The following is a 72,089-nucleotide window of genomic DNA, read 5'->3' as shown; positions in this document are numbered from 1 at the left end:
GGACAATATGAAGATTAGTCATCAAAGTGTTCAGAGTCCTGCATAGCAAGTTCTTGTCTCAGCTCTTACTCAGGCTATGAATGTGCTTGGTGAGTGTTTACTGGACCAATTAGTTCCTTTCCTTGCTAAAAAGGCTGTGTTTTTCTGGAGTGCCTTATTTATTTGTAGAGCTTCACCCTGGTCACTGTGTTACCTGAACAGAGGACAGAACTGCTGACCAAGGCTGTTGTATCCTGCTGTGTAGGCTGGGCACTGCGCACATAAACTACAATGAGTATGGGGCCTTTGGAGATGTGTAAAAGGGTGGCTGTGTCCGGTAGCTGACTCCTCACATTCTGACAGTGAGCAGCCCAGAAAGGGCAGTGATTTGAATGTTGGGAACACATTTTCCTTTGTGGAGCTCAGAACTTCTACCTAATCCGCTTGCCAATCCCTTTGATTCCAGGCTCCCATTAGATTCAGGGTTGTTCTGGGCCCTGTAGTGATGGGTGGAGAGTGATGCCCTTACCTTATTGAAGACCTGGCTAAGAGAATCTCTATTTCCTTGAATGGAAAAGGAATCTTCAGGCTCAATGTCCCACACTGGTTAAATAATAGTAATGATTATCTATCTATCTATCTATCTATCTATCTATCTATCTATCTATCTATCTTTTTATCATCTATCTAGAAAAAGGATCAGTTTGTGCTTAGCACTACTTGATATAACAACAGTTAGCCTTCCCTTTCACTAATCTTATTTTAACCCATAACTGCATTTGTTTATTTTCAACTCTTTTGAGTATACTGACAAGAGTTTTATGAGCTTGCCCACACTGATTTGTTAATATAAAAAGGTACAAAATTGTGAGAGACCTTTGAAATTCTCAAGGTCAATATTTGCATTTCCAGGAAATTGGAAAATGGGTGGGGCAAAGGAAGACAGGTTTGTGTCCAATTTCTCCTCTATACTTAGCTCATCTCTTATTTGATTTCTAAGCAATCCAGAAAGGATGGCTGGTGACTATGTGTGTTTAGATTTAAAACAATATCTCCATGCTAATAATCACTGGTGATTGATGTAGCAGATGAGGATACTTTATCATTAAGAATAAATCTGTGCAGACTTTAAAGTTAATGAAAGATAGAATTTCCTTTTCTAGAAAATATTAAGAATAAAACAGTCTGGGTTTCTAGGCTAAAAAGTTCTTAGCCTTGTCAGAAGTGAAAATTTATCTGTAATCAAAAGGCAATAATTGTTCCATATGTCAGTGGCCAAATTTGTGCCTTTATGAATAAGAAACAGGGATATTTAATTTATTAAAGCCTGAATGCAAGTAAATGCTCTCATATGATAGCTTTTACAGGGCTTGTCTGCTGCCAGTGATTCAGAAAGCTGAATGTAGTGCCATTTATTTGAAGTACACAGTAAGGATTCATCTTATATTCTTAAATCTGAACTGATTAAGAGAGAGACAGCCACAGAGAGAGAGAGAGAGAGAGAAAGAAAGAAAGAGAGAGAGAGAGAAGAAAGGAAGGAAGGAAGGAGAAAGAAAGGCAGAAAGGAAGGAAGGAGAGAGAAAGAAAGAGAAAAAGAACTACACCACTAGGGCATGTACTTGTTAGGTTTATCTCCCTTTGAGAGGTATATCAAATTTACATTGGAAAACGTGTAAACTAAGTTTGGGATTTTGCTGAGCAAAGTTTGTCCCAGAGCTTCCATGTCCTTTTCTGGAATTCTATCTCCTGTAATATCCTTGCTATGTATCTTAAGAGAGGCCCCTTTTTCCATGGGTCCTTTTCAAGGTTTGCTGTGACCCAGGAGGTGCAGGACAATTTCCGCAGTGTCTGGTTGGGGCAGTGAGACAAGACCAAAATAGTCCACTCCTAGGCTATGATTCCTGACCTCTTTTTGGAATTGCAAACAGCAGATCTTTTGACTTCACAGCACCCTCCCACTCCTCTTAAAAGTGCTGTGTGGCACTTTTAAAATTAAAGTGAATTAACACGGTTTCTTTTCAGAATTTGGGATGGTATAAAACTGGGGCTGGATTTCATTGCTTTAAAGATTCTGGGAAGGTATTTGCAGCTTAAGTTAATTGAATTCTTACCTGTGTGTTTGGTACCGGGCAAAGCAATTTATATTGTTCTGTCCTTCACAGCCCTATGAGCTGGGTCTTGTTAAGAGCACTGCTTTAGAGACGATGAAATCAAGGCAGAAAGAGGTAAGGCCCCTGGCCAAGGTTACCCAGGTAGTGATGGTGGAGGTTGAATCTGACCTTAAGAAGAATGAATCTGGTCCTATACTAGTCAGGGAGAGGAAATGCTTCTTGTATTTGAGGCCCATGAGAGAAGTCGTCTCCATGGTTTCTTGTGGTGGCTCTTTGGGAGGTCACCAGATAACAAGCTGTAGGTTATAGGTCTCACCTCATAATGGCATTAAGATGGCTGGGACCAAGTAAGTGACCAAAACAACACTGTTAGAAGGTATTGAAGAGTATTGGGCTTATCAAGAAAGTGCTCACCATTTTGCAGTTATGCTAGATACTGGAGCACAACCAAATGGAAGGCTGATTCTCTAAAGGTTCCCAGATAAGGTGGTAGTGAGGTAGTGACAGTATATTACAAGCCTGTAAACTCCCCTGATTTTCCAGCAGCTCTTGTTGGAAATTCATATTATTTGGTGCAATCATTCATGAGTTAATAACCAAGGCCTCCACCTTGATCACAGCTGGGCATTGTGTAGGCTATTCTCCTGGCTCAGAGCAGCATGAATGGAGACCATTCTGAGATCAAATGTCACAGAATTGTTCAACCCACTGCAACAGGAATTTCCTGAGTGCCTACTCTGAGCAAAGATGCAAGGCAGGGAATGCAAAGACATGTAAGACTTAATCCGTGTCCTGAAAGGAGGTTATGATCTAATCTGAGTTTGGAGCACTTGGACAGATAACTATTTGCAAGCACAGAAACATCACATTTTGATTATCATGCTTTTCCAGCATCTAAATAATCTTTCTCTGAATGTTGAATTCATAGCTGATTATTCTTTAGTTGTGGAGAAAGAGATGGTGCTTATATGGGTACATTCATTTTTAATCCAGTCATTTGTTTATTTAGTTGATGGTGGCTCTTTTCCTCAGAAGTTTGTAACAGATCAAAACATTAGGGTTGTCAGATGATCAAGCGCCTTGTGCTCTCTTTGCTGTTGTTGCTATTTCAGGCATTTGTTTTTCCAACCCCTTTGATCCTGTCACCCCCTGTGCAACGCCTTCAAGGTCTACCACTATTCCTAGGATAAAGTCCAAACATGACAGCGTAACCACCACCAACTTCTCCTTTTGCCCAGTATATTCACCTTCTTTGATTCAGCAAATACATATTAACTGCTGAATATGTGCCAGGCCCTGCTTGAGTAGTTTATATTAATTAACTCCTTTAACTCCTACAATAATCCTATAGGGTTGTTGCTATGATCTGAAAGTTTGTGTTCCCCCCAAATATGTTGAAACCTAATCACCAATGTGATGGTATTAGGAGGTGGGGCATTTGGGAGGTGATTAGGTCGTGAGGATGGAGGCCTCATGATTGAGATTAGTGTCCTTATAAAAGAGGTCCCAGGGAGCTAGTTAGCCCCTTCCACTGTGTGAGGACACAGAGAGAAGGAACTGCCTGAGAGCCAGGAAGCAGACCCTCACCAGACTTTGAATCTGCCTTGCTCTTGGACCTCCCAGCCACCAGAACTGCAAGAAACAAAGTTTTATTGTTTATAAGCCACCCAGTTAGAGGTATTTTGTTAGCACAGCCCCAAGGAACCAATACCGCTGTTACGTTTCTCATTCTTCCTTTGCACCGAGGCAACTGCAGCACAGATAAAATAACCTGCTTAAGGTCAGGCAGCTAGCTGGGGGCAGAACCAGGATTCCAAGCCAGCCAGCCTAGCTGTAGAGTCTACTTTCAGATGCTGCATTATACCATCTCTTCCAGGGCTTTGAGAGACCCTTATCATTTCAGGGACTTCACAAATACATTCGTTCTGCCCAGAAGTCAAGGCCCTGCCTACTCTGCCTCCATTTCTACTTCTTCCTCCTCTCAGCCTGTCTACCTCTTATATCATCCTTTTAATTTAAAGAGTACTTTTCCCTAACCATTTGAGTTACTGACCATATTACCCACTCCAAAAACACTGTATGTTTTTATCTTACTGCATGTAACCCATGGTAATTAAGTAATTATCTGAATAATAAAGATATAATTCACTTCCAGTAGACCATGTTATGACTTGAGGGTAGGGACCATGTCTATCTGTGCCCTCAGTGCCTGGCACAGTACCTAGCACCTTGTAGGTGCTAAATTAATGTGTATTGCATTTAAGAAGTTGAGCAAACTGCCAGACTGGGAACAGACACACAGGAAGACTGTGAAGTGGTGGAACGGATGCAGATGCCTGAAAGGCAGAAGGCCTGTCTGCTCATCCTGGCTGAAGAATATTGAACAAGCCCCTTACTCTCTAGAGCCCCCCTTTTCTCATTTGTAAAATAGGGTCCTAAACAGCTACACATTCACCCTAAAATGTATTGTGAGGACCAGATGAAAGGGGGAGCACTTATGACAGTGCTTAGTCCTACCTTTTTCTTGGTTGTTATGATTTTTTTCATGTGTTTATTAAAGTGGCCTGTTTGATTCCATTTGCTTTCTGAAGTTTGTTCATAAACAAATTCATTTTTAGAAAACCAAAGCAATCTGATCAGTCCTCTGCATCCAGCTTTCGATTTCCAGAAAATACCCAGGACAGGGGGACATGATGAACCGCACCATGAGCATCCAGTGAGAAAGATCCAGACTGTGGGAAATTCTTTGGCTCAAGTAACTTGGAGACTTCAGCAGACAAATTTTAAGGAAAAGAGAGTGGGGGCGATGGTGAAGGAGGGGAAGTGTACATTAAAGTGACTTAAAATATGTATTTTTTTTTTGAGACAGAGTCTCTCTCTGTCACCTAGGCTGGAGTTCAGTGGTGCGATCCTGGCTCACTGCACCCTCCGCCTCCCGAGTTTAAGTGATTCTCCTGCCTCAGCCTCCCGAGTAGCTGGGATTACAGGCATGTACCACCAAGCCTGACTAATTTTTGTATTTTTAGTAGAGACAAGTTTTCACCATATTGGCCAGGCTGGTCTCGAACTCCTGACCTCAAGTGATCCGTCTGCCTCTGCTGGGATTACAGGCAATGAGCCACCAGGCTCAGCCTCATTTTTTTAAATGAGCAAGATAAAATTAGTGTCCAGAGATGTATGCTTGGGTGATAAACCTATAAAAATGTAAGAAAACAATCACCATAAAAATTAAGATACTGTTTATGCACTTAGAGAGAGGGAGGTTTTTCTGATTGGGATGAGACATGTGGAAAGACATTAGGATGGCTGGCAATGTCTATTTCTTGACCTGGGTAATGGTATAAGAGTTTGTTTTGTAATAATTCATTACACTATACATGTGTTTGTGTAGTTTTGTGTATCTCTGCTTTATTTTTCAATGAAGTGGTTTTAAAATAAACAAACTGAAACGTGACAAATAAATAACCCAACCAATCAACAAATAATGACAATGCGGAGCTTAATTACAAAATAAAATAAATGATTTTAATAAGTACATACACTGGTGATAGTCTAAATCAGGAGTGGGCAAACTTTTTCTGAAAAATAGCAGATAATACGTGTATTTAGGCTTTGCAGGCTGTATGGTCTCCATCTCAGCTACTCAACTCTGCCATTGTAGGCAACAGCTGCCATCGACAACACATAAACAAATGGGCAGGGCTGTGTTCCAAACTTCATCCATAAAAACAGGCTGAGAAGTGGATTTGGCCTAAGGGTGCTGGTTTCCTGACCTTTAATCTAAATTTTTAAATCAGAACGCTGGCTGGCATGCCTTCCAGTGTCTGCTGGATGAAAAGCAGCCCAGGCTGTATCCAAAACTTCCTTCAAAGTAATCCCTAGAGAAGGCCACCCACTTATTCTAATGCTGCTTTATTTAAAATGCCTTGAAAATTTTTTTGGAATTGTCTTTGAAGATGAGGTAGCAGTGGTACCATTTCTCTGTCTTTTTAAGTTGAATTGGAGTTTTGGAAACATCTGTATTAGTCAGGCACAGCCAAACTTAATGAATAAGTTGGGTGATCGAACTGGTTGATAGAGTTTTTATTATAGTCAAAAACATTTTCAGAGAAAGTTCGTTGTAAACCAAAACCCCCTTATAGGCTACTGTTCATTCCCTTCCAAAGAGCAGACACTCAAATCCTTCAAGTATTTCCACACTAAATCTGATAGTCAATCTGGCTTTATGGATGAATTTTCCTCCAAATAATGCCATGGATATCGGAGAAACAAATTTAATATCATCTATATTTGTGACATGGAAGTATCTTTTTGACTGTTTTTTATTTCAAGGGGCTCATAGGGCTTCCTACTTGAGAATTTTGTGATTGGTTTTCTGGTCATGCTGGAAACTCAATGTTTCATTGCTGTCTATTACTTAAAATAGGGTGGTATTAATTTCCCCTGGTTGATAAAAACTATATGCCATTATCTCTGACTATTCCTACTAATAGGTGGTACAATCCTCACAGAAATTTGACTAATTTTCTCCCACATTAAACCTATTTTTTTCCTACTCTTACTTACTCTGATTCTAATGTTCAGCTCTTTATTTGAATGACCTCAAACCTCTTACGTTTTAGTCATTTTCCCTAAATCTTGTGGACAGAAGATAACTTAGATTAATATCATGTACTCCTCCCTTGCTTTTGTGCCTGTAAAAAATCTCTTCTTTTTTGATGTTACTTCATCTCCATGTTATTAAAAAATTAATTTCCACTCCAATTATACATTTTGAATTTATTTCCAATTTGAATGAATTTCCAATTTATTCAATTTCATCCCATATTTGACATTAATAGTTTTCATTTTAAAATGCACAATCATGCATGTGTATGTGCCAGAGCTGTTCTGCCAGGCAGCTATGTGTTACTTTGAGAGCATAATTCTAAGATGAAACAAGTCGCAACATATCCTTGCCATAATTTCTCCCTCTTTGTTTTCAGAACCCATATGAGATAAACATTCTCACTACAGCACAGTCCCATCTTACACATTGCATCATAAATGTTGGAAGGAACTTGACATAATTATTCTTAAAGGAAAACTCACATGAAATATGAGAGATGACTTCGAGCATTTGAAGAACTGGTCATGTGGAAAGCAATTAGATTTTGTTTCTATGAACCAGAATTCATGAGTAGAAGTTGCAGCAACAAAGTTCTTGTGTTCTGATAAAGTAGGGTCAATGCCTGCCTGATTTATCATTTGCAGTAGATTGATTACAAAAACGGCCCAGTTGTTCATGGCTTCCTGCACTCATGCCCTGCAGTGTAACTTTTCAGCTTTCTCTGTGGAGATGTGGATTCTATTATCTCATTTCTTACTTCTGAGCTTGAATTGTCTTTGCTTCAGCTAAAGAATTCAGTGGAAATGACAGTGTGCAACTTCTGATACTAGACCTTAAGAAGCATTGCATGCTTCCACTTGCTCCCCTGGTCCCCTGCAACTGTTTGTTGGAGAACAAAAGGTATATGGTCTAGTCATCCTATTGCTCTAGCCAACATTCAACCAACTGCCAGACGTGTGAATTAGGTTCCCATTCAAACTGCCAGCTGACCAGACACATGAGTGAGTGAGCCTGGCTCAGATCAGAGACTGACCCAGATGACCTGTGGACTTCAGATCAGTAATAAATGCTTATTGTTTTAAGTCCCCAAGTTTTAAAATGGCTCGTTATGGAGCAATAGCTCACTCATGCACCATTGTAATTCTAGGACCTAGCACAAATACGTACCTGTCACAGAATAACCACTTAATACCTATTTTTGAAGAAAAGCATATGTGAAAGAATGACTACAGATCACTAGCTGGAGTATCTGAGCTATCCAAAGATGGGTGAACCCCTTTTAAGAGGGAGTGTGTTTTCAACTTGGTCCATGTCCTGGCCTATAGGAATTTTATTTAATCATGATTCTATCATCCATCTTTCAATTATTCCCTCCGTGCTTCATGTCAAATCCAATTTTAGTGTGCAAGTGTCTATACACACAAACATTGCTTTAACATGATTCAGTCTCATCTCACTGATGTGTCCCCAGGGCCCTGTGATGGTGCTGAGCTACAGAAGTGTGAGCAGCTGGACTGGGCTGGTGGAAGGAGTAGGGAATGAGAATTAGGAGCCCTGGAATCTTGTCCTAGCTCCTATAATAACTGTCTGTGTGATATCCTGCAGACATTCTTACTATAACAATATTATACATTCTGAATTTTTCCTCCAGTCCCTCATAACTCTTATTTGTAAAATTGAAAGATAGTATTTTGCCTAGCATATCACATGAGAGACTTTTTTTGAAGATAAAGAGAAATAGCAGATGAAATATATTTTTATCAAAGCCAGTGTGCTTCTGTAACATTTATTTTATTTACATACCAGCTATTATTAGCCTGAGACCAATGTTGTCAAGCATATTGTTAATTTTAATTATAATTCCCACTTATGTGGAACACATTCCCTCAGGACCTTGTCTAACTTTTTTTTTCTTGGTCACAGGTCTTCACTAAAGCCACTTACATATCTCTATATAAGTTTCTGTTGCTTTCTATTTAACAGACAAGTATTAGTGCGAAAAGTAATAATCTGTTCTAGTGTACTTCGTTGTATCTTTTTCTAATCATGTATTGTTTTCTTAAAGTGCTCTTTAATACAATTAGACTTAAGTGCTTTAATAGAGTTTTTTTTGTATAAAAAGTATTTAGTGGAGAATTGGTCATCTCATTGTGAATTGCGGCTCCCATAATTCCCACGTGCTGTGGGAGGGACTGGTGGAGATAATTGAATAATGAGGGCGATTTCCTCCATACTGTTCTTGAGGTAGTGAATGAGTCTTATGAGATGTGATGATTTTATAAGGGGTTTCGCATTTCACTTGGCTCTCTCGTTCTCTCTTGTCGCTGCCACGTAACAAGTGCCTTTTGACTTCCGCCATGATTGTGAGGCCTCCTCAGCCACGTGGAACTGTGAGTCCCTTAAACCTCTTTTTCTTTATAAATTACCCATTCTCAGATATGTCTTTATCAGTAGTGTGAAAATGGGCTAATATATCCCTAGTGCCAGCAATGTGCCTCCCACCCCCCAAATCACTTCTTGTGTGCCAGACTCTAGAATCTCAATCCAAAAAGTGAAAATGGTGAACATCATAAGGCCTATGACCATGAATACTTCTGATATATCCAGGTTCCCTGAATGTACAGTTTATGTCTCAGAAATTGCCATTAGATTTATTTTGTCACAGCATTTAGAGAACCTTAGAAAAAAAACAAAAATTCCTTTAATATGTTCATGAGGTGATTTTTTTCATTGCTGTTAATTCTCAAAACTCTGTGTTTCAGGTGAGGTGGTGAGAGTGGCGGGGGCGGGCTTCAGGGCATCTGATGTGGTTTAACTAAGCTAATCATGTGCAAGAATAAACCTGGCTCCAACACTGAACTCTGACTGCTTTTCTCAACAATTCTGTTGCTAATGGTGGGCCTCAAATTAATACCTTTCTCCATATCTCACTGTTGTTTCATGTTCATTCTGAGGCCTCTGTTGTAATGAGCCACCCAAGCCCTCAGCGTGGTTCCCACAGACGCATCCTGGAAGCAATTTTATGGCAGTTTAGAACCTAGTCCTAGGGGAAGCAGGTATGTAATATTTCTTTGGATGTTCCATGATAATCCCCTTGTGACAACTGACTATTGCGGACAGGAGACCCAGAAGCAGCCTTTCTGTTACATGACATCATCCTTCTGGATCCTTCCGGAGCTTCCACAGTGCCAAGTTCCCTTCCCCTTCCAGAAGGATGACTCCTTTATTGCTTCCTAGGTCTGGAGTCAGGAGAGAAGAGAAAAAGCAAATGCAAAAAGCAGAGTCCACATTTTCTCTCCTGAGAGCCTAGGAAACTGTGATTTCAGTGATTCTATGAGAAAGGATTAAAATATAGATCAGTCATTCTCTGCTAAGTGGGCCAAAAAAGCATATATAGGATTATTTATTCATGGGTACAAAGAAGCCATCTAAATATTTCAAACACAAATTAAAATTTTAAAAATGCATGAAAAGAGATTACAGTGTTTAAACTAACCCTAACTCATATGTAGTGACAGGTATAAACCTGCTTTTGAGAATAAATGGTGCCATTATCTTTCTATAAGTTTGCCCTTCCTGGTGAAATTATAAATACAAAGGCAGTTTTGTGGATAGATGAGGTGTTTTATTTTACTTCACTATGAATTTCCATGTAATTTTGCTTTAGATTGTACATGCTGAGCATTTAAAAAAAAATACGTTGGTACAGTGATTGTTAGAACAATTCTCAAGAGTCCACAGTACCCAGACAGATGTAATCTGAAGGGGAGCTGTAAGACACTCATGGCCAGTATCCTCCCATCTGCCAATTTTGCTATGATACCTGGTGTGGCCTTGGTGGGCACATTTTTGGGGTAAGGAACCAAAGTTCCCAGCTGAAGTATAGATTTTTAACTGGGGAAAGAGACACTTTAAGTCTACCTTAGCATGACTAGCTCATTGTAGCAGAAGGAACTCAGTCCTTAGAATTAGGCTGTCTGGGGTTTGAATCTGGCTTTACCATTTACTAACCTTGTGATCATGGGCAGTTTATTCATCTTCCAGAGTCTAAATTTGACCATTATAAAATGGCCATATTTTTCTGAAACTGCAAGTCGGATGAGAACGTCACATGGAAAGTGCTCAATGAATGTTCCCTTTCCCTTTAAAGAGCAGGGTCCATGAGGAGTGAGCCTGAACATGTAAGTTGCCTTATGCACAGAGAGGGTCAGGGGATCAGGATGATGATGGCACTTCATCAGTGAAGCACCACTTGACTACGGGGTGACCAGGGCAGGAGCTCTGGTTACATGTGACCTGTTGCCCCAGACCAACCTGCTAGGTGAGGAGAAAGGATGTAGCCAGAGGGTGCCAGAGGCTCTGAAATACTTATCTCTTAATAGTGCTGCAGGTGGACTCCACTGACAGTCTGTGTTTCCTACAGATCCATATTCCCCAAACATAGGAATAATGCCAAAAGATTGCATCACCAAGTATCTCCTAAAATCCCAGTAACATAATAATAATAATGCAATTTGCAAGCTGTTAATTTGTACCTCTCTATCTCTGTGACTCTCCAAAGGTTTATGCCTTTTTAAAATGCCGGATTTTTTTTCTTTCTTATACTGCAACGTTCCTCTAAGTGCTAGAATATTCTGTCCCTTTGGCTTATTTCCAGTCTTTAGAGAGAGAGAGAACTCAGTCAACACTGGCCATTTCCTGTCTGCTTGCCAGCTACCTCTGAGAGGCAAAGATTCCAGAGCCAGGTGCTTTTTGTTTTCTTTGTCTTTCTCTATTCTATATATGTGTGTGGCTACATACACACACACACACACACACACACACACACACACTGTTCCAGACCCTAGGATGGATATTAGAGGTACAACAGAGATTAAGGTACAGTTCCTGCCCTTGAGCAGCTGGTGTAATTGGTGAGATATATATTTTTAAAAGCTGACAATTTCAGCAGCAGAATGCTTTGGGAGCCTTAGAAGAGGCATCCAAGTCAGTCTGGGTTTTTCTAGAAAAGCTTCCTGAGTGGGAGGACGCCTGAGTTGAATCCTCAAAGACCAGTGGGTGTTATCCAGGAAAAAAAGGAAACAGCCTGTGCAAAGACACAAAGAAATGAGAGCATTTTTAATTGTCTCTAAGAACTAATAATTGATAGGAAGTATAGTGTGATTGTGAGGAGGCACGAAATGAGATTTGAGGGATACTCAGCAGCCCCCTCACAATAGACCCTTTAAGTCTTGCTAACCTTTGGACTCTACCCTTAATGTTATAGGGCTGGTGTGATGGTGATTGTGGGATGCAGGACAGATTAATGAGGAAATGACATAATCAGATATGGGTAGAGTATAGATCAGGGCCTGAACTATGTCAGTGTGGTACAGGTTGAAATAGGAAAATGTTAATGTTCTTTGAAAAGATGTTTCACTGACAGAGATGAAGACTTGCAAACACAACAAGCATGTAGAAACACATCAGTGTGAGTCAGCTTAGCCCTCGTAGAGTAACGTCACTGTTATTATCAAGTAGGCAGTATTTGCCCAGAGGCTGAAGAAAGCCATTCCCCACTAGTTACAATAGAAATTCATTGGTTCATTCATTCATTCATTCATTCACTTAACAAATACTCATTGAGGAGCTACAACGTTTTAGGCTCTATAATAGGTTCTTCAAAGTTTAAAAAATTGCATATTTATAGTATTATTCTTCAGCTAAATTCTTTAAACCTTTTACTTGCCTGTGATATTCATATATCCAGTGCCTAGGTACTGTCTAGCATGGAATAGAGTTGTAACAAATGTTTGTTGAATGAATTGTTTATTGAACATAGCCCTCCTCCACCATGAAAAGGACAATGGAGAATCATCTAGGTAGTATAGGAGCAGGAGCCCCCATGCCACCTGCTATTTCCCCTCTCAGAAGCACAGAAGTCGACTTTTCCTTCCTCCTTCTAGCTACCCTTAAGGATGGGAATGGCAGGAAGACTCAATAGAGCTTCCAGAACATCTTCATCTGTAGATGTGTCCTATGATTGCAAATCTTAAAGGAAGTAATCAGTAACAATTAAATAACTGAAGAGTGGTCTGTGAAAGTGGCAAGGAAGTATGCATGGATCTGGAGAATTGATTTTTTGGGGTGGTGCACCAAATTTACACATTTCTCTTGTAGAAATAGAAGAAATGTGATTTTTAGGCTGGGTGTGGTGGCTCACACCTGTAATCCCAATACTCTGGGAGGCTGAGGCAGGAGGATCACTTGAGCTCAGGAGGTTGAGGTTGAAATGAGCCATGATTATACTACTGCATTTCAGGCTTGGTGACAGAGCAAGACCTTGTTTCCAAAAAAAGAAAAAAACAAAGAAATGAAATTTTTATGTCTTCAATGTTTTTTCTCCCCTCCCCTCTTCCTCCTTTCCTTCCTTCCTGCCTGCCTGCCTGCCTGCCTTCTTGCCTTCTAGCTGTGTCTTAATGTCTGTATAGCTTATCGTAGAGGATCAAACTAAAAGAATGAGATCTTCATCCTTGGGCATGAGAAATTATGTCAGCTTTCACTTTGTGGGTTTTGAGGATGGTCGTTCCTGTACTATGGTTGATCTCCTGCTTGGGTGTAAGATCAAAGGACATGAAGAAAGCTGCTCTGGAACGTGGCATCTTGAAAGGGCTGAAGAAACCCTTCCAGATGAGCAAGAAGTTTGATCCAAGAAAGACAGAATAAGGAAAAAATATTGGAGGATATAAGAGGGAATTAAAAGCAGGCAAGGTGTTGATGATTAGAAGAACATGACATGGAGAAGAAAGATGAAGGAGATGAAACCCTATATCCCTAGAGTTCTGAGGAGGAGCTAATTTACCACTGTGAGGGGAAGCTGGATTTGCTCTCCAAGGACTAGTGTGCTATGCTTCACAGAATAATGGAGAGGAATGATGATAAGTAGCAGGTTTTAGCACTCCCATTACTGGTCCAAAAGAGATATGGGGCATGCTACACGGAGGGCCTTCAATGGTTAACAGACAGCTTCACCATTTTCCATCACTTGCGTTGAACAAGTTAATGAGTGGAAGTATTTAAAATTGTTTGGCACATGGTGGGTCTTCAATGAGTGTCCAGTATTTTTATTATTATCATTCTTCCTTCTCAGCTATCTAGGATATATGTCTATAGGACACATAGGACAGAGCCTGAGAGACTCTAGAAACCCACTGTTTTTCTGCTGCTAGGATCTACCAGTGGTCCTTCTTGAACTTTTCCATCCAAAAGATTCTCCCTTACCTATAAAAATTGGGGTTAGGAGGCCAGGCACAGTGGCTCTCGCCTGTAATCCCAGCACTTTGGGAGTCCAAGGCAGGTGGATCACCTGAGATCAGGAGTTTGAAACCAGCCTGGCCAACATGGTGAAACCCTGTCTCTACTAAAACTACAAAAATTAGCCGGGCGTGGTGGCGGGTGCCTGCAGTCCTAGCTACTAGGGAGGCTGAGGCAGGATAATCGCTTGAACCTGGGAGGCAGAGGTTGGAGTGAGCCAACATCATGCCACTGCACTCCACCTGGGCAACAAGAGTGGAACTCCATCTCAACAACAACAAAAGCAACAACAACAAAATTGGGGTTAGGAATCTCAAGAACTCCTGGACACAGATGCCAGTTTCAATTCTCCTTCTAAGTTAATAATCATAATTTTGAAAGAGAAAAGAAAACTTGAAAAAGGAACTCTCTAGCTCCAGAGATAGTCAAAGCTTGAGTTTTCTCAAATATGGCTCATGAAAGCAAAATGACAAGAGGCAACGTGTGCACCAAAAACACTGGGAGGAGTAAAGAAAAAGGAAAGAAAGCAAGAGACTCATCAACCTAATTAAGAAAGCTTCAAACTGAAATTTGAGGGGGAGGAGAAAAAAGGCCTATAAAGTAGATATGATGAGAGACAGTTGGTATGGCACAGAAAGAACAGTGATGCGGGCGGTGCCCAGTAATTTACTGAAGAAAATAACAGGGAAGATGTTTGAGAACTATATTTATGATCTCAGGTTGTATACAGATTATAAGTAATAAATAAAGCTAACCTGGAGTTTTAACAGTAGGAGTTAAAATCCACTGTCGTAGAAAACACTGGGACCTTGTGGGCTAGCATTTAGAACAACATGCAAAGGTTCATCTTGTTCAAAGGAAACAAACTGATGAAATAGAAGTGATGAGCATGGGCCAAAGCCTCAGCTATTTATGGCCATCCACATAATTGAAGCATGAATGCATGATGGAGAACATTACTGAGTGTAAAAGGAGAGAAGACAGAAGTGACTGGTGTTACTGGGTGAGAGCATACTGTGTTACTTGGTCAGGTGCAAAATGCAAGTGCTGATGTGGTAACTGAAACAGAGTCCATACAGGGCAATGTCATGGTCAAATTCCATTATCCAGACACTGCTTGACCTTTCCATCTTCTAAAAGCTGAGCATTTGATAAACTGCCTCAGGGACAATATCATTTATTGAAAGTCATAAACTCTAGAAGTATGAACTCGATGCTGATCTCTTGTAAAAAAAATCAAGAAACTTCAATAAAAAAATTTTAAGTGCTTAATAAATTGAGCTAAGCATTAAGATAAGTAAGACAGACATGAAGCTTACCTTCCAGCAGGAGATACAGATGCCAAATAACTCATTCCACAATTGATTAAGTTGCAGTTGTGAAGTATATCACAAAAGAGAAGTGTAGGGTGATGTTAGATAAAATAGTGGGACCCACTGTAGTTGGAGGGGGTGCATAGGGAAGGTTTTTTTGGGAGGAAATGACATTTGTGCTACTATTGGAAGAAATTTACTTGGCAAGAAGGCCCTGAGAGAGAAAATGGTGGGAATGTTGGATCTGACAAAGGTTGGGACTAAGGAAGGGCGTGGGAAGGTAAAGCTCCATCATGGGTTTCCAAGCTTACACTATTCCATATCAATCTCTCTGAGGAAAGGATACAGAATTATGTCAACTTCAGAGGACATCACTAGGGGCATTCTACAAGCCTCTATCCTTGGGGTGGCACTTTCATGTGGAAAAGGAATAGTATAAGAATTATTTTGAGTGGCTCCAGAGGGCAGAGCTAAGGCTCAAATGCACATGTTACAGGGATGTGCAATGTGTGAAACATTCTTCTATAGCTAGAACTGCCCAGAGAGAAGAGAACTGCTTTACCTGAATGCAGGTGAAAGGCTCAAGTGGAAGCTCCTAATCACCTCTCACGGTTGTCTTATCAGAAGACAATTCTTGCATTTAGGAAGCTGAACAACACACAATAATGCCCATTTTTGAAGCATGCGCTTTGTAGCAGGCATTGTTTGTTTAGGTGTCAGGAACACAGACGTGAGCAAGAGCACACCCTCACTTCAAGCGTCAGAGAAAACAGGATGCAATGGGAAAAATGTTCCCTCACTTACTGTGCTTTTAACTTAACACAGTCTCTTACTCCAATGCCCTGTTCTGCCCCACCAAAAAACTCTTCACTGAGAGCTGCAGCTAACACCAACTAGACGAGGCTTCACCTGTGCAGCTGGTTATGGGTGCTGGTCATGGCCTTCCAGCTTCACCTGCCCATTGGTTCCCATTTGTTTCTCTTTTCTGCCTTGTATGGTTCTCCATTGATCTGCCCCTCCATCTCTGATTTCAATTCAGTTCTTAATCCCATGCCGATCCCTTGGAGTGATGCAGGTTTGGTTTTTCACTGTAGGCACTGTCTCTGGGCACAATTCATTTTTCTTCTTTGATTCCAAGTTTCTCTAACTGCTTCTGCCCAATCAGTTCTTAGCTTCCCTCCCGTGCCTGCTCCCTATCATCCGCCCCTGGGGTGGGACTCATAAATGCTGGAAGAATGGTAGGATTGCTTGATAGTGTCCAGGCCGCCTTGGGAGTTACTCAGAGGGAGAAGAGGGCTGGGAGGAAATTTCAGGCAGGGAGAACAACCCTAAGGCACTCTCATACATCCTACCTACCCAGGAATGAATTGCTCACACTTCAAGTGGCAAAGTAAAAAAGCGTGAACAAGCTGGGCATCAGAAAATCAAGACTTCTACTGCTCTCAGCTGCCTGACTCTCCCTACATCCCATATCCCAGTTTACTATCTGGGCATAAATATGCCTGCCACCCTGGCCCCAACAGGACAGAATTCAGAAAACAAGATGGGATGAGATTTGATTTTACCTTTTCATAAAAGAACTGTGTAGATAGACATTTTAGTCTAAATTATTCTATTAAGTAGCCATTAAATAGAGTTTTTATTGTGATCCATACTAGAGCTTTTCACTGTTGATTTATTTAAACAGGCTCAATTCTTGGTGGGAAAGCCATTTGGTAAGATAATTGTTTCTAAAGCTGGACACCACAATTGCTACAGGCTGCACCTTCCTTTGTATGGACAACCACGGAGAAAGTCGGCTTCTCCTTTCTGCCTCCCTGACCTGGGAAATTTTGGAGCATGGTACTTAATGGAGAATGTTTTCTGCTCAGCCTCCCAATCAGACACTGCCAACTAGGTCTAATTGAGAAGAGTAATATTCTCCGAGGTGAACCTATGTAATTATTCTCTTTGGAGTCTTTTACTCTACACTTATCTCTTTGGCAAATGTTTTCATATCTGAATTGTCAAACTGAAACGAGTGCAGAAAGGAAGTGCTGTTAAGGTGTCATTTACAACCAAGGATTCTAGAGTGAAAGTAGGCTCCTGGGACCATGCGTAAAACCCTGGCACTCGGAACATTCCTGCTACCCAGCCTGGTGTTGCTCAGCTTCACTGTAAAATGAGATACTTCAGAAGGCAAGTGGGGTAGGAGCACTTGTCTTGGAGCATGTGTGCACACCTTGCTGGATATTCCCACCTCTTTGGGAGTCCAAGATAGTGCAGAGCCCCAGGAGCACCCTTGGCACACTGGACACAGACAGAAGACCAGCAGCCCTAGGAGGCCTGAGAAGAGACTTGGGCTGTGGGCCAGGAGACTGCATTCTCTTCCTGCTGTCATAATCAGCCATGTGATGTCAGATAGGTCATTGACACTCATGCTAATCACCTATGAAATGTGGTGGTTGGACCTATCAGGGTCCAACTGCCAGGATATTCTAAAATTCTTTGTATGACTTGCTTCCAGATGTCTTATGGTAGCTTCGGGCTAAATCTGCTTCAGGGTTTCAACTTGGTGCAAAATGAAGTTCAAGACTTTATATATACTTACTTCCAAATAATCACTACCAGAATCAGGATTTGGCAGTAGGGTGGGTCAGAGAGGCTCTGTGTATTAGTCAGGGTATTCTAAAACTAATAGGATAGATGTCTACATAAAGGGGAGTTTATTAAGTAGTATTAACTCAAATGATCACAAGGTCCCACAAACGGCTGTCTGCAAGATGAGGAGCAAGGAAGCCAGTCTGAGTCCCAAAGATGAAGCACCTAGATTCTGATGTTCGAGAGCAGGAAGCATCCAGCATGGGAGAAAGATGTAGGCTGAGAGGCTAAGCCAGTATAATGTTTTTATATTCTTCTGCCTGCTTTTATTCTGGCTGAGCTGGCAGCTGATTAGATTGCATCCACCCAGATTAAGGATGGTTCTGCCTTTTCCAGCCCACTGACTCAAATGTTAGTCTCATTTGGCAACACCCTCACAGACACACCCAGGATCAAGACTTTGCATCATTCAATCTAATCAGGTTGACACTCAGTATTAACCATCACACAGGTACTTTTTTTTTTTTTGGTCTGGAATTGTTCAGTTGCCAGTATAGATAGCGGAATGTGATTTCATATTGATAAATGAAACAGAATATGCAAACACTAGAAAATATCTCTGAGAAGGTTCAGTAAGTTTTGTTTTGTTTTTTTTTTGTTTTTTTTCTGAAATTGAGATTATGAGAGGCAGTGTGGCCTAGTGGTTATATTATGGGTTGAACAGTGTTTCCCTAAAAAAGATCTGCTACAGTCCTAACCTATTTCCATATAAAGTGGAAACAGGATATTTGTAGATTTAATCAAGTTAAGATGAAGTCATTAAAGTGGGCCTTAATCCAGTATGACTAGTGTCCTTATAAGGAGAGGGAAGTTTGGACACAGACACACATGGGAGACACACATGGGAGAATGTTGTGTGAAGGTGAAGGCTCAGGTTGGAGGGATGTTGTCTACAAGCCAAGAAACACTGAGGGTTGCCTGCTGTCACCAGAAGTTAGAGAAAGACATGGAATAGATTCTTCCCTAGGGCCCTTAGAAGGGCCAAGACTTTGATTTCAAATTTCTAGCCTCCATAACCGTGACACAATACATTCCATTTTTTTCAAAGCCATCTAAATTTTGGTACTTTGTTACAGCAGCTCTAGGAGCCCAATGCAGGTTAGGAGTATAGACTCCACATCAGATGTCTGCAGTTAAAATTCTTTTTGACAAGTTAAAAATTGTCAAAAAGATATTGTATATTTAGAAAACCCCTTCGTCTCAGCCCAAAATCTCCTTAAACTGATAAGTAACTTTAGCAAAATCTCAGGATACAAAATCAATGTGCAAAAATCACAAGCATTCCTATACACCAATAATAGACAGAGAGCCAAATCATGAGTGAACTCCCATTCACAATTGCTACAAAGAGAATAAAATACCTAGGAATACAACTTACAAGGGATGTGAAGGACCTCTTGAAGGAGAACTACAAACCACTGCTCAAGGAAATAAGAGAGGACACAAACAAATGGAAAAACATTCCATGCTCATGGATAGGAAGAATCAATATCATGAAAATGGCCATACTGCCCAAAGTAATTTATAGAATCAATGCTATCCCCATCAAACTACTATTGACTTTTTTCACAGAATTAGAAAAAACTACTTTAAATTTCATATGGAACCAAAAAAGAGCCCGTATAGCCAAGATAATCCTAAGCAAAAAGAACAAAGCTGGAGGCATCACGCTCCCCGACTTCAAACTATACTACAAGCCTGCAGTAACCAAAACACCATGGTACTTGTACTAAAACAGATATATACACCAATGCAACAGAACAGAGACCTCAGAAATAATGCCACATATTTACAACCATCCAATCTTTGGCAAACCTGACAAAAACAAGCAAGAGGGAAAGGATTCCCTATTTAATAAATGGTGTTGGGAAAACTGGCTAGCTGTATGCAGAAAACTGAAACTGGACCCCTTCCTTACACCTTATACAAAAATTAACTCAAGGTAGATTAAAGACTTAAATGTAAGACCTAAAACCGTGAGAATCCTTGAAGAAAACCTAGGCAATACCATTCAGGACCTAGGCATGGGCAAAGACTTCATGACTAAAACACAAAAAGCAATTGAAACAAAAGCCAAAATTGACAAATGGAATCTAATTAAACTAAAGAGCTTATGCACAGCAAAAGAAATTATCATCAGAGTGAACAGGCAACCTACAGAATGGGAAAAAATTTTTTGCAATCTATTCATCTGACAAAGGGCTAATATCCAGAATCTATAAGGACCTTAAACAACTTTACAAGAATAAAACAACCCCATAAAAAGTGGGCAAAGGATATGAACAGACACTTCCCAAAAGAAGAAATTTATGTGGCCAACAAAATATGAAAAAAAGTTCATCATCACTGGTCATTAGAGAAATGCAAATCAAAACCACAATGAGATACCATCTCATGCCAGTTAGAATGGTGATCATTAAAAAGTCAGGAAACAACAGATACTGGAGAGGATGTGGAGAAATAGGAATGCTTTTACACTTTTGATAGGAATGTAAATTAGTTCAACCATTTTGGAAGACAGTGTGGCAGTTCCTCAAGGATCTAGAACCAGAAATACCATTTGACCCAGCAATCCCATTACTGGGTATATACCCAAAGGATTATAAATCATTCTACTATAAAGACACATGCACGTGTATGTTTATTGCAGCACTATTCACAATAGCAAAGACTTGGAACCAACCCAAATGCCCATCAATGATAGACTGGATAAAGAAAACGTGGCCCATATACACCATGGAATACTATGCAGCCATAAAAAAGGATGAGTTCATGTCCTTTGCAGGGACATGGACAAAGCTGGAAACCATGATTTTCAGCAAACTAACACAGGAACAGAAAACCAAACACCACATGTTCTCACTCATAAATAGGAGTTGAACAATGAGAACACATGGACACAGAGAGGGGAACATCACACACTGGGACCTGTTGGGTGTGGTGGGCTAGGGAAGGGATAGCATTAGGGGAAATACCTAATGTAGACGACGGGTTAATGGGTGAGCAAACCACCATGGCATGTGTATAACTGTGTAACAAACCTGCTTATTCCGTACATGTATTCCAGAACTTAAAGTATAAAAAAAAAAAAATTCCCGTCTTTTGATTTACCCACTGTGTAGAGGCTTCTCTAAGCCTGTTTCTTCATTTGTGAAATGGGGATATCATTACACCTACCTGACAGTAATGTTGTGAAGATTAAAGAAGGTAATCCTTGAAAAGCTGACTGGGCACAGTGGCTCATGCCTGTATTCCCAGCACTTTGGGAGGCAGATGTGGGTGGATTGCATGAGTCCAGGAATTCCAGATCAGCATGGGCAACATGGTGAAACCCCATCTCTAGTAAAAGAACACACACACACAAAAAAAAAAAATTAGCTGGGCGTGGTGGTGTGCACCTGTAATCTCAGCTACTTGGGAGGCTGAAGCAGAAAGATCTCTTGAACCCAGAAGGCAGAGTTTGCAGTGAGCCAAGATCACGGCACTGTGCTCCAGCCTGGGCAACAGAGCGAGACTCCATCTCAAAAAATAAAAATAAATAAAAATAAAAATAAAAAAAGAAAAGAGGCTAGCATTAGATTGTGATAAATTTTGGCTGTGATTATCTTCTTGTTTTTGCCTCTTAATCCGGAGCTACGTCCTAGGATCCCTCTTCAAAGGAAGGGATCATATACCCTCTCACCTAGCCTTGGGTGTTGCCTGCAGTAGCTGCTGAGTAAATATTTACAAGTGCTTGTAACATAAACACAAGATTACTTTCATTTTGTTGGAGCCCAGCTGAGCAAGAGTGAATGGCTGTATCTTCCTCTTAGGCTCTACTCTCTACCCTTTCTGGGTTTTTCTTTGTAGTACCCAGACATTGTCAAGAGGACAGTAGGAGAGAGCGTGAGCTGGAGCAAATCCTGCTTGTCTCTCACTGGTTTTGTGTCCTTGGAGAGGTTTTTCTTTTTTTTCACCTTTTTGAGCTTCGGCTTCCTCCTCTGTAAAACGGAGATGAGGATGGAGAGAGTTCTGATGAATGGACACTCTCAGCTGTCCACAGTGGTCTGCTTACTCCTTGAAGGGACTAACCAAGCCTGGTTCTTCCCACTCAAGTTCCACTCCCCACACTCTCGGTTGGGCCCCAGACACTCTCTAGGTAGCAGCATTGTTTTCAGTTAAGAATTAGCTGCATGGAGAATTTTCCTTAAGAAGAGTTACAACAAATATTCTTGCTGATTTACACACACACCCCAACATGTGCACAAAACAATCAAGAAAAATAACATCAAATGCCTGCTTGACCTTGGTGGTTTCAACTAATGTAGAAATTGTGGACTTGGCAGCTCTGAACTGTGGGAATCACTAGATTTGGGGGTCACATCTTATAAAATATATGCTTTGGCTGGAGACACTCCTGGGCAGTAGCTGTCATGGGCGAGACCAATTTCAAAGGCCCAGCTTCACTTTCAGTTGAGAAACATTTAAAGTCTGTTGGCTCAACATAGAGAACTGAGGAGGGAAAGCAGGGCTGAGAGCTCTCTGGGAGAGCAGGACTTGCAAGAGTGATAGATGAGGTGTGTTTAGTGAGGATTATACAAATTGTTTCCTTTTAACAAGATGGAAACCTCCTGAAAACATCATCTGTTTTTGGCTTGCTAATTATGCTTTTGCCTTTCCTCACTTAGCTGAAGCTTTGACGGCCCTAAATTTCCTAAAGGCCTTGTTAAGAAAAATAAAATTAGAATTTAATTATATGAGTATACTACATATATATTATCTCTTAGGCTCTAGGGAATAGCACACATTTATGTGGATTCATTCACTCATTCATCTACTTTTATTGGGCCCCCAGTCTGTCCCAGGCACACTGCTAGGTACCAGAGTTGTTATTTACATAGCAGCTGCAAGGAATTGAGACTTGTGGTGGCCATTTTTGATGCAGTTGTATCTCATTCAATCACCAGTATCTCTGTTCTAGCACTGGAGCTAACATGGAGAGCCTAGATTGAGACCAGTCTTGTTCTCAAAGAGCTTGCCATCTGGTTGGAAGGAGAAGAAAGATTGGCCTGCAAGCTTCACAGGTGCTGTAAGAATAATATCATGACCTGCACAGTAATCACACTAGTGGTAAGAATAATAAGAATAGATAACATTGATGTTTTTGTGATGTGCCAGGTTATTAGTGATCTAAATAGATTATAGTATTTAAAATTCTCATGAACCTAACAAAAGAGATGCCAATGTTATGTCCACTTTACAGATGAGAAAACAGGCACAGAAGTGAACTAGCCTGCTCGAGGACATATAAGTAGTGAGGAGCAGCACTGTTCTGTCTGGCTCCAGAACCTGCCCACATGAGCAATTCTCTGTGCTGCACACAGAAACTCCATTTGAAACAATGTCACCAACCGCAGCTTTATATACATAAAGCCATTCAATTTTATAGAAGGATTTTGTGAAATGTTTCTGTAAATAGCAAATGCTCTTGACACATTCAAAAGAAGGTTCAGTTGGCAAAAGATTGATTTATGCTTTTGTCTTCAGGAACGTATCTATTTTGTAGTGGAAATTTCACCTAGTCATGTGGATATAAAATTTTAATCAGCTTACATATATAGCAGAGGAAGGTAAAAGCAATACAGTAGATACCCTTTCCTTCTAGTCTACCCATGAAGACATTTTTGACAGGTTTTTTTTTAATACAGAAAAATAATACAGAAGAAAACCGAAATGTAAACTATGCCACAATTACAGATAATCCTTATTGACTTTGAACCTTAATCATATGGATCTATTACTTTTATTTTTTAAAAGGACAGAAAGGTATAAAATGAAAAATAAAATCTGTCTTTTCCACCTTAACCCCCTAATATGGATAAGAATTTCTGGAGTATCCTCGAGGAAACTGATGTGGAGTTGAATACCTTTTGAAGGGGCTAGAAGGAGTGAAAAGACACTTTCTTTGTGTGCTGAGTCCCCCCCAGAAGGTATGAGTCACAAAAATAAATATTACTTTATTTCCAGGCATTAAGTGTGGGGTGTCGGTAGGAAAGAAGATTGTCAAAGAGAGAATCGTTAACCATTGAGTCTCCTGTTTCTTTCTCAAGTGTCTCCACCTGCATCCCCTTTGGGCTCCTCATGAGTCTTCCATGACCCAGGCATGGCTCACTCACTTCCATCCGGACCAAACATGACTCATATGCTTTCAGTAGCCCCCCAACCCAGTTTCCTCATTTTTATCCTTACAACTCTGAGAAGATGATCTACACTAAAATCCAATGCAGACCCTCCTTTCTACTCATACTCCTTCCTGTTCTCTCTTCTTTCCTCTTTCTGTCCCTATTCTTCCGTTCCACTTTCTATCTGTCTCGGTCTCTTCCTCTATCTCTTTAAGCATCTCTGTGCATTTCCACTCAAGTTTAGACCCTTGCCATTGCCACTTTTTCTACCCACAAATGGGTGCATTTGATGGTACGTAGTGATGGTGTTTGACTGCATGTGTCTTTCTAAAATAGTCTATGGCTTGCCTGATTCTGTTTAAGTCCTTTACAGCATGTACAAATCCTTTGTGGGAGATATCTGGAGTCAAAGGAGTCCTCACTCTCATCCTACAGGCCATCGCTGAGTGCTTCTTTCATCAATACACCATTGCTAGGCGTGAAATGGGCTATTTCGGATTTTAAGAGCCAAATGTAAATGTGCTTAATGAGCCTTGAGGGAGCTGTGGCATGGCCAGGGAAAAAAGGCTTTTAGCAGCAGATGCAGACAAAAGTATTGGATTTCAGTCTCTGGGTCTCCTGGAAAGTCAAAGACAAAGAAAATGGAGATCCTGGCCGCTGATGGGGTAGGAGTCAGTCAAAACCTAAAACCCTTAGCAACTGGAGTCTCTTGACAGTTTTCTCTGGTAAAGAATTCAACAAACGGTGGGGGCACATATGGAGTGTAATTATTTGTTATAGCAGTGCAAAGCCCCTGGTACTGTTGGGTATTCCTTAAAAGAGCTCAAGGAAACCAGCGATGGGAAGGAAGTCTCTGCAGCAGTTTTAAGGTTCTGAGAAGTCATTTTTAACATTTTTTTAGATGTAACTTGAAAAACTCATCTGAGTATTCAAAATCTGCCTGAAATCTCCTTTTGGCTCTGTCAAAACAACATTCTTTGTCTCTTTACTAGTAAATATGAAGGCTAGTTCAGGCATCTCAGCGCATTAGAAATCTGTTGAATGTCTCAGATTTACTCTGCTGTAGCTTGGGGCTGGAGTCTGGGAGACTTCCTGCCTCTGACAACTGTTTGATGCCTACCCGACCGGGTTGGTCCAGCTCTTCTTTAGTGTGTTGAAAATGGCATGTTTCTCAATATAACAATGCTGATACTTGATCCTGGCAGAAAAAGAAGTGAAAAATAACTCACACACACACAATTTTTTTATGGCTTTAGGCAAGTCAGTAACTCTGGGCAATCCGTATGTTTTATATTCTGCAGCAGCTGAGCTTCCAGCATTCTCATCCCCTGGGAGGAGGAGGAAGGCGGGGTCACCCACACTGTCTGCTTGATACCCATGCTCCTACACTCTGGTTTGGAAACTTGAGACTGGCTGTGTCCACGCTCAGCCTACGCACCGCCACTCTCCACATTCCTCTTCCCCAGTTTCTATTCTCTTTCTTGATCTATTTGTAGTCCTATGTGTTCTCCATTGGCTGGAAAGCTCTGTGAAGACAGAGGTGGAGTCCTTTTCTTATCTCTCAGAGCACGGAACATGGAATTTTGTACATAGAAACCACTAGGTAGATATTTGCTACATAATCATAATTTTTAAAAAAGTAATGTATTTTTGTCTTTTTGGTAAGTCCCTGTTCTCTTGACAAGTATGGTTAATTTTATACTCTAGCTGCTACTATTAATATGATGATGTCTTGCTTACATTTTAGGTGCTCATGAGCCTAAATTCTATGTTTTATTTTTCATGTTCAATTAGAGGAATATCAGATTGTGTGCCTCTGAATAAATCACTTAAACTCTTGGTGTTTCAATTTTTGTGTTTTTTTAAATGGGTAGAGCTGTTATAAGGTATAGGAAAGTAAGATTGGGAATGATAGGGAATGATGATTGTGGTCCTGGCTTACTCTCTTTGTGATCTTGAGCTACTTACCCGAACTCTCTGAGTTTCAGTTACCTTCTCTGTAAGGGGATATGGCCTCATGTTCAGAGCAGTGGTAAAGATTGAATGACATTCTACAAGGTGATGTCTTCATGACTTTTGGAACCGTACTTGTACTTATCCAGTGCTCAGTAAACTCCATTGAAGAGGATCAACTTGCTGCTGGGATTGTCGTGGGGAAAGCAGGTCACTGGGTCCTGGAGAAGAGGCCATGGGGCTTTTTCTCTGACTGTATCCTGTGCTGAAAGCACAACCTCAGGGTAAATGGTCAGTGGCTGCCAGAGAGGTAGGTTTCAGGCCTGGGGTGCTGACCTAGCCCAACATTTCCAGGCCTCAAGTGCAAGTGCACCTCAGGGTACCAGAGTGGTAGATCTAGAGAGACTACGCAGGCTAGGACAGAGGATACCTCAGTCCCAACAACTCTGGGCAGATGGCCAGTGACCCCTAGGGACTCCATGGTGCCTTGGAACTTTAAAAGACCCAGAAAATCAGCCCAACATGAGGGCTCTCAGCATGCTTGAAGTTGCATTTCCCACCACCCAGACAAGAGGAGACTCAAAACTAAGTCAATTTATAGGAATTAAAGATGTGATATTTCTTCCATACTTACTATTTATAACATTAACACTATATTAAGTCTCCTACAGAATTTCACCTATGTGTTGAGTCTATTTGACAATATTTGAGGGCTTTGAGGAAGAATAAAGTTTTAAAAATAATATATTATTAAATACTTTCTGATTACAAATTTGGTCACTTTATTGTCTTTTTGATTTTTTAACAATAATTTTTGATAGCCTGGTGCCATGGACTGAATACTTGTGTCTCCTGAAAATCCTTATGTTGAAGACCTAACCTCCAATGCAATGGTGTTAGGATGTGAGGAGTTTGGGAGAGAATTAGGTTTAGATGAGGTCAGGAAGGTGGAGCCCCCATGAATGGAATTAGTACTGTTACAAAAAGAGACACAAGAGAGATGATCTCACTCTCCACCATATGAGGATATAATGGGAAAATGACCTGCAAATCAGGAAGAGGGCCCTCACCAGGAACCAAACCTTGGACTTTCCAACTTTCTCAGAACTGTGAGAATTAAATTTCTGTTGTTTAAGTTACCTAGTCTTTGGTACTGCATGATAGTAGCTGGAATTAAGATACCTGGAGTATGATTTTTACCCTACCGTATGGCATGGCCACCTCAAATCTTATGTAAAGTCAGACAGAATAACATATATACTGATATGAGTAAATAGACAATAGATTGTTGATGTAATAACCCATAATGTAACACCCTACATAGTGACAGATTTAGTAAATATTTGGGAAATGAGTGAATTAATGATCAGATTCTGACAAATCTTTAGAATTGTCAACAGACAAAAATTTTGTTCTCCTTAGCTTTAGTGTTAGAAAAATATTATTATATTCTAATCCTTGTAAAATTAGTCATTGGTGTATAGAATATATGGCAATTCTCCACTAATTAGAATATATGAGTAATCAAAATAAGTGTATCTTTCCCTGACCATACGGAATAGCTGAGAATTTATAGAACTTGGTGACACTCTTGGTAGGTATTTTAATATCTCATAAGCTGAAGGCAATATTGTCCTTAGATAATATTGAGAAGGTGGCCACCTTTGTTCTTCTTTAAAGAAATTATTACTATTAATATGATTTTTGATTGACAAATCATAATTGTATACATTTATGGAACACAATGTGACATTTTGATATATGTATACAATGTGAAATGATTAAAGCAAGTGAATTAACATATCCATCTCCTTGCTTACCTATTGGTTTTCATGGTGAGACATTTGAAATATACTTTTTTAGTTATTTTAAAATATGCAATATATTATCATTGACTACAGTCAACCTGCTGTGCAATAGATGTCAAAATCCATCCCTCCAGTTGAAACCTCTGTATTCTTTTTTTTTTTTGAGATTTCGCTCGTGTCACTCAGGCTGGAGTGCAATGGTGCGATCTCGGCTTACTGCAACCTTCGCCTCCCAGGTTCAGGCAATTCTTCTGCCTCAGCCTCCAAAGTAGCTGGGGTTACAGGCATGTGCCACCACGTCCAGCTAATTTTTGTATTTTTAGTAGAGACGGGGTTTCACCATGTTGGTCAGGCTGGTCTCGAACTCCTGACCTCAGGTGATCCACCTGCCTCGGCCTCCCAAAGTGCTGGGATTACAGGAGAGAGCCACCGCACCCAGCCTGAAACTGTGTATTCTTTGATCAACAACTCAGTTCTTCCTTCCCCAAGCTATGGTAAACATTCTATTCTCTACTTTTGAGCTCAACTTTTAAAGATTTCACATATAAGTGACATTTTGTGGTACTTGTCTATCTGTGCCTGGCTTATTTCGCTTGGCATAATGTCCTTCAGATTCAATCATGTTGTTGAAAGTGACAGGATTTTCCCATTTTAAAGGCTGAATAGTATTCCATTGTGCATATATACCACATTATCTTTATCCATTCATCTGTTAACACTTATGTTGATTTCATATCTTAGCTATTGTGAATAATGATGCAATGAACATATGAGTGCTGATATTTCTTTAATATATTAATTTCAGTTCCTTTGAATATATATTCAGAGGTAGAATTACTGGATAATATGGTAGTTCTGCTTTTAGTTTTTTGAGGAGGTTCCCTACTGTTCTTCATAATGACCATACTAATTTACATTCCTACCCACAATGTGAAAGAGTTTCCTTTTCTTTGCATCCTCACCAACACTTATCTTTCACGTTTTTGATAAAAGCCATCCTAATGTGTCCGGAATTGGTGGGTTCTTGGTCTCACTGACTTCAAGAATGAAGCCACGGACCCTTGCAGTGAGTGTTACAGTTCTTAAAGGCAGCGTGTCCGGAGTTTGTTCCTTCTGATGTTCGGAAGTGTTCAGAGTTTCTTCCTTCTGGTGGGTTCGTGGTCTCGCTGGCTTCAGTAGTGAAGCTGCAGACCTTCACGATGAGTGTTACAGCTCATAAAGGCAGTATGGACACAAACAGTGAGGAGCAGCAAGATTTATTGCAAAGAGCAAAAGAACAAAGCTTCCACAGTGTGGAAGGGCACCCCAGCGGGTTACCACTGCTGGCTGGGGGGCAGTGTGCTTTTATTCTCTTATCTGGCCCCACCCACATCCTGCTGATTGGTCCATTTTACAGAGAGCCAATTGGTCTGTTTTACAGAGAGCTGATTGGTCCATTTTGACAGTGTGCTGATTGGTGCGTTTACAATCCCTGAGCTAGACACAAAAGTTCTCCACATTTCTAGTAGATTAGCTAGATACAGAGTCCTGACTGGTGCATTTACAAACTCTGAGCTAGACACAGAGTGCTGATTGGTGCATTTACAAACCTTGAGCTAGATACAGAGTGCTGATTGGTGTATTCACAATCCCTTAGCTAGACATAAAGGTTCTCCAAGTCCCCACCAGATCCCCTAGATACAGAGTGCCGATTGGTGCATCCACAAACCCTGAGCTAGACACAGGGTGCTGATTGGTGTGTTTACAAACCTTGAGCTAGATACAGAGTGTTGATTGGTGTATTTACAATCCCTTAGCTAGACATAAAGGTTCTCCAAGTCCCCACTAGACTCAGGAGCCCAGCTGGCTTCACCCAGTGGATCCCGCACCACAGCTGCTGGTGGAGCTGCAGGTGGAGCTGCCTGCCAGTCCCAAACCGTGTGCCTGCACTCCTCAGCCCTTGGGCGGTCAATGAGACCTGGCGCCATGGAGCATGGGGCGGCGCTCGTTGGGAAGGCTGGGGCCGCACAGGAGCCCGCAGCGGGTTGCAGGGAGGCTCAGGCATGGAGGGCTGCAGCTCCTGAGCCCTGCCCCGCCAGGAGGCAGCTAAGGCCCAGCGAGAAATCGAGCGCAGTGCTGGTGGGCGGGCACTGCTGGGGGACCTGGTGCACTCTCCACAGCTGCTGGCCTGGGTGCTAAGCCCCTCACTACCCGGGCCCCGGCGGCTCAGAGTGCGGGCCCACCAAGCCCACGCCCACCCAGAACTTGGCTGGCCCGCAAGTGCCCGCGCAGCCCCAGTTCCTACCTGTGCCTCTCCCTCCACACCTCCCCACAAGCTGAGGGAGCCGGCTCTGGCCTCGGCCAGCCCGGAAAGGGGCTCCCACAGTGCAGCGGTGAGCTGAAGGGCTCCTCAAGTGCGGCCAGAGTGGGTGCCGAGGCCGAGGAGGCGCTGAGAGTGAGCGAGGGCTGCGAGGGCTGCAAAGGTTGTCAGCACGCTGTCACCTCTCACTAACAGGTGTGACATGATGTCTCATTATGGTTTTAATTTGCATTCCCTAATGATGACTGGTGCTGACATTTTTTGTGCACATGTTGGCCAATAGTGTATCTTCTTTTGAGAAATGTTCAATCAGGACATTTGCCCCTTTTTTAATTGGGCTGTTTGTTCTCTTGCTATTGAATTGTTTGAATTCTTTATGTATTTGGGATATTAATTCCTTATCAGATGTATGGTTTGCAAAAACTCTTATTCATCTTTTTTCTCTCTCTTGCCTCTTACTCTTAGGTGAGTTAAGTTCTCTTAGGTGAGAACTTAACTGCCTCTTACTCTTAGGTGAGAACTTAACTCCTCATACAGCCCCTGTCACTCAGGGGCTTTCCACTGTAGCAACTTGTCTCTGGCATTTTTCTCTGTTGCACTCTCTAATCGTTTTGCTACAAGATTTATGTACACAGATGCTCATTGCTGTTTTAGATATAATAGTGAAAAGCTGGAATTAAGGTAAATATCCAAACAAGTTGCGCTAGTCCCAAAATGGATATCATGGGGTCATTATCGATGGTGTTTTCAAAAATTATTTCATAACGTGAGAGAATGTTAGCATCAGTATATCAGATGAGAAATTAGGATGTAGTTTAGGTATATGGCTCTGTGGGAATATCGGGGTAGACTATGGAGTACATAGAGGAATCATTGTGCTGGCTCCCAAATATCCTTGGTTAATAATTTTTTTCTAAGTAGAGTTTTTAAAAAATATTGGGGGGTAGTGACTCTGAGCTCACAGTCTTTTTTACAAACACCTGGAATGCAGTCTTTCTATATTGCTGATGAAGCGTAGAATGTTATTTTTCTAGTTAGAGCCAATATGGGGTTGGTTGACATCCTCATCTGAAAACTAAGGAGCATTGGCCTGATGCATGCTTAAACAAAAGACCCTTTCACCTTGGCTTCAGTGTGTATCAAAAGTATCTATGGGCAAGGTCAAGAATCTCTTTAGAAGATAGTTTTGAATTTCTTTTAACCCAAAGAAGCGGATTACAAAAATGCTTAGCAGTAACCATGATTATCTCTTGATGTTGAAATTGTGGCTTGTTTAATTTTCTTGTTGGTACCTTTATTTTCTAATTTCTTGGCAATGGGCATGCATCAGTATTATAATCAGAAAAAATAACATTAAAGCCTTCTAATTTGCTTGTATGTCTGGCTCTCATTGGCCTGTTTGCCCAAAAGTAGGTCACATTTTCAGTAATAGGCATATTATTAATATCATGCCTTTACCCTCACCTGCCAATGAAAAAACTTAGGATCCTTAAACTGCTTTCCAGGTATTTACAAGAGCCTTCAGTTATGTCCTTCCAGGGTGTTGCTTTCTCCTATTCTGGCCTCTGCATCCAGCCATAGTGCCCAGGCAGGTTCTTTTACAGAGCTGGATAACTGACCTTTCCTGAGTGACATTGCTGACCTGCACAATGGCCCTGGCCAAGGAGGTGGATCACTTTGCTTCCTTTACCACTTTCCTCTGTGTGTTCTAAGACCCTTCCTCAAATTCCCTAGAAGCATAGCTGAGACTAAACTGAAAAATTTCGTAAGCATGGAACAATGGGAGGGAAATCCATTCTAGAAACTAACTTTTAGCTGTGACTACGTGGGGTTGCCCTCAAGGCCCACAGACCCAGGGCTACCCTCAGAATCTCCTTCCCAGTGCTTTGCTGCTTCCCTGCTCCTACATGCTGGAATGCTCTGGGCTACTTAGGCCTCAGAGTTCACATCTGTAGGCAACTCAAAGAGAACTGAGGGCTTCTTACAGACTAAGGCTCCCTCTGGGGCCTCATTTATGGTCTCTAATGGAAACTTCCGAAGACAATGACAGAAAATATCTTTTTCTTTGGAGAGAAACCTAAGTCCCTCCCCTCACTCCCCTCAAGGGAGTATCGTGAGGTTCTCCAGTGCCAACAGGAAAGTTACTATAAATTATCTAAAAATCAATATATGACATTAGTTCTTTCTTTCTGGGGTTTTTAGTCATCAGTTCTACATATGGTCCAGTGCAAATTTCTCAAAGATTTTTCAGTCTAGTTCTTTTTTTTGGTCTCTCATCTTCACCAGTCTGTGGTCAAGATCAGGCTGGTGTGACTGACCTTTCTCTTATCCTGTTCAACCCGTCTCCTCTGAGTGGTCAGGAAAATACACACACGCACCCAAACATGTACTCACACTCATATAGCTCCCCAAGAACAAGCAGTAGTTTGTCCCTGTCAAACAGTACAATGAAAGAAACATTTCCCTGAAAGAAACAAGTGTGAAGAATCCGGCTAAAACTCATACCCCATGGGTTTCTGTTGGTTTACATTACCAAACAGAACACTTATTTTCTCAGTAGAAAATGCCTGCACTCAGTTTACTTCACAGTCTTCCCCAAGAACAATAATGGGTGGGAACTTCCTTTCCATTTGTGTCACTAAAGAAGCCCACTTGAAGCAATGATGTCAAATCAAAAAGGAATAGTTTACCCCAAAGGTGAATTCTGTTCTCTACCTCTTTGGAGAGAAAACTGCTTTATTTTTGAAAATGCAGTTTTTCAGCCTCAGAGAGAGAGAGAGAGAGAATATTTTTCTTTTTAATTGCCACTTTATACTCAGTGTTAGTTATTTGTGCATGAAGCTTGGCTTTACGTTTACACATACCACGTTTCCTCAGGGCTCTTTCTGCTACTACTAACTCAAGAAACAAATGATCAGGAGTGCAGCATCAACTAATAATAGCATACTCTTAGTCTCTTCTCAGGTATCATTAATAATTGGAAGCTACCTTCGGTGCTCTAATCTGGAGGAGTGACTTGCATAGACACTCCCAGTCCAGGACTGGACCAGGACTAGGATGGCCTTTGGGGCACTGAGGTGGAGGTGGGACAGGGTCGGGGGCTGTGTTCATGTTGTCTTCGCTACCACTACCTCCAACCAAGCAGCTGGAAATGCAGCATCTGAGAGAGTCAGCGTTTCTTGGTCCTGCTCAAGTCTCCATGGGGCTTCCATGTTCCAGGAGAGGGAATGAAAAGGCCCAGTGTGGAGATGTCATATGTAAGAATGACTTTAGAGAAAGGAAAGCTGGGAGTATCTTCAAATGAGTTTCCACTATTACGACGTTGATTACAAACAGAGTTTATGATTGCAGATATATAGAGGTAGAACTAGAAAGAATGAACTTGTGTGACCCCAAGAATGATGTCAAAAAACTAGCAACCTCTCCTAATAATAAATGTGATTTGGCACAAGAGGATGTGGCACACTACTCACAGTCCTATCTCCGTCCCCCTGCACACACCTTGTGCCCCTTAATCAACTTTATCACTTATTTAAAAAAAAAATACTGTCCACCTTTGTCAGGATGATCACCTTATTACATATAGCATGTAACTGCATCCCGGTCCCACCACCCGTGCTTTCTTACAGATAATGCCTCTTCCAAGACCCATCTAAGAGTAATACCTCCCTCAAGGCCCAGCTTATACTTCCTTTTCCTACACAAGGCTGTTCTTGAATGTCTGCACTGAATCTCATAGAGCGTGCATTTTAGCACTTAATTATACACAGTGAACTCTCTTTCCTTTGCATGCCTGTGACCCTTTCCGTGGGTACAAGTCATTTGTCATCTGCAGCATTTCACTATTAGTTTCTGTTTTATGTCCATTCAGTCATCCAATAAACATTCACTGAATATCTGTTTGATTCCAGGCACTGTGCCTGACACCGGTAATGGAAGAAGAGCAAGGCATCGTGTCTGGTCTCAACAAGATGTTGTGTTAGTAGAGGAAACAGATGCTAATAGCATTCTCTGATTTAGTAAGTGCCTTAAGAGAGATATGAAGTGACTGCTGTAGGAATCTTAGAGGAGGGAATACCAAACTCCAACAGAAAAGGCTTTGATGGGACTAGGCTGGATTTTATATGATGAATTGAAATTTTCCAGGCAGAGGAGGAAGGCTATTCCAGGAAGAGGGAACAAGAGGTGTAGAGGCAAGATTATTGGAGGGCATGATGTCATTGGTGACTGGTGATCTGAGTTGTGAGGGTTAAGCATATGCTGCATAGATATGATTTGGATAGTAAAAGAAACGATCAAAATGATAGCTTGGGGTTGGCTTGCCAGGGTTCTTATCTGCTATATGGAGTTAAGAAGTGTGTACATTTTGCTTAAGAGTTCTAAAATTTGTAAGAGAAGTGACAGAGACTTATTTGATATGAAGAGAGTTATGGTACAGTTATGGATTAGGGACCAGAGTGGAGAGAGACTGGAGGCAGGGAAGTCAGTTAAGAGGGTAAATTGTAACTGCGAGATGCTGAGGAAAAGACCAGATTCTGGAAAATAGGGAGAGAGGACAAAAGCCTCCTGTAGCTATGATAGTAAGCTCAGTTAAATTGTACTTGCTAGAAGGAGATGTCCAGTAGGCACCCAGAAATAAGAACATTATCTTAGTAGGCAAGTCTCTGCCTTAGGTGGAGAACTGGGAGCCACTGGTCATTGAAGCTGTGGACATAGAGGGTAGATAAAATTATGTTAGGAAGAGTAAATAGCCAGAAGAGAAGGCTGAGTGGACAGATGAGCAATACAGGAAAGGGAGGGATAATTAGTAACAAGATCTCAGAACTGGAGGACATGGCCAGCAGTAACCAGATAAAAGGAGTTTCTCCAAATGAGATGGGCTGTATTTGAAGAAAGGTGAGAGTCTATGAGCTAGGGTACTAGGCCTAAGCAATTTGAAGGTAGGAACTATCCATTTTTATATTTTTACTCTTTATTGTTCCTACAACATTGCTTTATACATAATAGGTCCATAATAAATGTATGTTGATTTGTAACAGTTTACATTTTGTGTGTAAACTCTCCTGTTTTTCCTTCTTACGCTTCAACTGTTTCTTCACAGTGCTAATGCTTAGTAGGTTTATTCTATAACATTTACTTCATAAACAATTATTGTTAAATAGTTTCATGTTTTGGATTTCTTGGTTCCTGGGGGATGGGCTGCTAGAAACTTGCTCTTCAAAATGTGGCCCATAGAGTAGCAGCATGAGCATCCCATGGGAGCTGCCTTGGTGTGCAGAACGGTGGGCCCTACCCCAGGCCTGCAGAGCCAGAGTCTGTGTTATCACAGGATTCCTGAGTGGTCTGCATGTATCTTACAGTTTGGGAAGCACTGCTCTATAGTCATTTTTTGAAATTCTTTCCTTTTTGGAACTCTTTATTTTTGTATTCTTTACTTCTTCATCAGAACCTCATTCTGGCTCCTGCGGAGTCATGTTGGTACTTCCAGGACCTATTGCCCCTTGACAAAGTTTGATATATCTGATTTTGTAAAATAGCAAGTGCGGCTGAGTTCATTCTACTGAGATTCTTCATGTCAATATAAAAAAATAAAACATCTATAATATATTCATCTTATAATCACACAAAGAAACCAACGCTGATATTAAAAAAATATTATGTTGCATAGGACCCCAAGGGTTTGTGTTTGGTATAACTTAGAAATTCTCAGATGTGTGTCTTCTTTATTGCTAGTTTCTCTCCCACTGACATGTAATTTGCAAAACCACAAGTTCTACCTTTATGATGTGAAGAGTGTGTCAAAAGCAGGAGAGAAAGGAAAAGTTCCGCTGAAGAGTTGAGTTCCAAATAGAAGAGGATGCAGAAATATTGGGGGAGACAAATCTAGCAATGCATGCACCTTCTGTTCTCACTGCTTTTTATATAAGAGCATTTGGCTCCGTTTCCAGTGGGCACTAAGACTGCCAGGTTTTTGCTTATTCAATTGACTTTTATTGTTTTGATTCAAGCTTTTGGAATATTTGCAACCTAAGAAGAGCTTATGTAATTCTGGGTACTGATAGATGAGTGTAAAAGATCTTTGGAAAACAGTTTGTTAGAAATGATAGATTAAGTGTCTTACCCTCATTTTGATTATTTATTTTGGGACTTTGTTTTACTTTATCACTATATGAATAATAACTGCTGCACTTACTTTTAAGAAAATGGAGAAAATTGTATTTTTCCAAAATTGTTGCATATGATTCTAGGTCCTAACAGAAATCCAACTGTAGATGTATCTTGGCAATGTCCAACATGGCTGGCCTTTTTACTTTACTGGTATCATTTGCTCTCAAAAAAGAAGCAGAATTTCTTCTTATTGGATTAAAATTTGTCTTGAAAGTAAAAGCAAATTATGCTGAGCATAGAATTTCAAACCTGAGTGAAAAACATCTGAACGCTGGTTGTTCATCTTTCTAACAAGCTTACCAGATGGATGGGAAGTGGTGTTTGCTGTGTATTTCCTCAACATATCAATATGTGAGGATGTGGTACAAAATATGGTTTTCCTGCAAATGAGCAAAACCGTGCCAGAGGAGTATAAGCAATGTGTTTGTACTCTGAAAGAACTTTAGAAATTGGAAGGCCACTATTGACTTAAAACCTGCCCAGTGCTTTTTACTCGTCAAATTCTTAGAACTGATGTGATCGGGGTTGAAAAGATACAATTGTTTCTGCTATTCATCTAACTATTTCCAGAGCACTTAAAGAGTTCTTTCAGTCAAGAAACACAAGGACAACTGAAAAGCTATCTGCATGCATGGCCTTTGAATTAAAAAAAAAAAAAAAAAAAAGAAACTGTAAATTTAGGCCACCAAAAAAAGCAGTGCATGTCAAGAGATTTTTCCAGCATTTTAGTGTGTGTGTTTATGACCAATGAGCTTTCTTTGGCTGTCAGTCAGTTAAGAATTAGGCCACAGTCACGGATCAATGGTCAATTGGCATTATTTGAGAACAGTTATAGAATTAGTCATAGCAATGATGCAATGATTTCTGATCATTGGAGCTATTAGGAAGGGGGAAATGGCCAATCGGCTTCTAAGATCCTATGAACTGACTATTTCTTTTTTTAGGAAAATAAAACTGTCTTGGCTTTTGTCTTAAATTCTTAGTGCTAGTCCAAAACCTTTATTCTTTCTTTGTTAATTATTGTTTCTCAGTGGCTCTCGTTCTTATGGTATTGATCATGGGTTGCCTACATTTCCCGGAAAAATAATAAAAACTTCTCCAAGCCAGGTGAAAGTTGTCTTATCATCCCAAGGAGAATAATGAAGTGGCTGAAATGTTGAAAGATTCATGTTCTTACAGGTCAAAATTAGACATTTATAGTCACCATATTGCTACTAGTGACCTATAAAAGTTTAATCCATGCCTGGGGCTGAGAAAATCAGATACCTTGAATGCTCATTGTATTCTTGGTCATAAGTTTCCATCATCTTGCTGCCTCTAGGATGGAAGAGGAAATATTCTAAGCCACTTCCACTAGGAGAATTGTATCAGTTCCTGAGTTGAAGGTGACTCCTTCGAACTGAGAGGTGACATACGTGAAACTATGCCCAAGAGCTAGTGTTGGGCTTAAGCTGATTTGATGGGGAATTTGACCCTGCAGCTGAAAAGAGGGCCCCTTGCCCCTTGATTCCAGGCCCAGTGAGATCCCATTTTTCTAAACTGTAAATAGAATATCTTTGAATATATTAAAGAAATAGAATATTCTTTGATTTCTCAAAGAGAGTTCATAGAATCATGTTATGCTATTGAAGAGGATGAGGCAAAGGCATCTGGTCTTTGCATTTTTTTTAAATTTTTTATCTATTTTTTTTTTTTTTTTTTTTGAGATAGAGTTTCACTCTTGTTGCCCAGGCTGGAGTGCAATGGCGTGATCTCAGCTCACTGCAACCTCTGCCTCCCAGGTTCAAGCGATCCTCCTGCCTTAGGCTCCCAAGTAGCTGGGATTATAGAGCATGCACCACCGTGCCCAACTAATTTTGTATTTTTGGCAGAGACGGGGTTTTACTATGTTGATCAGGCTGGTCTTGAACTCCTGACCTCAAGTGATCCACCTGCCGTGGCCTCCCAAAGTGCTGGGATTACAGGTGTGAGCCACTGCACCCCACCTGCAGGGGCTTAAATATCTCCAAAAAACTTGTTTTGTGGCTTTCACTCTCTTCACTCTGTTAAACTGTTGTATATAAAACCATTGTTTTACAAAGGAATTTTACGAAGTAAATGTGAGGCTGTGTACTGTCATGGGTAGAAGACTGCATTACGTGTTAGAAGATCTGGGTTCTAGGCCCAGTTCTTTTCTTTGGCAGTTGTTCAGCTTAATAAGGTCACTTGACTGCTCTGACCCTCATTTTTTATGTTTGCATAATGGGGGTTCAATTGGTGGCTGTTATCTATGACCTTGCCCCTTGTTGTTTAAATAATGTAGCTTCTCTAACTTTGGTCTTGAGAAGTACAAAATAGCTAATTGTTGAGACTAATGCCTTTTTTCAGACAAAAGAATAAGAAGGACATTGTTAGTGCATTCTAAAATGTTTGGTATACAAAGCTGTATAATAAAACCCAGGGCAGGGAGAGGGTATCTGTGTCTTAAATGTGTTAAGAATAAAGTCATTATTTCACAAGAAATTGGGTCACAGTCATACAAATGGGAGAAGCAAAAATTTATTATGTGGACCAGACAGGTGGTCTTTGGAAAGAAATGAATCCGTGTGCTGGCAAGTTGTGTTGTTAGCTAGCTTAGAAGAAAACCAGCCATGACTAATGTAAAACCACCATGGTTTTCCCTGGATCAGAGCTCAAGGTGGAAATACTTTTTAATGAAGCCAGCAGAATGCAGACGAAAGCCATGGACATTTAGCAAAATATGTGAAGCTGTGCAATTTACAAGATGAGAAAACAAACCAGGAGACTGGAATAAATACAGCTATCCAAGCTGGAGAAATAGTAAAGCCAGTCAATTTCTCTGGAATTTCTTCTTTCCAGGGAGTACTAGAGGCACACCTTACATTGGCAGAAAGGAGGAGGCTAAGGGCTTGCCTTATACTAATTTTGTTGAAACTTCTAACTCCTCCAGTCCATGGGTCCCTGACATATCTCTTTCAGTGGGGACCATATTGTGAAGTGTAAAATACAAATGATATAATTTGGCCATATGGTAACAGCAGAAAGTAGCCAAGAGTTTCATGCTCTTTCATGACCTTAAAAATAAACCATTGAACTCTCTTCTTAAAAACATTAACAAGAAATTAATGCAATGGAGGCACTCACCTTATTTCTGATCCTCAGGGAAAAGTTGTGTAATGGTTTGATATTTATTCTTCACTTCTGACCCAGAACCACATTCAGGCAAAACAATCCTAGTTTCAATGTCATATCCTTAAAAGGAAAAGAGCAGGGAATGGAGTGGGGTCCAAGCTAGGGAAATGAGCATTGGGGATGGGGTGGAGGATCTACTTAAGTTTTAATTATGTTCCTTTTACTCTGCATGTCAGCATGTCCCTTATGTCAAAAGGGACAGCTTTGCTGTTATCATCATCCTGGTCCACTGTCTTTGTTTCTGATTTCTGCTAGGAGACACCACTTGACTGGGTGGTTCATTTGTATTTCCTTTTCTAGCTTTCTGGTCTACTTAACTCTTGGTTCTGGATGTATTCTTAATTTCATCAATTCTTACTGTTTTCTTATAGCCCTCAATGATTGCCCTAGCCAGTCTCTCAGGAAACAGGGATTTGGACATTGTCTATGTCATCACGTGGTTGCAAAGAGAGGTGAAATGGTGTATGAAAAAGTTGCTTTGGAATTAGATGGGTGAGTGTCCTCACAGTCAAGACAGCAGTGGGAGGTTGTACTACTGTTTCAGCAATCAAAAGACCTCTTTGGCAATGGCTGCTTCAGAATGACACAACTGATCAACCATGCTAGAATGACCACCAGCACAAAAACAACAGAAAAATAACCTTAAATTCAAAACTCACTGGTATCCCCTGCATATTAGAGTTCATGAAGATTAAATTAGGTTAGCACATAGTAAGACATTCAAAAATATGAGTTTCCTTCCTTTTCTCTAAAAGAGAAATACTTTAAAAATGCTTTTGAACTCTCAAATCATGAGTGTCACAAATAGAAGTCAAGTCCAGACAGCAAGACTTTCAGTGGCATTTACCTGGCTCAGGGTAGAAAAGGTTTTCGTTTTTGTTGTCAGAGAAGAAATCCTGATGGTGGATGCTATGAAATCCTAATATAATTATTTTAACAGTATTCTTCACATATGGCTTGTGATACTCATATTAAATATCTGTCAAGTAGTATAGTTACTGTCAGCACTGTTAGTATGGATTCATTAATATTAACCTTTAATCCAATTTTATAGCTAAGTGGCACTGTTAGATACTTATTTGTTTCTGCAAAGGCGGGAATTTCTATCAGCCCTTAGACAAGTATTAGTGGATGGAGCACAGGTCCAGGATTCCTGGCTCTGTCACATGTCAGAAGACCTAGTCAAGACTCTGGATGCTGATTTTTGCATCTAACGGTACTCCATGCTCTATGTAACTTTTGGAGTTTAGTGAGGATCAAGAGAGGTTGTCAAAATTAGAGTGCTGAGAAGGCAAAAAGCCTGATGGGGAAAAATCTGACAACTTTGTAATGACCTTTCTTTCAATATAGGTTCCATGCTTTGAATCAGTTTGTTCTTTCAAACTAACCTCTTTGTTTAAAATACAGATATACCTCAGATATATGGCAAGTTTGGTTTCAGACCACTGCAATAAAGCAAGTCACAAAAATTTCTTGCTTTCCCAGTGCATATAAAAGTTGTGTTCACACTATACTATAGTCTATTAAGTGTGCAATGCCATTTTGCCTAAAAAACAACATACATACATTAATTAAAAAGTACTTCATTGCTAAAAAAAGAAATGCCAATGATCCCCTGAGCCTTCAGTGAGTCATGATATCTTGCTGGTGGAGGGTGGAGGGTCTTACTTCAATGTTGCTGGCTGCTGACTAATCAGGGCAGTGGTTGCTAAAGGTTGGGTGGTTTGGCTGTGGCAATTTCTTTCTTTTTTCTTTTTTTTTCTGAGATGGAGTCTTGCTCTGTAGCCCAGGCTGGAGTGCAGTGTTGCACTCTCAGCTCATTACAACCACCGCCTCCCGGGTTCAGGTGATTCTCCTGCCTCAGCCTCCTGAGTAGCTGGGATTATAGGCACACACCACCACATGCAGCTAATTTTTGTATTTTTAGTAGAAACCGGTTTTCACCATGTTGGCCAAGCTGGTCTTGAACTCCTGACCTCAAGTGATTTGCCTGCCTCGGCCTCCCAAAGTGCTGGGATTACAGGTATGAGCCACCACGCCCGGCCTTGCTGTGGCAATTTCTTAAAATAAGACAACACAGTACTTGCTTTGGCGGCACATATACTAAAACTGGAAAAATACAGAGAAGATTAGTATAGTCCCTGCACAAAGATGACGTGCAAATTCATGAAGCGTTCCATAGTTTTTTTAAAAAAGACAACAATAAAGTTTACTGTATTGATTGACTCGTCCTTTCACAAAAGGAATGTAGCATACAATACTGCTTCATAGCATTTTACCCACAGTAGAACTTCTTTCAAAATTGGAGTTAATCCTCTCAAAGCCTGCTGCTGCTTTATTGACTAAGTTTGGGGAGTATTCTAAATCATTTGTTGTCATTTCAGCAATGTTCACAGCATCTTCACCAGGAGCAGATTCCATCCCAAGAAACCATAAGAGACATATGCTCATCTATAAGAGACAACCCCTCATCCATTAGAGTTTTGTCATAACATTGCAGCGATTCAGTCATATCTTCAGGTTCCACTTCTCTTGCTCCTTCTACCACATCTGTGGTTACTTTCTTTATTGAAGGCTTGAACTACTCAAAGTCATCCATGAGGGTTGGAATCAACTTCTTCCAAACTCCTGTTAATGTTGATATTTGCTCCCCTCCCATGAATCACAAATGTTCTTAATGGCATCTAGAATCCTTTCTAGGAGGTTTTCAGTATATTTTGCCCAGATCCATCAAAGGAATCACTATCTTTGGCAGCTAGAGCCTTATGAAATGTATTTCTTAATTAATAAAACTTGAATGTCAAAATTATTCCTCGATCCCTGAGCTGCAGAATAGTTGTGGTGTTAGCAGGCATGAAAACAACATTAATCTCCTTGTACATCTCCATGACACCTCTTGAGTGCCGGGGTACATTGTCAATGATTAGTAATGTTTTGAAATGTATCTTTTTTTTCTCAGCAGTAGGTCTAAACAGTCTGAGCAGTGGGCTGAAAATATTCAATAAACCATGCTATAAACAGATGTGTTGTCATGCGGGCTTTTTTGTTCCATTTGTAGAGCATGGGCTGAGTAGATTTGGCATAATTCGTAAGAGCCCTAAATGCAGCTGGTCACTTTAAGTTGAATCCAATGATCTTTTGGAATGGTAAAAGATCATTGGATTCAACTTAAAGTCACCAGCTGTATTTGACTCAAATATGCAGTCAGCCTGTCCTTTGAAGCTTTGAAGCCAGACATTGACTTCTCCTCTCTAACTATGAACGTCTTACATGGCATCTTCTAATTTAAAGCTGTTTCATCTACATTGAAAATCTGTTGTAACCACCCTTGTTAACGATCTTAGGAGATCTGAATAACTTGCTGCAGCTTCTCCATCGGTATTTGCTGCTTTACCCCTTACTTTTATGTTATGGAGATGGCTTTTTCCCTTCAACCTCGTGAACCAACCTCTGCTAGCCTCAGACTTTTCTTCTGCAGCTTCCTCAGCCTTCGTAGAATTGAAGAGTTAGGGCTTTGCTCTGATGTTGTGGCTGGTTTGATCTTCTATCTAGACAATTTAGACTTTCTCCATAACAGCAGCAAAACTGTTTTGCCTTCTTATCATTCATGTGTTCACTGGAGTAGCACTTTTAATTTCCTTAAAGAACTTTTCCTTTGCATTCCAATTTGGCTAATTGGTACAAGAAGCCTAGCTTTTGGCCTGTCTCAGCTTTTGATATGCCTTCCTCAAAAATCCAAAATCATTTCTAGCTTTTGATGAAAAGTGAGAGACCTGTGACTCTTTTTCACTTGAACACTTAGAGGTAATTGTAGTGTTACTAACTGAGCTAATTTTAATATTATTGTATCTCTGGTAAAAGGGAGGCCTTAAGAGAAGGAGAGAAGTGAAAGAAAATGATCAGTCCATGGAGAAGCCAGAACACACCCAACATCGATTGATTATGTTTGCCATCTTATGTGGGCACAGTTTGTGGTGCCCCCAAACAATTGCAAAAGTAACAGCCAAGATCACTGATCACAGATAGCCATAACAGATATAATAATAATCAATAAGTTTGAAATATTGCAAGAATTACCAAAATGTGACACAGAGACATGAAAGTGAGCACATACTGTTGGAAAAGTGGCACCGATAGACTTGGCTTGCGCAGGGTTGCCACAAATCAATTTGCAAAAAATGCTGCATCTGTGAAGTGCAGGAAAGAGAAATACAATAAAACAAGGTTTGCCTCTATTAATTAATTTCTTTATTCTTTTTTGTCATTATAAAAACCTATGTAATTGCTGGCCAGATATTCTGAGCACCCTGAGATGTAAATCATACATTTATTTTCTCTAAAGCAGGTTAACGAAACATTCAATCACAAATCACCATTTTAAAAGTTAATTCATTGCACTAAAATTGACCGTAATTTTGAAATATTACAAATCATTTGCTAAACCGTATTACTAGGTTTGTAGACTTTTTTTTGGCATGTGGGGATTGATAAGCATTAAGCCAAGGGTAGTGGTTTTCAGTGTCTATCTATCTATCTTTCTTTATTTATATATATACATATGTGCTCATATATTGCAAAGGTCTTTCTTAAAAGAAATCATAAAATGAAACCTGCATATGTGAAGTAGCCAAAATATTGCTAATAGTATTGAACTGCACTCTCCCTTTGCCTCCTACCATTGCCACTTAATGGGTCCTAAGGTGCTGCCCCAGAACTCTTGGGGTCTGAAGAATATAGTTGAGATCCATTGGGCCAGCAGACAAAAAATGAAGAAAAGCATTTAGATAACTCCTTGATACAGTAACCTCTGTCCTTCTCTCACATGTATTAATAGATAGGAAGTAACTGGGGTAGTAGTAAATGGGTTGAAAGGTAATCTGTCTTTGTTTAGCTGCTTGTGAATCATTCATATATTGCTCATGAACCAAAGAGATTTTGACTCTCTCTTCCCCATCCCATTTGTCTAGACATGTAGAGAACGGTGTTCTGTGATCATACTTGGTAGGACTAAATTAGATCATTGTATGGAGAAAACCAGAATACACTTGTGTACAGAGTTCTGTGCTTCATCGTCCTGTAGAATCAAAAGGAAAGATGGGAGACTAATATGGGCTCCCCAATATTTTATTTTGGCAAAAAAAGGATACGTCAAAGAGCAGTCATTAAAGGATCCTTCAAAAAGCTTTGATACTTCCTAAAGGAAAGGACACTATAACAGCAAAATTTTGGAATACCATAATCTCAGAGTTGTTCAAGAGTCAACATTGGTGGCTACTTGAACAGAAGGAAGAATATTTTCTTTTTGGAATGGGACTTCGGATTCAACCCCAGCTCCGCTGTTATTACCTATATAACACTGGCTAAGATAATTAATCTTTCAGAGCCTCATCTGCAAGATGAAAACATGTATCTCACATGGTTGTTAGAATGCCACCAATGAATAAATGCCACATTCCAATGGTATTTGGTACACAGTAGGCGCTCAATAAATATCCATTCTCTCCCTGTTGCACTGCATTCTTCCTTTCTCTTGTTACTTATGTTAGAGGATTGTTTTGATGTTCAAATAAGAAAATAATGAGAAAATGCTTGGTGAACCATAAAGCACTATTTAAATTTGAGGTTCATGGGACATACGGTGCTTTGCATTAAGCATATGCATTTTCCTTTTTATAAGATGGGTAGAAAACTGGCACAGTCACACTCAGGAAGCAAAATGTAATGACTTTGTCTTATTTCTTGAGGGCTCACCTGGTCTTTTGGGTGAAACTATACATAAAATATAGATGGCATTTTAGTAAGTACTGTCCATATAGTGCACATAGTGTTTCTTTTGCATGTTTTGAAAACAAAGAAACATTAACCAGTCAACTCACAGATCTTCCTGTATGACAAACTAAGGTGTAGTTATAAAGTCCATTGGAGCTGTAAAGTGTTTGGAGTTATATTGCATTAAGTGCTATTGCATTCAATCTCACCAAGCTGTTAAGGTGTTTTATAATGGGATGTAAATATTTATGGTCTGTTTGAGAATAACCAAAGAAAAGTGCTTTTCATTATTTTAGTTCATATGCTGTTAGCCAGGTATATGTTTTAGTCTTTCAACGCTTTCATGCCTTGGGAAAGTGATGTCAACTTTGGGGCAATATATGGTTGGGGAAAAAAATTAGTCTACTTTTGTTACTGTGTCAAATTGAGCGGTAGCTACTTCGTGAAGGGGTGCCTGGGGAGCACATACTACATTTTCTGTGGATTCTTTTGGTACCAAGTAGAGCCTTAATAATGCTTCTATAGATGTATAATGAATAATAGTTGTCCACAGCTAACAAAACACTGTAACATTCTGCAGGGAAACTGGTGAGTTTCACATTCTTAACCTGGTTTGATACCTCCCAGATAGTTTTAAGTTAAGAAAAAGTATTTCTGCTTTGAATTCCTTTCCTTTAAAAAAAACTTGAAAAACAATTGCATATGTTTATTCAAGAATCAAATTCTGTTTTTAGGACTCAATCTTGGTTCTGACATTTTTGTATGTGTATCTCTTAGGCTATTGCAGCCATCAGAGGTAGTTCACGCAAACGAATTTAAGCTATTGCTCATCACTAAAGTAAATAGGAAAGTCTGGAAGACATACTTTTTATTAAGGAAATAAGAAAAGGTGATACTATTTTCATGATCACATACTGTACTTTACAACATCTAGTTATAGAAAACAGGAAAGGTTAAAGATTAAAAAAATAACGATTTAAAACCACTTTGTTCTCAGATCTGTCACTGTGGTTTTTGTCAGATAAGTTTAAATCCTGGTAATTGGTTTATGCCAAAGGACAGAGGACAGTCATTTCAAAGCTTTCCTGTTCACAGACTATTAAATTGCCAGATATAACACTTACAACAAAGTGACACATAATTTAGAAAGAATGTAATGCATGCTTTTAATCAGAGCAACAATAACACACAAAAAAACTAATAACAAGTATGGGAATGGCAGAAAGCATTGAATTCAGTAATGGACACAAATAAAAAGCAACTGCTCAACAAAAGCAGCTGTGAATGGTCTATGTACCCCTCACATCCCCCCACCTTATAAAAAGGATATTCACATTTGGAAATATGGTTACAAATGTAAATCACTGATTTCTCGCAAGACCATGACGGCCCTGTAATACATATCAAATCAGTCCATTTTAGATCTGTAAAAGGATTCTTTCAGATGTGAAGACTTGGGAGCAACTGTGAAACTGTCTTTATTCAGATCCTTTGAAATATAAAGCAGCAATTTTAGACCACCATGGATTTTAAGGCATGCCAACTGATGTTTATAACAACTTAACCTTCAGTTTTTTCGTATTTGATTTTATTCAATGTCTGTCAATGCGTATATTTAACTTTGATGTTTCCAGCAGGAATTCATTGTCTTTAACTTTTATTCTATGTTTTAACAGGCAGGTAATGAAAAGAATGATTTGCATGTTGAATTTATACCTCAGGCTATCTCCACAAAGAAGAGAGGTCTGAAGTTACTGTTGTGGTGGGATTTCCCTCCTTAATAATAAATTCTATCGGAAAGGTAGAGATGTCATTAAGAATCAGGTTGGAAAGAAATTTTCAACATGACTTTGACAGATGAAAGCACTGATTATTATTTATAGAAGAGAATCTATTTAAAATATACGCTTTCTCAATTTAAAGAAGTTAAAAACTTAAAAACAGAAATACTATTTCATAATTTAGACATTAGGGACTATGTAGAGAAATCACTTCATTTCCAACCAAGCAGACAAAACCTGGAAAACCCCAAAGAAAATTTTAAGGAAAATTAAGAGACAGTAAAGCTGATTAAAAACAGGTAACACTTTAATTGGCTTAGAAATAGCAAACTACAAAAATTAACTCAATAAAGTTTCATTGAAAAAATTTATTGTTTTTAATTTACTGTCGACAGTTTTTTAGAGCTGAATTACTTAATTTGAACCTAATTAATTAATTCAATAAAAGTGGGATAAAAAAATTTTGTTTTTTTCAAACCATGAATCCAACTCTGAAATTAGGTGAGTCTCTTCTATCAATTTGGAAATAGGCCAGTTTCATTACGTGAACTCTCATCCTCTCTTTAAATACATTTACTACAAAGTTCCTAGCAATGTCTTGTCCAGGTCCAGGTGAAAAACAATTTCACTAACAATAACAACAAAAATTCAATAAGCAATTTTCATCATCATTTCTCTCACCTGTCACACGACTTTCTAAACCATTTTTCACTTCTGAAATGCTCTCAGTTTGGACCAGTCTATAATATAAACATTCTATTTTCTATTCAGTTTTGTAACAGCTGTAATGAGGTATAATTTACGTGCTATAAAATTCACTAGTATAATTCAGTGATTTTTAGTAAATTCACAGACCTGAGCAGCCATCAGCACAATCGAATTTTAAAACTCTATTTATGCTTACATTGTTTTAATGATTTTTTTTGTATGTTCATTACCTGCCATGGATGAGATAAGAAGAGTTTTCATAACTGGATAAAGGAATAGGGGGAAAATGTTATAGGCAAAAAAGTTAGTATTCATTTATTCATTCATTTGTTCATCCATCCATCCATCCATTCATCCATTCATCCATCCATTCATTCATTTAACAGATACTGTGTTCTTAGCAGAGGCCAGGTCTGGGGCTTAGTGCTTTTAATAGAAAGATTTTTCAGACATAATCTGGTGGGTGGACAAAAAATCTAGCCTTATTACTATATGAACATGACAGTGCTATCATAGGGTATTCACAGGGCAAGGTGGAATGCACAGGAGGTTAAGAGCCGGCTCCCTGGAAGAAGGGCTTTTGAAGAGTGGGTGAGCAGTAGCCAGTCAAAAAGAGCAAGGCTGTGTCAGTGCTTACGGTCTCACCACCCTGTACCTGTCTCTGAGCAGGTTTGACCTGGGGCATTCAGCAGGCATAGCAGAGCCTGGAATCCAAGCCTGGGGAGGTGAAGGGAGTGGTGAGGCTGGAGGAGAAAACAGGGACCAGACCTGATGGACCCTGAGCAGGCTCTCAAGAAGTCTTTGTTCACATGCAAGGAAATTCAAATTACTTATTAGATTTCCCTGGTCTTGAGGATTTGAGAAATTTTACCCTGTAAGATTTAGCCTCCTTCATGTTCATTGTATGAAAATATCTGAATGTAACTGCGATTTTATGTGAGAAATTAGGGTTCTCCTTTTATCTTTCAAGATCAACACATGATTATCTATTAACCTGGCTTCCATATCATTTACATGTATAATAGTTCAAAGTCTTTGATTCCAAAAGAGAGAGGAAAATATTAATAGAGAGAAAGACTGAGAAAGAGAGAAAGGAGAGAAACACTGACGGTGTATGCTAATAAATTTAATGTAGAGAGAATTTCTGGCAATGATTTTCAGTTTCAGTATGTAAGTTGATCCTAGTCATGATTCATTATTCCAGGATTCACTTCCAAAGTCAAGGGTCTGAGGAAGCTGAGGGAGGGTTTCTCAATGTGGATTCTAGGGCTACTAGACTAGCACTTTGCTTACTGTGGGACTAAATGTTCTTTGGATATTGACATTGTAGAGCTAATATCTGCTTGGACACATTGTGTGCTTCCCTGCATCTCTCATGGCCAAGAAGCCCACAGAAAAAGCCCCAGCATGTATGGCTTCAGCTGGCTGTGGATAATTAGGGTGTCTGCTTCATGTGTTGCCTCCCTGGGAAGACAGCTAGCTCAATCCATTGGTATGGATTGTTCTGCCAGTGTAACATGATCGTCAATTACTGCCCAGCCTGTTAAGCAGACTGTCCTCTCAAGATAACTGAAACACAACTGGAGTCCCTGACTAGTCCATCCTCTGCAAGAAATGTGAATGTCATCCCAGCCAGGTAAAACTCTTTAATCAGAAAAGATATTTTGTTCCTTGCAGTTGGCTAACCTCCTGGTCAAATAAAATGAATATTTCCAATTAAGGTCCAAGAATGGTTTCAATAATAATTTTTCTTTTCAGAGACAGCAAATTCTAGAAGTGGTTGGTTTTTTTTCATTCTCTGAATCTACATACCAGGAAACCCTGTGGATGAAGGTGGAAAGGCTGATCCCTCTTATCTAGTCTGACACTAATAAAGCTGTTAACAAGGTTCAACTGAAGCAACAATGGATAAGAAGAGCAGAGCCGAATTCCTCAGATCAGCCCTATTAAGTTAGACAGATGTCAAGTTTAATCAATCTGGTGACCTTAAGGACTTTGGCAAATGCCCTTTTTTATATCTTAATGCTGTTTTCAGCTGTTGCATTAACCTGTTTTGCATGGATGTAATTACCCTTCATAGATATTATGTAATCAGGGCAGTTTAAACTTATCTATCAGTTTTATTTATCTGTACCTTATAATAGAAAAGCTTCTAGCATATTAATTACTTTAAATTTAAGGGATTTAAATAAATTAATTTCAGGGCAGTTTTGATTTATTTGTTTTGTTTATCTGTACTTAATAATAGAAAAGCTTCTTGGTGTGTCAATTTCCTTAAATTTAAGAATGAACATACAGGCTAGTCACAGTGGCTTATACCTTTAATCTCAGCATTTCAGGAGGCCGAGGCAGGTGGATCACTTGAGCCCAGGAGTTCAAGACCAGCTTGAGCAACATAGCAGGTCCCTATTTCTACAAAGTATTTTTTAAAGTAGCCAGGTGTGGTGGTGTGTGTGTGTCTGTAGCCCCAGCTACTTGGAAGGCTGAGGTGGGAGGATCACTTGAAACAGGGAGATTGAGGTTGCAGTGAGTGGAGATCGCACCACTGTACTCCAGCCTGGGTGGCAGAGTGAGAGAGACCTTGCCTCAAAAAGAATAAAAGAAGAAGAAAAAAAAAGAGATACAGAATGAACATACACACAAGAATAAAAAAATAGAGCCTATAAAAATGCATATTTAAGATACCCAACTATAGTTGGATACTATATGTATTTATGGTTTGGGGAGAGTGACTTAAGGTATGCATGTGATAATAAATAGGCCTGTTTATGCATTTTGTTAATGAACTAGTACACTTCTTTCAACTATCATTTAAAGAATTCATTGACAGGCGACTCGAGTTGTGGTTTTCTCTAGTGGCCGATACCTAGAAATGTAACGTTTCACAGTTAGGGAGTTGTTTCTTTGATATGAGACTTTCCAGCACAAGTGATAATGACCTCAAAAAATTTACATATGAATGGTTGGATGTTTAATATAGCGTTTTTTTAAAGTAAATTCTTACAGATGGAAGAGAGGGCATGCCGGATAATAGTAAGAGTTGAGGTGGTGGAGTAGAAATGATAGGAAAAGATGGGCAAAGAAAGTCGAGTGGGGAACCTGGGGACTTTGAAAACTGACTTTACAATCTTTCCTGGGTTTTGAGCAGATCATTAATTCTATCAGTGAATATTCATTAAATACCTGCTCTGTACTCAGTAGTGTGTTGAAAATTATCTGTCATTTTCCTTTTGGTTGGACTTTGTAGATTGTGGAGTAAAAGGAATTCAGTGAAGAAGAATAATCTATAACAACTATTCTGCTTTTAGCTCCCTGGAGTGGGCCTTATAGTGGTAGATTTCTATCTTGTCTTTATAGAAATGAGAAGATAAACACTTTATTGTCACTTCTAGTTAAAAGCTAACTATATTCAAACTGAAGTTGGATACATGTAGGTTGTACTTCAGATCCTAGAGCACAAATGACATCCAAACTTTAGGCAGGGGGATTAAGCGTCAGTTCCTCATCTGCTTACTGTGGGGCTAAATATTCTTTGGATATTGACATTGCAGAGCTAATATCTGCTTGGACACATTGTGTGCTTCTCTACATCTCTCACGGCCAAGAAGCTCACAGAAAAAGCCCCAGTGTGTATGGTTTTAGCTGGCTGTGGATAATTAGGGTGTCTGCTTCATGTGCTGGCCCCCTGGGAGGACAGCTAGTTCAATCTATTGGTATGGATTGTTCTGCTAGATGACTGTAATACCTTCCTTATGGGTGGTTGTGAGAATGACAAAAATGTATTTAACATACTTGGAATGTATTTAAAGTGCCTTACAAAAATTAATTAAAGGCACAGTGCCTGGGACAAATGAGGAAGTCCCTGTCAATTGTAGGAGGAGAAACACAATGAGAGGAGATCCATGAGGAAGTGAGCACCTGATCTAGCCAAGGGGTGAAGAGGTCCTAGTTATAGTGAAAGCTGTGGAAATAGGATTAAGTTACTTTTTAAAAGAATTACTTATCGTACAAGCAATATTACAGCAACAATATGAGAAATCAAAGTCAAACAAAAATTACTCCAATACAAACATTTCTCAGATTCTAACAGTCCTTTAAAATTTGCTCATGTTCTTATCTACTCCTTATTTACATGCACACATATGATGCAACTATAATACAGGCACAATTTTACATTCTCTGCTTTTTTTCCCTTATGTAATTAAATTACTTGTTTACCTGATATTGGACACTAAGTTGTTTCTGGATCTTTTCACTATAATGAATCTTGTAGCAACAAAAATCTTTGTGCCAGTACTTTTGCTCATCTTTCAGGCTATTACCTTAGAAGACATTTCTTGGATAGGAATAACTGGTGAGAGGACATGAACATTTTATGTCTTTAAGGGTATTGCCAAATGGGTTTCCAAAAAGGTTGTTCTGGTTTGTACCAGCCTCGTTAGTGAATGGATAGATGCGCAGTCCACCTGACAACCTCATCAACAATGGTGAGGCAGTGTCATTATTTTTAATTTGTCCTGTAAAATAATAGATGTAAGGTGTCTTACAATCTGCATTTCTTGGATAGCAAGGAAGGTTGAATATCTCCTCATATTTGTTTCCTAATTGTATTCCCTCCAACATAACATTGTTTGTTCTGGCCTTTCCCCATTTTGGTGTTGGAGTACTTGAGGAGCAAAGAAGAGAAGAGAGCTCAGACCCTGCTCTTGGCACTTTAAATGCATCTTCTCACTTAATCTACATAGAACCTCAGACAGGTGGGTACTCCCACCTGCATCTTATAGATGAGGAGACTGGGTCTTGAAGAAATTAAATTTCATACCCAAAGTTGAATTGCTGATAAGTGGCAGTAGTTAGACATTTTTCTTATCATTTTATATGAGTTTTTATGTAATATAAATATTAACTCTTTGGGGAAAATATTTTCAGCAAATATGGATGACAATCTGTTGTTTGCTTTTTTCTGAAATTATGCTATTTTTGCTCTGCAGAAGCTTAAAATTTTCCCCTGAAATGATGGATTCTAGAGATACTGGAGTGGTGGATTGGGCCTCAGCTTCTGCCTTATTTCGGTACCAAGACCAGCTCAGGGAGGATCAGAAGAAGGCAAGAGACAGAGCTGTATGTGGATCACTTGCTAATGATTCTGCAATTGAAAACGTCTCCCAGTCTCTCTCATGACTTCACATGGGATGGGAAAGTGTACCAGGAGCCTGTTAGAGGCTCTCTGTGGATGAGCTGTGCTCCTAAGCTACTTGCTGGGTGGTCTCCAAGTGGTTGCTGTGTGGTCACTATATTACTACTTTATCCACTCCTGCCAAAGAATATAAAAAGCCCCATGACAGGCCACATATAAGACTGCTGGCCCTCCCAGTAGGACCATCAAGTATATATATGGCTGGTATCCAGTAAAGACAAAGTCATAAGCTGTTGAGTTTAGTGCTAGTTTTATTTAGAAGAAGGACAGAATCTCATTGAAATGGGTCTCCATTGTAGCTATGTTGTTAGGAGCATGAGTTGGAAGTTTCTCAATGGCCTGGCCTATAATGAATGGTTTGGATCAGAATAGGGATGGCAGTGCCAGAGGAAGTGTTTTGGAGCACAGGAATTGTAAAGGTCTCCTCTTATGGCAGAAGGGCTATGATATGTTACATGGCTATTTGAAATACCTTAACACATCACCCAAGCTGGTCTGCCCTGTCATGCAACTGACTCTAACCCAGCTGTGGGGGGCACAATAACATCCCCCAGGTGTGAGCCTGCTGGGATGGGAAGATCCAGCAAACTCCCTGTCTATGAGGCTCAATCCAAAAATAATTAAGAGAAGCCTTTTCAACAGGGGAAAAGTGAACTCTGGAAAGTCAGGCCAGCAGCCAAGATTGCCTAGGCTGTTAAATTCTGCCCAGCTCAGCTTTGCAGACACTGTGGCAAAGTCTGAAAAAGCACTTTTGGTTTTTGCCATCATCACAACACAAGATATTGTTCACATCCTGTAAGAAATGGTGGCTGTTCTTTCTCTCTCCCTGAAAAAGTGATGACTGCTCTCTTATCTGGGGCACAGAATTCCCAGAGTCCCAAACATTCCGTTTTTCAGGTACTTCAAGGACCAGGGGCTTTTGAACAAATGGCGTCTGAGGATGAATACATTTTAGAAATGTTCCTCTCCCTTGTGTTTATGTTAACTCTGATTGTACTGTCAGGCTGGGCTCTGATCACAGAAAACCACAAAAGTACAGGGATATAAAAATACAAGGACCTCATGCAGAAAGAGTTGGAAGAAGAAGTGTATGGGTGGTGGCTGATGATATCTTTCTACATTTGAGAGTACACTAAGCTAATTGAAATAGTGACTACATATTATAGGCAAATGATGGAGACCATTTGTAAAATATTTTTGTTAGTATTTTAAGGTTGAAACCTTGAGCTTGTAGATGAGGAAATTAGTAGGAAGCTGAATCAGCTGGAAGAGAATTCAGGAGGGATATTTGGGACACCCAGAAATCTGACACAGTTCCTGATATAAGCTGGTCTGTGAATCCTTGTGGTTAATTGGTGGGTGGCTGTCGATTATGACACTCCCTGGGCTCCCTGAAGGGATGAGAGCCTCCCCCAACAACACTGCTTAATCATGTACCAATTATAACTTTGTCTTCGCTTTCTGTCTCACAGAATGAATGTTCTCCATCATTTGCCCGTAATGTGTAGTCATTATTTCAATTAGCTCAGTGTATTCTGAACTGCCTCTTTTTTTATGTGCATGTCAAAGTTTGCGTTTTCTCTCTGAGATTCTTAGCTTCTTTGCAATATAAGCCTCATTTGCTTAGAGACTTTATTTAGTGCCCTACCATGCGACTTATACTTGGGGGCTGTCTTAACTACTTTTGATGATGGCAATAGTGACCACTGTTCCGCCGTCCCACTACCAAAAACCAGAACCCTCCATTCTTTGTGAGGCGAACATCTCAAGGCCTGTACGTCACACCATGGGCTGATTGTAATCTTGGGGCTAGTTAATCCCAAACACTGTTCACTGCAAACTGATGTCCCTTTCATCTTACGACTTCCTTGCTTCCTGCATTCCTGTTATTTATAGTATCCCAGGAACAAACCACTCCCAAATTTCTCAAGAGGATTTACAGTTGCTACTTGCAATTCCTCACCCAGCTCACGTCTCCATCCCTTGCAGCCTGTGTTCTGCTATAAACCCTCTGCTGCTCTCCCGCAGGTGGATAGTGACACCTTTGCTCAGTCCAAGGGCCTATTTCTCAGTCCTTGGTTTTTTGACCAACTTATTTCTGTTGCCCACATTTAACCTGACTCTGGGCTTCTGGAACAGTGCATTTTCCCTACCTCCTTCTCTGACTGCTCCTTCGTGGCTCTCTCTCTTTTTGTGCCACCAGAATGTGGGTGATCCTCAAGCACTTGCTTCTCTCTAAGCATGCTCTCTCTTGGCAACCTGATGCAGAGCGATGGCTATGATTATCACCTCCCTTTGGGCAATGGCCACACCTGTACCTCCAGCCCCAAATCCTTCAAGCTTCAGACTCACAAGCTCAACCTTTTGTTTGCTTTTTATCTGCATAATATGCTTAACACTTCAGACTCTACATGCGTATCCCTGAACTCCCCTTTTCCCCTGCCTGTGCTCCTCCTGACATTACCATTTCTGTTGATTCTGCACTAGCTCCCGGATACTTGAGAGGGGAAGTGTAAGGCAAGTCCTGTTTGAGCAAAGGCTCTTCAACCCTCATTTTTATTCCCATCGTTATCACCATATTTTACCTCCTTTTTACATCTTGCCTGAGTTTTTGCAACGGCTTTCTTCTTAGGCTTTTTCAACTTTTATTTTTTACCCCAACACTCTTGAGGCACACAGCACACTGTAACAATGGCTTGCAAAGGGAATTATTCTCAATTACCAGTAACGAAGGGTGTGGGAGGGGCATTTCCAATAGGAGCCATATCAAAATCTTTGGGATCAGGCAATGCAGTTTGAAAAAGCCCTACACGTGATTTGTATATGCCCCAAAGAAGACGCATACACCTCCCCCTCCCTGCTTCTACTACCTTGAACATTCTTCTAAAGGTTAGGTGGTCACTTTTCACTCTTTCCTATTTGCTGCTGGCAGATTAATTTTCTTGATTCTCAATAAAGATTAAGATATAATTCTTTCTTTCCTCCAAAGCCTTCCATGGTTCTCTACTGCCTGCTAAAAATCCCAAACTTCTTAACCTCGCTTCCTTGATGAATCTTATCATTGTGACCTCTCAACTCTCTTCTATGCCTACCCTATGTTATAGCGAAACAGGGATTTCTCTGTACACCCCAGGCTACTTCACCTTACCACACCACTCTCAGTTTGAAATGTTCCCGCCCTTCACCTCTGCCTAGTGAAATCCCTTGTAGGTCCAGTATCATTTCTACCAGGATATCTTCCTATTCCTGGGGTTTGAAGGACCCCTTTCTTGTGAACTCCCACAGGACATTGTTTGCAGCTCTTGTTCAGCACTTCTGTTATATTTATTTGTAAAGTCGTCGTTTCTCCCACATCAGAGTGTAAATTTCTGAAGAGCGGAGACTTATTGCCAATTTTCAGTACCAAGACTTTAATAAATGATATCTAGGCTACTTATAATATAGAGTCCTTGAATTTTGTTTCATTCTTTATTTATAATGTACTCTTCTATTCAAATAAAATATTTTGAAGTAGGTTGCCATACTGAACATAAACAAACCAACGCATTAAAATAAAGATTAAAAACCGGTATTAGAGATCATTTAGATGACGGGTCAGTAAACTACATCCTGTGGCCCGCTTCAACACACAACATGTTTTTACAAATAAAGGTTTATTGGAAAAAGGTTATATTCATTTGTTCACATATTGTCTATGCTTGCTTCCATGCTACCGTGGTCAACTTTAGTAGCTGTGGCAGAGACGATAAGACTTGCAAAGCCTAAAATATTTATTATCTTGCTCTTTACAGAAGTTTATCAACCCCTGATTTAGATCAATGATTCTGAACTCAAGTGAGGTGAGAAAGGGGACAAAGGAATGAGTGGAATACGGGTGCTCAGGATAATCTAGGGTAAGAACCCAGCTTTGAATCCTCACTTTCAAATTGAACCAGTTACTGATGAGAATCTATCCTCTGTTCTCGCAAGGTGACATCTTTGCTCAACACTAGGACCTTTTCTGGGGGGCCTTTTAGTCACTTCTTGGTCAGTGCCCTATGGTTATAGTGAATCAGTATTACTGATGAACCTGTACTGTATCCTACTACTGTGGTAGGGAAGAGAATTTGGAAAAATTGATTTCGAAAGAAGGGGAGCGTAATTATGCCAGGAGCTCTCAGTGAGCTAGTCATGGGAATTAAATAGTAAATTTAGTTCTTTGACTCCTAACTGCTAAAGAAAAAGCAAACATAACAAGTTATTAATATATAGCTCTCCTTGGCTAATATAAAAGTGTATCCATTTGCTTAAAAAGGACAAACTTGTCAATGCTTACATCAATGAGAAATTTGTTAAATTGTTTCTGAGAAACATAGTAGACAATATATCAGCTACAGTTTTGCAAACAATCTAGCCCATAGATTGAAATGGCAAATTTCCATTATATTAAATTGCAATTCAGTAAGTAGGTTAGTATAGTTCAGGGACATTGGATTTTGATACCCTAACTTGCCATGGGAATAGAGCCTAGAAAACCCAGAGAATTGGGTAGTTAATGTGTTCCTCCATTGGATCATTAATTGGCAGGCTTTGGCAGGCCCTGAATATGGGTCACTTAGGGGTAGAGATCCAATGGGTGCTGGACATGCAGGTTTTCTGGGTTGATGATTTATCCATAAGTAGGAGGCAGGCAGCAAAGCTGACATTTTGGTGTAACAACAGAGAAGTCTCATGCATTTTTGCTCGGCTGACTGACCAGCTCAGCTCTGCTTGCTGGTGGGTGGTAGAGATGGGCATAGAGCAGGTTTATATAACCCTGTGGGGGGAGTAAAATAACTGAATGAAGAGTAATCATGGCAGTAAGTAGATCATGAACCATCACATGAGTTTATATGGTTATCACAAGCTACAAAAGTCATCATTAAGAAGTTATTTTGGAGCTTAGAAAACTATGAATGATGTCACCCTAACTACCCACTCATTATGCATGTTTAATGAGATTATAGGTAGGTTTGATTTTAGAGAACTAACTTTTGGTACCTTTCTGTGAGGCCAGCAGAAAATAATGCAAATTATAATTATGCATGTGTATTATTTTTCTATGTAAATAATTTTGAAGATAAGAATATCAAAGCTTATATTACACAGAAAATACATATTTTGAAGTGGCAAGTATTTCCAGTGGTTTATGGAAGGTTTTTTAAAGTGAATATTAAATTTGTATTTCCTTTTCTTCTTTATACATAGTGTACTCCAAGGCAGCAAAAATATTTGTTGGGTATTGTATAAAATAATAATTCTATTTTTAATTTTCTAATCTTTCAAAAAATTCTGAAAAAGGTGATGCTGGTAATTTAGTATTGTTTTGGATCATTGCATGAAATACTGGAGTTACAGTCAGTAATAGGATTTATTAATAAAATAATTTTAGGAGTGATATTCATTTTAAAATATGATTAAGACATAATTTCTCAGCTGGGTGCGGTGGCTTATGCCTGTAATCCTAGCACTTTAGGAGGCTGAGGTGGGCAGATCATTTGAGGTCAGGAGTTCGAGACCAGCTTGACCTACACAGTGAAACCCTATCTCTACTAAAATACAAAAATTAGCTGGGTGTGGTGATGGGCACCTGTAATCCCAGCTACTTGGGAAGCTGAGGCAGGAGAATCACTTGAACCCAGGAGGCAGAGGTTGCAGTGAGCCGAGATTGTGCCACTGCATTCCAGCACTCCAACCTGGGCGACAGAACAAGACTTCCTTTCAACAACAACAACAACAACAAAACGTAATTTCTCAGTCTAGCAGACCTATGTTAATCTTATTCACTGATATGTATTCTCCCAAGCATGCTGAAGGCAGGGCTATCTCAGATTGCTTCTCTCTGGGATTTGCATGTTGTAACCTTTGGGACAAATTTACACACAGTGATAGCCAAAGACCAGGGTAGTTCTCTGCCCGTGGTACAGCTGTCCGTGGACATGAGGAAGAGGTGTTGCTGTTAAAGATGCTGGATTAGAGAGGATCTCAGGTCCTTCAGAAAGTATTCCAGAAGAAGGCATTGAAATCATGGGACATGAGAGCTCCATGCATGTTATTGCTGCTGAAGAACTTCCAGTGGGACAAGATGCAGAGGTGGAAGACAATAATATTGATAATCTTGACCCTGTGTAGGCCTAGCTTTAATGTGTGTGTTTGTCTTAGTTTTTAACAACAAAATTTAAAAGGTAAAAAAAAAAAAATTAATAGAAAAAAGCCTATAGGATAAAGATCTAAAAAAAGAAAATATTTTTGTACAGCTGTACAATGTTCTTGTGTTTTAAGCTAGGGATTATTCCAAAATAGTTTTAAAAATTTAAAGTTTATAACAGCTTAAAGTTTATAAAAAGTTATAGTGAGCTAAGGTTAATTTATTGCTGAAGAAAGAAAAAATTACAAAGATAAATTTAGTGTGGCATAATTATACAGTGTTTATAAAGTCTACTGTAGTGTACAGTAATGTCCTAGACCTTCACATTCACTCACCACTCACTCACTGACCCACCCAGAGCAACTTCCAGCCCTGCAAGCTCCATTTATGTTAAGTGCACCGTATGAGAGTACCATTTTTCAAATCTTTTATACCATATTTTTACTGTACCTTTTCTTTGTTTTGATATGCTTAGATACACAACAAGTACTTACCTTTGTATTACAATTGCCTACAGTATTCAGTACAGTAACTTGCTGTACAGGTTTGTAGCCTGGGAACAATAGGCTATACCATATAGTCTAGGTGTGTACTAGGCCATACCATCTAAGTTTGTGTAAGTACACTCTGTGATATTTGTGCAATGATGAAATCACCTAATGCACATTTCTTAGAACATATTCCCATCATTAAGTGACACATGACTGTATAATTTGTGTGTAATGATGTAAGAGTTGAATGACACTGTAGTCAACTAATACACATTATTGTGTTTTGTAGAAAGGTAATTGAGCACATTTCTCAATTACATGTATAATAAGAATAGTATTAATTACTATTCTTCTTAGTATAATAATACTATAAGTATTAATTACTATTCTTATTATAATACTTTTGAATCAATCATTTTTCTTCCAGGACTTCAACATTTTCTTAAATCTTTAGAAAGCAGCTGGAACTCAGGTATCCCACCTATAGGGTTAACTATATTTTAAGGGAAATATCCATGGGAAAATCAGCCTTGGTACATTTGGTGGTTCAGCAAATTCTTATGCAACACCGTCTGGTGTTCTGTACTGGCAGTGAAGAAACAGTGATGAGCACAGTGCAATTTCTGCCCATACAGAACAAAGAAGCAAGGGAAGAGAGACATAAATGAACATTTGCGCTAACACATGGTGGCAAACAGCGGTGCATGCTATGGAGGAGATGTGAAGGGTACAACAGAAAAATATAATGGGTGTTTTAATTTAGATTGCGGGCAGGCTCAGCGAAGCCTTCCCTATAGATGTGAATTTTGACTTGCAGCTTAAAGGATGAGTGGGAGTGAGCTGGATGAAATGCGTGTCAGGATTTAGAACACACATATGAATGTCCTGGATGGACAAGGGAAAGAAGATTAGAGTAATAGAGGATGAGAATGGCTTAAGATGAGGACAAAGAGGTGGGAATTACCAGAGTATATAGAACTTACTGCTGTGTGAAGGTTTTATTCTGAGTGCAATTAAGCGTGATCAGAGGAACGTTTAAAAGCATACATCCCCTGACTGGCACAATGGCAAGCACCTGTAGTCCTTGTTACTCAGGAGGCAAAGGCAAGAGGATCGCTTCAGCCCAGGAGTTTGAGGCTGGAGTGCACTATGATTGCACCTGTGAATAGCCACTGCACTCCAGCCTAGGCGACATAATGAGACACCATCTCTAAAACAATTTTTTTGTTTGTTTGTTTGTTCTAAAAAGCATGCATCCTTATGTATAGAAAGGATTGGAGATGAAAGTAAGAGATCAATTAGGATGTCATTATAGCTGGCCAGGTAAAGGATGCTAATAACTTAAACTTGATTGTTAGCAGTTGTTGAGAGAAATGAGCTATATTCTGGAGACATAGTCCACAGACTAGATGTGGGATCTCTCGAGTTAAGGTCAACTCTGAGGACACTGACATGGACAATAGGTTATATATGATATAACTTAAATGCTAAGATGGTGATATGGTTTGGCTCTGTGTCCTCACCCTAATCTTATCTTGAATCGTAGCTCCTACAATTCCCACATGTCATGGGGGGAACCTGGTGGGAGGTAATTGAATCATGGGGGTGGGTCTTTCCTGTGTTTTTCTTATGATAGAGAATAAGTCTCAAACTCTCATGATAGTGAATATGTCTCAAACTCTTTTTGCCCGCCACCATGTAAGACATCACTTTGCTCTTCCTTCATCTTCCACCATGAATGTGAGGCCTCTCCAGCCATGTGGAACTGTGAGTCCATTAAACCTCTTTCCTTTATAAATTACCCAGTCTTGGGTACGTCTTTATCAGCAGGGTGAAAACGGACTAATACAGATGGGGTCTGTTGAAAGACTGGCCAATACAAGGTTGTAAGGGATAGCAGAAGTTGACTTTGGGCTATTTTAAGATACCTGTAGAAAATCAAGGGGAAACATCAAGTATTAGTTGGGTATACAGTTCTGAAACCTTGAAGAAGAGGCTGGGCTGAACATAGAAATTTGGGAACCGTTTTGTGTATTTGGAATTTAAAGCGATAGGAGTAAGTAAAAATGCCAAAACTGGGGGCAGTGGCAGGGAGGTGCAGGGTACACTGCTAAGGGAGCCAAGATAAAGAAAAAAGCAAATGGTCACATGTGTTGGATGCTGCTGAAACACTGAGAATAGCAAAGGATGAAAAAAGTCCCATTCAATCAACTAATGTGAATGATTTTTATCAAGAGGATGGTTTTTAGTGTGGGCAGATGCCTGATTGGAGATAATTGCAGAGGGCATGAAAGGTCAAGAAGTTGAGGCCAAATGTCTAATTTTTGAGATTCTTGGCCATACAGGATCCTTGAGGGAAAGGACAATAGCTGAAGGATGACATGGGGTCCATATTTTCCCCAGACTCCCGTGTGAGAGATACTTAGTTAAGCATATTTGAGTGATGGTGAAGAGGAACTTGAAGATTGATGGTGCTGGAGAAAGATGGGCTTATTGACAGGGTTTCTGCAGGGTTGGAGAATTTGGGATCCTGGGTCTATGTGTAAGTTTTAGCCTTTGAAAGAAAAAGAGACATTTCTTCATTGTAATTAGAGAGAAGAGGGCAAATGGCTACAGATATAGAATTTGGTGTTTGGAGGATGTATTTAAATGCATGCTGTGCAATATTTATAAATAAATGCTCATGTTGTGATCAAGATTCATAAACCCCAATGAAAAACAGGAAGACTCATGATGTGTAAATTAGAAGTAATTCTGTGTAAACATCAGTTTGGATGTTCCCATTTTTGCATCTCCTCCAAACAGAAATGTCTTTAAATTAAAATAAATGCATCTTTTCTTGCATTTGTACTCCTGTTGAGTGGTTATTATATTGCTACTGGTTCTACTTTTCTCTTTTGGCTCTGATCTGCAATGCATCAGTTTTCTATAATCCTACCAAATGGGAGAAAAATTATTCTCTGTACACAGACTTTCAGTGCTCATAAAGATACTCATTTGTAATATTAGAGCTGTCACATGCCTTCCCCTTCATCTAGCCATGCAATCTACCTCTACCTGTAGTTGTAAAAGGGAACAAACTTAATTTTACTCCATACTTTTCTGACAGTTTTAAAGTTATATAAATGTAACTTTGCCTCCTCTGGCAGTTCCAAAATATTGTCAGGCAGCCAATCTTTCAAGAGTAATGAGATTGTCTTTGAAGTCAGTGATTTTGTTTCATTCATTTCTGTAACAGCAAAGCAGCTGCAAAGTATATCCTACATTTCAGATCCTATTGGGTACAGTCTTTCAAGATACTTCTTACTCCTCCTTCTCCTGTGCAGGTAGAGTGGGTCAGAGCTAAGTTACATTCTGGCATCCCGTTTCCTGCCTCACCAGCATCCCACATACGGCTGGATTATTTTCTGTGCCTAAGCCTGTATTTTGCTTGTCTCCAGTTGTCTTATATATCATAATAATGATAATTACTAAGATTTATTTGAATAGCATTTTATAGGTTTAGTTTTCAAGACCCTTTCTCATATGTTGCTCTTAACAGTCTTATGAGGGAGAACAACTAGTAATTACCAGTTATCCGTGTTTTCTGGGTGAAGCCACCAAGGCGCACAGAGAAATTAAAATGGTTTACCCAAAGCTACAGACTTGTAACTGCTAGAGCTGTGACTTGCATCCAAATATTCTGACTCTGGGTCCCCTGTTTTTCTAGTTAGCATGACAGAAAGCACAGAAGCTTTGAAGTCAAATAGATCTAGGTTGAAATTCTGACTTGTACTCTCTGAGCCTCAGTTTTTCTGACCACAAAACAGAAAAATAATACTGATTTACGTGATTTTTCCCAAGGAACAAGTGAGATAATGTACATAATGTCCCTGGTAAAATGCAGGCATATATAGTAAGGCAACAGAGTCTTTTATTGTCATTATTAATAATAATCAAATTTAGATCACTCAGGGCCTAAGAAATCAACACAGGCCTGTAAGCATTTTCATCCCAGTATATCTCCTGGGAGGATTCTGATTCTAACCTCCCTTTGTTTATAGGCAGCATTCTGAGTCAGTTTCCCTGTGTGAAAATCAGACGTAATTGGCAGTAATTATATGTATGCTTTGGCATTTAATCAGAGATGAAATGATTCTGACCATTTTAAGCAAATGGTGGATCTCCTTCCAAGGCAGCCTAACCTTCCTGCTTGTCTCATCCCTTCATTCCCTCACTGTCTCCCTACTCTATGCTATCATTCCAAGGAGAAATGGAATTGAAGAGTTGACATTTTGTTCTGATCTCAGTAGAGATGATTGATGCAGTAGACATTTGAGATTTTGACTTCCTATCATTCCCCCTTCATGATAGCACACAATTTCTTTTGAGATGATTAATCTCCTCCATGAGTGGTCTTGGTGGAAATGTTATTTCTGGTACCTGCTTTCTACCACAGAAGCTGAAGGTTCTGGACTTTTTCTCTCCCTATCTTCTAGGTACCTAGACTTGACCAATCTGTCACTTTGTGGGTAGATGGGGGTCTTTGAATGCTGAACATGTGGCACTAGGACTGTTCACCATAGCAGGGCTGGGCTGCTCATACTTGCTCTATGCCGAAGCCTGCAGAGTCCACCTCCCAGCCTTATGGAGTGTCTGTGCTTTCCTTCCATTCTCAAGCCCCCCATCATTTCTGCCAGCCCTATTCTAACTTTCTAAATGGTTTCCTTTTGCTAAAGCTATCCAGAGCTTATTTCTCTTATTTGTAACTGAGGATCATAATTATGCTTTTCATAATTCGTAGAGGTCATCTGATCACTTTATAGCAGTGTTGTGGTTTAATAAAAAGAAAAGAAAATAAAAAAGTGTTAGGAGTGGAAACTTATAGTCCTAATGTCTAGGATGTGGTAGTAGTCAGACAAGTTATTGGAATTGATTCTTTGATCCAGTCAGCATGATGTCTTGGAAAGAGTCAGGAGACTTGTACTTGAGTTCTTTTTATGCAATTAAGTAGCTGTGTAGCCCTGAGCAAAGCCCTTCGCATCCAAAGATCTTGATTTTCTTACCCACAAAATGAGAGACCAGGACTGGAAAAGCTCTAACTTTTCTTTTATTTAAAAGGCCTATGATTCTAAGCATTGCCTGAAGATAAACTCTGTACTGTGTGTGCAAGGCCACTGAGTTGGCTACTGAAGTCTTAAGGCCCCTGGGAACTTACAGTTTTAGTGTGAAGATATCATATAAATTATATAAAGCTGGTACATGATATTTCAAGGCGGAATATAAAAATATGTATTAGGCTGGTCCCAAGGTGAGGAGTTACCTCTATTGATTTTTCACAGTCGGTTATGGATCAAATTCCTTGTTTGACTTTCTCCCCTTCTCACTACTGCACTTGACTAGTCTTAAAAAATATCAAACTCTGTGGCGCTGGATGTGTGCATTGTAGACATTCTGAGCTGGAATCATTGAGAAGGGCCTGAGAGGAGAAGGTGGTCTTTGAATTATGACCAGAGGGACAAGTCATATATATGGCTGATATAAAGGAATAAAGCATCCCAATCTTGGAGGTATGTGGCTGTGAATCCAGAATGTTTCATGCTGAGATCAGCTCATTTTACTTTATTTTATTTTTTTGCCTTAGTGGCGATAATGTTGGGGCCATATTGTGAAGTTCTTGATGACAGAATGAGAAATTTGAGCTTTTTCTTATAGCCAGTAGGGAGCCAATGGCTTCCTCTTCTAAAGCCAGAAAACAGCATGGATGGGTTTGTATTTTTGGAAGATCAATTTAGCACTTCTGCTAAATGAATTGGATCTTGGAGAAACTAGGGGCAGAGATACCAGCTGGAAGTGTGTTGTGATGGCCCATGTACAAGGAAATGTAGCTCTAGGATGGGGCCGAAAACAGAAGCATGGCCATGTGAAGAAGAATCAATGGAATTTGTGAGCTGAAGATAAAGGATAAACATAGAAGACAATTATAATAGATATAAATTCCTATTGATTGGAACATCTCCTTAAAATATAAACAATCAGGTCACTCCTCTACTCAATACATCAATAGCTTCCCATAATATTAGAATTAAACCCAACTTCACAATGGCCCATAAGAAGTAACATGGGGCTCCTGGCTGCCTCTCTGACCTTGTTTCTAGCACCCAAGATCCCTGTGGCACCGTTACATAGGTAACATGGGAGCCTTCTTATCCAAGGACCTTTGCCCTTGTTTTCTGTGTGTTCCCTTTGCCTGAATTGCTCTTCTCCAGTTCATGTGGCATTGCTGTTTCACACACAGGCCTTACTTAGAAGTCATTTCTTCAGAGAGGAATTCCCTGATCAATCTCTGTTAACTGACAGCATCTGTCCCTGTCTATCCCCCTAGCCTGCTTGACATATGTATTCACAGCTGTACTTATGACAATGCAGGCCATATACATTTGCTTATCATCTCTTAAGCCAGTTCAGTGAGGAAGGCTTTGCTTATTTTCCAATACAGTCAGGTACTTTGTAGGTGCTCAGTAAATATGTGGGAATGAATTACTGATTTCTTAATTGCTAGGTGCCAATTAAGTTATCCAAGAAAACAAGAAAATTTGAGGACAGAAAATCCTAATGTTGGTTTTGGTCTTGTGACTGTGAAATGCGATTTTGGTGCCTAGCAGTATAAAGATTTTTCTGTTATTTTGAAAAGGACACTCTTCAACAAATTAACTCCCCACTTCAATAAATAAATAAATAAATCCCTTTAAACATATTTTGATGCTTACAGTAAAAAAAAAAAAAAGTACAATGATTTGATTCTAATCAGAATTAAGAACTTTCAAATAATTTGTTAAATTTACTTTTAGTGGTGCTCAGAGCCTTTAAACAAAGGATTAATTTGAACCAAAGGAGATAAAGGTGAGGCATGTTAATTGAATGTCATATCTGTCCATTTTAATATAAAAACCAATGTCTAAAGTATAGTTATAAAGAATGTGATTTGCCTAACTTACAGGCCAGACTGTGTTCCCCCATGCTGACACCACCTCCACCCCTTCAGTTTCTTGGCAGCCTTGTTCTCTGAAAGGGCCAATTCACTCATCTTTCTGGAGACATTTATGTCATCAAAACTCCCTCACTGTCATGGCAGCAAACAGCACATATATTTCCTTATCACTTAAAATACAAACATATAGAACATCCTCCTGTCAATTTGCAGCATTTAAGTAACAGTCATAGGTACTTGGCATCCCAAGAAGTAAGAGTGGATCTCTTGCTATATTAGTCCAACATAATCAAGTAAAAACAACCTGGCAATGGGTAAAACTCATGAAATTGTGTTGGGAAAGACAAGTTAGAGCAAAGCCCCTCAGGGTGAACAAGATGGTTTCCAGTCATTACAAGTTGTTTTAATCCCTCAGGCCAATGTTGGGCCTGGTGGAACCAGAGACGTGGCTTCTGTGTTTCCTTCACTATCTTGAAGCTGCCAAACACTGCATTTAGGAAAATTGGAAGTGAGGGCTGAGGCTGCATGGAAGAGTTGTGTGTTTGGGGTTTGGTGGGAATTAGAAACCCTAGTCATGTGTCAGGAAGATTCTCAATGAGTCAGATGGATTGCCTGTTTAGATCCCATTCAGAATCCCACAGATGCATAAACTGGGCTGAAAAAATGTAACTCTAGTCCAGTGGTAATATGAAAATAGAGCTGAGAGTCAAGTCCTTAATTTGGAGGGTTTCTATTTTCATTTGAAAAACTAAAGTTCATTATTTTAACATATTCTTAACATCTTCCAAATTAGCCTTCAGCGTACTCTGCCTGGTCTCAATGGAAAAGCTTTGCTGGAGCTTGAGAGAATGCATTCTCTGTGGGGTGCTGGGCAATTACATTCCAAATAACAGCAGGGTTCCTAGTAGGGAAGGCGATCCTATTATTGCTGCTGGAGGATGTGGCCAATCATGGCAGCAGGGGAGGAGGCAGTGGGGGAGAGATGGAGGGAGGAAAGAGAAGTTACTTTTACATCCCATCGAAATATAATGCCATGGGAGTATTTGAAAGATGAATTTCTTTTGAAGTATAAACAAATGTTTGTTAGACTGTAAGCATTTACCTTTAAATATATGACCCTAAAGTGGCACTATTGGAGGTATCAGACTGCAATGTGGAGTGGTAGGGAGATGTTTGCTTCTTCTAGACATTGATTTTATTCTGCAGTTGTTTATGGGCCACATTCATGTTGTCAGGTCCAGAGTTTATTAAAATTTTGTTATAGGAGATGGAGCTTCAGGCTGGGAAGCCATGGGTTCTTGTCGCAGAATTTCCATAAACAACTGCGTGGCATTGTGTAGCTGTCTTGACATCTCTGAGCCTTAGTTTGCCCATTTGCATTAAGCCGGGGCTGGCGGGGAGGGGAGATTTTCAACCTTTTATGAGTGACAGATCCTAATAAGAATGTGATAAAGTTGTGGATTCCTCTTCCTAATGTGTATGTTTATACGAGCTTAGGCAGACAGGTGAAAGGTGGTTCACAGGTCCCTAAAGCCTAGTAAGACCCTGAGGATCATTCTGCTGCCTTCCAAAATTACTGTGGCATCAAAAACAAATGACATACTTGAACCCAAAACAGTTTTATTAATTGTTTATTTGTAACCTGCTGTCTTACAATTGCACTCCCTACTAGATCTTCTTTTTATTATTAGTGAGACTGATTATTTGGTGAATCAGGCAGAAAGGAACGATTCTCAATTACCTGAGGGTCCCAGGGGGCTGATTTCTACAGAAGTTCATTACATATACAATAGGTATGTTACAAAAATAATTAAATGAAGGGCGGCATGCTGGTCTTTTGAGCTACAGTGTTGTGCTCTCTTCGACCTAACTATTGGCTAATATCTGCCTTAGCAGGAGTTGTCTTGTTTACACATTTTCCAACAAGTTAATTGTTTAGCAAAGCGTTTACACATTGATTATAGATTGATTAATGGCCATTGACAAACACATTGCTCTTGAATTTCACTCAATCAGCATTTTCATAGGCTTTACCCCCTGTGGTGAAAGGATGATTTACGTATAAAAGTAACCATTAACCCTAGAATTGGAACACAAACAAAAGATAATTGGAAATCTTGCCAATTTAACTCTTAGTATAAGAAATAAGATCCAGGGGTTAGGAGTCATGTGGGTTTGACTCCTAATCAAATTAGGCAAGTCTCAGCTCTGCCTCTTTCCAGATCTGTGACCTTGGGAACTCTCTAAGCCTGCTTTCTTCATCTGTAGAGTGGGATAACAACAGTATACAACTCAGAGCATTGTGGTGAGGATTAAATGAGGTAATGCATCAAAGGGCTTATCATAGTGCTTGTCAAATGCTAGTTACTATTACCTTTATTATTTTTATTATTATATCTGCAATAATAAAAAAACACATTGACACATCAAAATTATTCAGCAAACAATTAACTCACTACCTGCTACAGGTTTTGCTCCAAAGACACTGTGGATATTACACTATTTCTGCCCTTAAGGACACATACTGAACTGAAATGATTTGCTTGTATATGATCTCCTCTGCATGACAATGAGGCCCTTGAGGGCAGGCACTGTGTCTTATTTAGTTTTCACTTTTAGTTTAATGAGCAACTCTGAAACAAAGGGCTGCTCTTGCCAGTCACTGTAAGCTGCCTACAGAATAATGTCCAAGCTTCCACCCAGCCCTTCATGAGTGGTCTCTGCCTATCTCTCTGCCATCTCTGTTCTCCTTTGTATATTAAGCTCCCTCCAAACTACTCAGTTATAGACTCCTGAATCCAGTAATCTGTTCCGTATCTCCATGACTTGGTACCTATGGTTTCCTTGGTTTGTAATGTCAATAACTTTTCTCCCTTTATTAGTCAGTGAGTGGTTGAGTGGTCTGATATTTATTGTGCAACTACTGTGTGTTATGGGTTGAATTATGTCCACCAGAAAGATACGTTGAAGGGCTAACTTCTGTCACCTAAGAATGTAACCTCATTTGAAAATAGGGTCTTGACAGAGATAATCAACTTAAAATGAGGTCATTAGGGTGACCTCTAATCCACTATGACTGATGTCTTTATGAAAGGGGAAATTTGGACACAGAGACAGGAAGGCAGAGAGAGAAGATGATGTAAAGATTCAGGGAGAATGCCAGTGAAGATGACGGATTGGAGTGATGCTTCTACCAGCTGAGGAACACCTGAGGCACCCAGCAGCTGGGACGATACAAGGAATGATTCTCCAATAGGCTGGAGTCAGCATGACCCTGTCAGCACCTTGATTTTGAGCTTCTAGCCCCTAGAACTGTGAGACAATCAATTTCTTTCTTTTTTTCTTTTTCTTTCTTTCTTTCTTTCTTTCTTTCTTTCTTTCTTTCTTTCTTTCTTTCTTTCTTTCTTTCTTTCTTTCTCTTTCTTTTTTATTTCTTTTTTTTCTTTCTTTTTTTCTTTCTTTTTTTAACACACGGTCTCACTCTTTTGCCCAGGCTGGAGTACAGTGGCATGATCTCAGCTCACTGCAACCACTGCCCCCTGGGCTCAAGTGATCCTCCCACCTCAGTCTCCTGACTAGCTGAGACTATAGGCGCTTGCCAGCACACCCAGCTAATTTTTGTATTTTTTTTTTTGTAGAGACAGGGTTTTGCTATGTTGCCCAGGCTGGTCTTGAACTCCTGAGCTCAAGTGATCCACCTGCCTTTGGCCTCCAAACTACCGGGATTACAGACATGAGCCACCATGCCTGGCCAATTTCTGTTGTTTTAAGCCACTCAGTTTGTCATACTTTGTTATGGAAGCCCTAGGAAACTATTATATGCCATATACTAGAACCAGGTAAAAATGCAGAACCATACGCTTAAAATTATCCTCTAGATTTGTATTAGGTTAGTGCAAAAGTAATCACAGTTTTTGCTATTTTAATGGGAAAAAGCTCAATGACTTTTGCACCAACCCAATACCTCTCTTCTCTTATGTGTGAATGAGGGATGATGGCATACAACTTCTTTGCTTCTGTCAAGGGGCTGTGCATATATTGGGCACACAGCACATACTAATGTATGGAGAAGCAACATTGGGCTGTGAAACAAGCTCTGATTAGAAGCTACTAGTAGCTAAAAAGCTGAGTATTTCTAGTTCCCAGTTTTTAATCCATCAAAAAAAATGGCTGGGCCATATGGTTTCTTCCAGATTCCTTTTGAATAAAACATTCTATGATCCCATGTTCTGGGTCAAGCATTTTGAAGTAGTGTAGTTTTCTTTTTAACATTTTATGTTGAAGTAATTGTATATTCACATATAGTTGTAAGAAATGATACACAGAGATCCTGTGATCCCTTTACCCAGTTTCTCTAAATAGTAACATCTTTCAGAGTTGTAGTAATTGTGCAGTTTTTAATATAAGCTGTACTTCTTGGAATGAAATGCTGAAGACATTTTTGACAGGCAGTTACATTTACCTATGAGGCTTAAACAAGATATTCAAATCCGGCCTCTGATCATCTCTATGATAAAATTCTTGGCCTGTTTGCTTTTTATTGACCATTTCACCCATTGGCCTTTGTCCCACTTAATTTTGCTTAGATCAGGGTGATTTTAAGAAGGAAGGTATTTGTCACTTTTTTGCCACTTTCTAGAAAAATGTGCCTGACAACCAAGGTACGTATTCTCATGATGGTCTGCTGCCTTTATAATAATAACATAATGATAATATTAACAGAAAAAAAATTAGGATTTTTTTGAACTCATAGTATATGTCAGGCTAGCTTTGGGCTAAGTGCTTGAGAATAATTATCTTATTAATCCTTAAGATGGACACATGGCTCATGCCTATAGTCCCAGAACTTTGGGAGGTGGAGGCAGGAGGATTGCTTGAGCCCAGAGGCCTGAGGCTGCACAGTGAGGCATGTTCACACCACTACACTCCAACCTGGGTGACACAGTGAGACCATATCTCAAAAAAAAAAAAAAAAAAAAAAAATCAGTCTTGTAATGGATTTCACATCCATTTTACAGATGTGAAAACTGAGGCCAAGGGTTCTAATGAATGACTATAACTTGGATTAGAACATGGATCTATCTGGCTCCAGAATGTGACTTAAACTGCCATGCCACAGTGACAATGGGTAAAAGCTAACTCATTCACAATCATTATCATTTAATTAAGTTTTCAAGCTGAGTCCAAGACATTTCATTAAGTTCTGCCCTTTATAGACAACTTTTGCATTGTGATTGCACAGGCACAGTGGTACTTCTTTCCTGCCAATGCCCTCAGTGAGGAGCAGACAAAAGCCCCTCCTGGTTAGATACAAGACTTTGAACTCTGCAGTTAATCCTGGGGATGAGGGAAGGGGAGAAGGGAAGGGGTGAGTGAATAGTATTGGCAACGTCATTCCTTTCTTCACCTTGGACTTGGATCTGATCCACAGTGTTACTTCCCTTTTCAGAATGGGAAGAAAGTTTCCATCTGACTTCACTC

At 39.8% G+C, this 72,089-nt stretch overlaps 1 non-coding gene across 1 annotated transcript; it reads left to right on the top strand.

The window, feature by feature from the left end:
- The first annotated feature begins 41,605 nt into the window (after nt 1-41,605).
- Nucleotides 41,606-41,712, top strand: LOC112132557 (U6 spliceosomal RNA). The gene has a single exon (XR_002914305.1). It is a non-coding gene; the product is annotated as a U6 spliceosomal RNA (small nuclear RNA).
- Nucleotides 41,713-72,089: the final 30,377 nt, after the last annotated feature.

The sequence above is a fragment of the Pongo abelii genome, chromosome 11, assembly GCF_028885655.2.
Source record: "Pongo abelii isolate AG06213 chromosome 11, NHGRI_mPonAbe1-v2.0_pri, whole genome shotgun sequence".
Taxonomy (NCBI): Eukaryota; Metazoa; Chordata; class Mammalia; order Primates; family Hominidae; genus Pongo; species Pongo abelii.
The sequence above is the reverse complement of the archived record's forward strand: the minus strand, read 5'-3'. Positions and strand labels throughout refer to the sequence as shown.